This window comes from Trichomycterus rosablanca, chromosome 4, assembly GCF_030014385.1.
Source record: "Trichomycterus rosablanca isolate fTriRos1 chromosome 4, fTriRos1.hap1, whole genome shotgun sequence".
NCBI classification, from domain to species: Eukaryota; Metazoa; Chordata; class Actinopteri; order Siluriformes; family Trichomycteridae; genus Trichomycterus; species Trichomycterus rosablanca.
This window is the reverse complement of record NC_085991.1, coordinates 52981445-53053533: the sequence shown is the minus strand read 5'-3', so window position 1 is coordinate 53053533 and position 72089 is coordinate 52981445. Positions and strand designations below refer to the sequence as shown.

General features: G+C 39.4%; 4 protein-coding genes and 1 pseudogene across 4 annotated transcripts in view; all 5 read left to right on the top strand.

Moving 5' to 3' along the window:
- The window catches only part of LOC134311772 (E3 ubiquitin-protein ligase TRIM39-like), a 14861-nt gene extending 4915 nt beyond the window's left edge, over positions 1–9946 (top strand). The window contains exons 2-7 of the mRNA XM_062993436.1: positions 2562–3145; positions 3236–3331; positions 5855–6055; positions 6151–6298; positions 7907–7933; positions 8033–9946. Coding sequence (XP_062849506.1) covers positions 2564–3145; positions 3236–3331; positions 5855–6055; positions 6151–6298; positions 7907–7933; positions 8033–8712 — 1734 coding nt within the window. The 5' untranslated portion in view covers positions 2562–2563 and the 3' untranslated portion in view covers positions 8713–9946. The remainder of the gene's footprint in view (positions 1–2561; positions 3146–3235; positions 3332–5854; positions 6056–6150; positions 6299–7906; positions 7934–8032) is intronic.
- Positions 9947–22271: 12325 nt separating this feature from the next.
- On the top strand, positions 22272–29975 carry LOC134311771 (zinc-binding protein A33-like). Its single transcript, XM_062993434.1, has 6 exons — positions 22272–22871; positions 22947–23042; positions 23181–23414; positions 23510–23657; positions 29027–29053; positions 29155–29975. The coding sequence occupies exons 1-6, from the start codon at positions 22290–22292 to the stop codon at positions 29703–29705; spliced, it is 1638 nt and encodes a 545-aa protein (XP_062849504.1). The 5' UTR covers positions 22272–22289; the 3' UTR covers positions 29706–29975.
- A 2301-nt stretch (positions 29976–32276) lies between these two features.
- On the top strand, positions 32277–37499 carry LOC134312011 (zinc finger protein RFP-like; annotated as a pseudogene).
- Positions 37500–40934: 3435 nt separating this feature from the next.
- On the top strand, positions 40935–53174 carry LOC134312010 (nuclear factor 7, ovary-like). Its single transcript, XM_062993657.1, has 7 exons — positions 40935–41516; positions 42461–42515; positions 43345–43785; positions 50741–50967; positions 51063–51210; positions 52424–52450; positions 52552–53174. The coding sequence occupies exons 1-7, from the start codon at positions 40935–40937 to the stop codon at positions 53172–53174; spliced, it is 2103 nt and encodes a 700-aa protein (XP_062849727.1).
- Positions 53175–58376: 5202 nt separating this feature from the next.
- Positions 58377–68463, top strand: LOC134311770 (nuclear factor 7, ovary-like). The gene is made up of 6 exons (XM_062993433.1): positions 58377–58970; positions 59062–59157; positions 66095–66328; positions 66424–66571; positions 67785–67811; positions 67913–68463. Exons 1-6 carry the CDS (start codon positions 58389–58391, stop codon positions 68461–68463), a joined length of 1638 nt encoding a protein of 545 aa, XP_062849503.1. The 5' UTR covers positions 58377–58388.
- Positions 68464–72089: the final 3626 nt, after the last annotated feature.

Here is a 72089-nt window from a genome sequence, read left to right as displayed (position 1 = left end):
ACGATTAGCATTAGCCAGCACTTTCAGATTTGCTCTGATGTCAGGCGCCCTGGCCCCCGGAATACAAGTGACTATGGTTGCTGGTGTCTCTATGGGGGTTGCAATACGCACGTGTCGGAGCTGAGAATCTCCTATAACCAGAGCACTTACATTAACAGGCTTCTCAGCGGGTGGGTCACTGAGTAGGGAAAACCTGTTGGACACGTGCAACTGAGATGGTCGGTGCTATGCCCTACGACTATGTCGCCGAGACGTCACCCAGTCGCCCCGCTGTGAGGGCTCTAATGCCGGAGTCTGGGGTTCTGTACCTGAACTGCTGGCATTCGGGACTGCTACAGCTGAATCTAAGCACTCACTAGTAGTAGTCTGTTCTAACGCCCGAATGCGCCCTTCTAACACTGAGATCTTCTCCGTCAGACTAACAACTAATCTACACTTATCACATATAAAGTTATCACTAAACACGGAGAAGGAATAACTGAACATATTACACTCGGAACATGGATATAATGCTCCTGCTGGTGCCATAATAACAAAGAAATGTACTTAGCTTTACAAGATGAGTTGGAGATGATGTTTATGTTGGATTCACCGGCGCTTCTGCTGGTAGTCACAGAAGAACGGCTTTAATTCCGGATGAAACAGGCGATGATAAGCTGGAATACAAAAACCACCAACGAAACCAACACAAACGCGCTTCGTTCGGACAAAAGCGGCTGTAATTCTAAAGGAGAACGGTGTTATGCGCTGGTGTACTAAACAAATAAACACAAAACAGAGGTGTTTTAAGAGCTGAAATACAGAACACAACCAAACACAAACGCGCTTCGTGCGGACCGAAAACGGTTTAAATTCTGGATAATTAAGATGTTTATGCGCTGAAGTACAAAAACAAACAAAACCGGCTTCGTTCGGATGCCGGTAGCAGAAGTTTCCTAGTTTCCAACACAGCACGAATTTACGTTAGTAAACACAAGCGCTTTTTTACGATAAACAAAATAAAACTAAATCAACAACACACGGAAGATTAACGTATAAATTATATGTTTAAAACATACGTATATAAAAAGTTATTTAGCTAAAGGCTACAAACAAACAACTAGGCTAGCGTCTCAGCGTGCGTCTCAGCGTGCGTACCACCGGAAGTCCGTGGACTGTAGTCCATCTGTTTCCGTCTCCATGCTATCATGGAATCATGCTATCATGGTATCATGCTATCATGGTATCATGCTATCATGGAAGTTTTACTTACAGAAATGTGTTCTGAGGGCAGAAAGAATTGGCGGTGGGGAGGGGCGAATTGTGTTCAGTGAGGGAGAGAGGCGGGGCAGGTGAACATGTGCAGAGACAAACTGGGAGAAGAGAAAGACGAACTGTCGGATCTAATTGGAACGCAACATCTATATCGATATAAGCGATATTGTCTTATCGCGTATAAAAATATATCGATATTTTATAAAATCTCGATATATCGCCCTAGTTTACAGTGTTGCTGCCTAATTGTCACACTTGGAGCCTTTGTGTGCTCCAGTGTGCCTCTGTGCCACACCCCTCTCTCACTGGGAGCACACGCTGTCTCCTGCCACACCCTCTCTCACAACTGGTTCATTTGAACTAATTAGCTCCAGCTGCTCCTGATAAAAGGAGGCAGCTTCTGTTCAAGTTCTGTTCCTAGCTCCAGGTTGTTCCTAAGCTCCAGGTTTCTAGCTCCAGTTTGTTCCTAGCTCCAGTTTGTAATTAGCTCCAGTTTGTAATTAGCTCTTGTGTTTAGCCCTCATTACTAGCTATGTTACTAGCTCCTGTGTTTAGCCCTCGTTACTAGCTCCTGTGTTTAGCTCTCGTTACTAGCTATGTTACTAGCTCCTGCGTTTAGCTCTCGTTACTAGCTATGTTACTAGCTCTTGTGTTTAGCTCTCGTTACTAGCTATGCTACTAGCTCTTGTGTTTAGCTCTCGTTACTAGCTATGTTACTAGCTCTTGTGTTTAGCTTTTGTTACTATTAAATATTCGTTAAACATCTCTGCGCGTGTGTCCGCCCCTTTTTGTCTCGCAACTTAGCCCCCATGCGTGACACTAATTAATTTGTTTTCCTCTATAGTTTCACTTCATGTACTTTTAAATGCCAAGAGTGTCTAAAAAGTGCTTGAAGAGAAACTTTATAATAAATTAAAGACTGTAGAAGTTTCCTTGTGTTCATACAACTATGTTACAAACTAAGTCATAAAATATAAATACAGGAAAGCATGACCAAGTCCTACAGCATAGATTACTTTACAGTAGTAAATTCAAAACTTATTTTAACAAAATGTAACTGTTAATATAATGAATGATAAAATTACTCTTTATTATGAGAGATTTTATAAAAGAATGTCTATAGACTCTGAGAAAATCTGAGAAAGGTTTAAGGTAATATTTGACCACACTATTAATTATTGATTTCAGGTGTTTTAGCTAAACCTTTTACTAAAAGTGCATGAAATTATTTGTAGAGACGTAATTGAATTTTGTGAGACGCTGTAGTACCTTACAAAGTTATAAACATTTATCATCTCCTCTATCAGTCATGGCTTCCTCCAGCAGTTTCCTGTCTGAAGATCAGCTCCAGTGCTCCATCTGTCTGGATGTGTTCACTGATCCAGTCTCTACTCCATGTGGACACAACTTCTGCATGACCTGTCTCAAAGAGTGCTGGGATACCAGTTCTCATTGCCGGTGTCCATTATGTAAAGAGGAATTTCCACAAAGACCTGAATTACGAGTTAACACCTTCATCTCTGGACTGGTTGCTCAATTGATGGATCCAGTTCAGGTCAAATCAAGCAGCACTGCAGAAGATCCCACAGCATATTTGGTTCTTTGTGACATTTGCAGTAAAAAGAAACGTGAAGCTCTGAAGTCCTGTCTGATCTGTGTGGCCTCTTACTGTAAGACTCACCTGGAACCTCATCAGAGAGTTCCTTTATTAAAAAAACATAAACTTATAGATTCTGTGGAGAACCTGGAGGATTACATCTGTCAGAAACATGAGAAACTTCTGGAGATGTTCTGTAGAGACGACCAGACGTGTGTGTGTCAGTTCTGCACAGAGACAGACCACAAGAACCACAACACAGTTCCTATAGAGGAGGAGAGTGCAGAGAAGAAGGTGAGAGATCTAGAGATTTAATATGACAGTTAAATGTAATAAATTATAAATATATAAATATTGTAAAATTATTTTTTCTCCTTCTGGTAGAATGAGCTAGTGAGGAACCACGCAAAAGTTGAGCAGATGATCCGGGACCGCTTGAAGAAGATTGACAAAATTAAATGCTCTGTAAAAATTAATAAAGTGAGTACTAATAGAGTATGTATTGTACCAGTACTCTTGTGCAGTATAATGACAGAATGAAGAATTATTAATTCTTCTCAAATTTATTTAAACCTCAGTTCACAATAAAATAAGATAAAAGCAGGATCAGTAATGTAGAAAAATATTCCAATTCATCCCAAAGATGTTTAGTGCCGTTGGGGTCAAGGCTCTGAGCAGACCACTGGAGTTTCTTAACATAAAACATGTAAAAAGTAGGGCTGTCAAACGATTAAAAATTTTAATCGCGATTAATCTCAGAATTTCATATAGTTAATCGCGATTAATCGCATAAAAAAAAAAATCTGTGTAAATGTTATAGAAAACAAGGATTTTTAAGTGAAATGTTACAGTTAAAATGGTGAACACATTTTATGCTAAATGTACTGATGTTAAAAACTGCTGGGACAAGAGAAAACTGTTTTATTCACTCACATACTAGGCAGTAATACTATCCAGTGGTTCAATGGACGTTTCTACACGAACTGAGTGTGTTTAGACTAGGGTGGCCAGATTCATAGTAACAAAAAGGAGGACATAACACCCCAAAAAGCCGGACATCTTATTAGGAACAGGGGGACATGCTACTGCAACACAGAATGAATCCAGAACCCATATAACAGAGTTTTTGACCAATTTAAGCAAGAATTATATAACAAATGACTGTTTTACTCACTAAATGTTGTGTCTTTTCATATTTAGGTCCGTTCATCGCTGCCTCAAAAGTTTACTTTTTGGCATTTTCACCGCGTTCCTGATCATGAGAGCTGAGTGATTGACTCAGGTAGCGGTGTTTACAAAACAGAGAGGGCGGGCGAAATTCAACCACCCAATCACAGACTAGTATTTAGAGGGCGGACCTTCTCCGATTGGCCAGTGGTAGCGCTGTAAGCAGTGAAATGAGGCTGTTAAACCAATGAAATACAAAGCATTTGTTTTGACATGTACCTGAGCCAATGGTAAATAATATTGATCAAAAATGAAACCAGTTCACTCCAAAAGGAGGATTTTTAAGTGTCCGTTCTAGCGTTACGTGAATGGAGGACTGGCAGCTTCTTTATTATGCAAGTGCATTACTACGACACTACGACGCTCGGTAACATTATGTTAACAAACCGCAAATGAAAAACGGTGGCAAGTCCGACATTAAAACGTTTGTTCTACCAGTCAAGTCTCAACATGAACTAGAATTTGCGTTAACGGCACTAATTTTTATAATCGCGTTAAATTGAGATTGCGTTAATGCGTTATTATCGCGTTAACTTCGACAGCCCTAGTAAAAAGTCATCATGGTCCCTGCTTTGTGCCCAGGGGCACAGTCATTCTCTAACAGGAAATTATTGCCAAACTAGTATTTATATGTATTATATACAATAGTATATACCGTGCTGTGAAAAAGTATTTGCCCCCTTACAGATTTCTTTTGTTTTTGCACAAAAATGGGATTCATGGGAGAGTTCCAAGGCGAAAACCACTGCTGATCAAAAAAAACATAAAGGCCCGTCTCACATTTGCCAAAAACATCTTGATAATCCCCAAGACAAAATATTCTGTGGACTGATGAGACAAAAGTGGAACCTTATGGAAGGTGTGCGTCCTGTTACATCTGGCGCAAAACTAACACAGCATTTCAGAAAAAGAACATCATACCCACAGTCAAACATGGTGGTGGTAGTGTGATGGTCTGGGGCTGCTTTGCTGCTTCAGGACCTGGACGATTTGCTGTAATTGATGGAACCATGAACTCTGCTCTCTACCAGAAAATCCTGAAGGAAAATGTCCGGCCATCAGTGTGTGACCTTAAGCTCAAGCGTACTTGGGTTCTGCAGCAGAACAATGATCCGAATCACACCAGCAAGTCAACCTCTGAATGGCTGAAAAAAAAACAAAATGAAGGTTTTGGAGTGGCCTAGTCAAAGTCCGGACTTGAATCCGATTGAGATGCTGTGGCATGACCTTAAACAGGCCGTTCATGCTCGAAAACCCTCCAATGTAGCTGAATTAAAACAATTCTGCAAAGAAGAGTGGGCCAAAATTCCTTAAATCCCTTACCAGACTTATATGCATCTACAATCTTCTTTCTGAAGGCCTCAGAGAGCTCTTTAGATCTCACCATGGTGATAACACTCACTTCAACAATCAAGAGCAAACCAAACTAATGGCAGAGGTTTAAATAAAACTTTTATGTCCTCTAACAATGGTTTAATCATTGCAGTGGATGTGGTGCACCTGATTCTAATTTTAGACATTTTAAGTAGTAATAAATGTGGGGGTGTCCTAACTTTTTCCTCACAATAAATTATGATATAATAATATAAGCTCAATCACTTAGTACTGTTTAAATGAAGCTCAAATGTTAATATGTTTAAATATGTTTAAAAAGATGAAGTTTTTCATGGGGTGTCCTAACGTTTTCACACGACTGTATATATATACATATATATATATATATATATATATATATATATATATATATATATATATATATATATATATATAACTTAGAAAAACGCAGAGCAGGAGACAACCGAACACGTGGAGATCTTTAAAGCTCTGATAAATGTGATGCAAGAGAATCAGAGAGCAGCAGAGCGTCAGGCTAAAGAGTTCATTAAAGATCTGGAGCAAGACATCACTGAGCTAATGAGGAGAAACACTGAGCTGGAGCAGATCTCCAACACTGAGGATCATCTCCATCTCCTACAGGTCAGAGTCCCTCTGTTTCAAAATAGCAATGCAGCACATGACAGGACAGCACTGGTCATGCTGAGGGATTTCTCCTCTCTCCTGCTGTACTGTAGATTTACCCCTCCCTGTGCAGACCTCCACCCACCAACAACTGGACTGATGTCAGTATTCAGTCTCATCTGGATGTGGAGACTCTGAAGAGAGCTCTGTCTCAGCTCCAGGAATGTATTGATGATGAAATGAAGAAGGTCGTCAGTATGGGTAAGTGTTTACTATCTGTAAGATCTTGTTAGTTTCAGGAAATAGCTTGTAAGTCGAGCTTAGATTTCCTCCACTTTCTCTCAGCTGCCCTTAATTCTCTTCTGTTGCTGCCCAATGCACCTGAAAGCCAAGGAGCAGGGTGGGAAAGTTTTCCTCATTTGAGAGAGAGAGGACAGAGCTGATCAAGAGATGTTGAAAGAGAAGAGAGTAGAGTAATGGTAGCAGAGTTGAGTGGAAGGGTAGCAAGCATGTCAGGGTTAGGTAGTGAAGTTAGGAGATCAGTGAGGAGGAAAAAAGAGAGTGAAGATTAGGTCATGTTGTAAGCGTGTAAGTGTGGTTGGAAGTAGAAAGGGTTGGGAGATAGAGAGAGAAGGACACAAAGTGATGGTTGGAGAGGTGAAGTGGGGTGACGGTGAGGTCAAGAGCCGAAGATGGATGGCTGAAGACTAGGTCCGAAAGATTGCCTCCTTTATGTGTTGGAGGGCTGTGATTAAAGAGAAGGTCAAAAGATAAAAGGAGAGGAAGAAGACAGGATGACTGAAGTTTGTCTGTAGGGAGATTTAAGTAACCAAGTCAGAGGAGTCTCATCAGAAAGGAAGAAACTCAGAAGAATATCCAGCTCTTCTATGAAGTTTCTAAATGAGCCAGGTGGTTTGTAGATGACAATGATATGAAGGGTAATTGGGAAAGTAACAGTAATAAGATGAAATTCAAAGGATGAAATGTTAAGGTGAGAAAGATTCACAGGAGTAAAGTGCCATTTCCTGGTCAAGAGTAAGCCTGTGCCCCCCCCCCCCCCCCCCCCCCCCCCCAAGACTTTTGGGATAATAAATAATCTGTGAATTGAAGAGTCAAAGAAGGGGCTTTTTCAAAGACATGAGTTCCGGTACATCTAGCATAAAACACATTCCACCATAACATCATCATACCAACAGTCAAACATGGTGGTGGTGGTGGTCTGGGGATTTGCTTCTTCAGGACCTGGACGACTTGTCATAACTGATGGAACCATGAATTCTGCTCTCTGTCTCTGGGAAATGTCTGCCTGTCAGTTTGTGATCGAAAGCTTAAATGCAGCTAAGTTATGAAGCAGGTCAATGATCTAATCAAGCAAGTCCACCTCTGAATGGCTTAAAATAAAGAAGATGAAGGTTTGGAAGCAGTTGAGCAAAGTCCTGACTTGAATCACATTGAGATGCTGTGGTGCGACCTTAAACATGCAGTTAGACTTAAAAACTCCAATGTTGCAGAATTAGAACCATACTGCTAGAAAAAGCAGAAGCAATTCCTCCACAGCGATGTGAAAGACTCATCACAAGTTATCACAGATGTTTAAATGCAGTTGTTACTGCTAATCAGTTATTAGGTTAAGGTAGCAAATACGTTTTCACACGTGTAATATATTCGTTCATTTGCTGTCTGTTTTACCACTACTTTATCCTGTTCATTGGTCCAGTTTACTGGGCAAAAGGTGAAAAACAAGTCCATGGAATGTTCATGTTCCAGCTGCATATTGTGCTTTATAATCATCACTTTAAAATAATCCAGTTTCTAACAGAAATGATTTCTAGCAGTAAATAATTTTGTTCTTTATTTTATTCCAACCAGAACTGCAGAGAATTCAACAACATGCAGGTTTGTGAGCTCTCACTCATCACATGATGAAATCTAGATTTCTTCATTAATACACAGTGTAACGATAAAATGGGTGTAAATTGTGTCTCTTTCCCTCAGTGGACGTGAATCTGGATCCTGATACAGCAAATTCTTACCTGATCCTGTCTGATGATGGAAAACAAGTTACATGTGGAGACACAAAACAGGATCTTCCTGATAATCCAGAGAGATTTGATTACTGTCCCTGTGTGCTGGGAAAGGAGGGATTCTCCTCAGGGAGATTTTACTATGAGGTTCAGGTTAAAGGGAAGACTGAGTGGGATTTAGGAGTGACCAGAGAGTCCAGTAACAGGAAGGGAGGGATTAAACCAAATCCTACAGATGGATATTGGTTTGTGTGTCTGAGAAATAAAACTGCATATTTAGCTCTGGATTCTCCTCGTGACTCCCTCTCCTTGAAACAGGCTCCTGAGAAGGTGGGAGTGTTTGTGGATTATGAGGAGGGTTTGGTATCCTTCTATGATGTTGAGAATGAGTCTCATATCTACTCTTTCACTGGTCAGTCTTTCACTGGAAAACTCTATCCCTTGTTTAAGCCTGGTCGTAATTGTGGAGGTAAAAATTCAGCACCACTGATCATCTGCCCTGTTAGTCAAGTTCAATCCCAATTAGTGAATGTAATGCAACGCTGCTGTCTATCACTGTTTATATTCTTCCTGCTTTACTTTTTCCTCTCTATTATTTTACGAATGGATTTTTGTGCTTATGTCCCACACTTTTTGAGATACCATCATTGAACCAGCTTCAGAATGTTTGATCTGGTTGTGGTTTTTAATTGGATGTTTGGTTTCCACAAGGTCTTTTTTTTTTTTTATCTCTATAACACTCAAAAACATTCTAAAACATTAGCAACTACCAGAAATTCATCACAACCAAGTCAGAGTCAAGTCAAGTCAAATGTATTTGTATAGCTATTTTTACAATTAACATCGTCTGTAAGCAAACTTAAGGTTAAACTAGTGAAAAGAATAAGCAAGCAGTTGGAGTTCATTATTCTGTCCAGTGTGTGATAAACTCAATAGTGAGTTCTGGACATTGTGAGAACAGACACAAGTACGTCGTATCTAGCAGGAGCAGCATTGTTGGCACGAAAGTCACGACTTGCAGGCTTCAACCCTGGGTGGGTAAACAGGTTTCCATCAGAACAACCTCAGGGTAAAACAACAGAAGATGTAGTTACAATGTGAAATCAGTAATAGTAAAATGTCAGTTTTACAGAGAACAGCATGACACTCCAGCACCCCTAATTATTACAGCATAACTAAAAGAGAGAGCGAGCAGGTAACACAGCCATGAGGGCTTTCACAGGACGTCAGCGCCCACCTTCCCCACAGTCATCAAAACTGAGTGATCGGCCTAAAGAGGCTGAATGACAGAAACCCAACATCCCTGATTACAACTTTCTATGACCTTTGAACTTTCTATGAACTTTCTTTTCCTTCGTTCTGTGGTCCATCTCATTCCAAACTTTTAGGAATCTAAGGTATAAAACATATTCTAATGTTATACTGGTCACATATTTCAATGTGTCTTCTTTTATAGTTTTGAGGCCAAATTTCTCCAAGTAGGTGCTCAGCATGGTTTTGGTCCAATTGTTTCCTGTGTTTCTTTATCGAGAGAGGATTTTGAATCCACATTTGCACAAAGAACCACAAATGTACCCTGTGGGGACAGTCCAGTCAAATTCCTGCTTCCTTCCTCTTTATCCAAAGTTCTATCTTTCTTCCATTGGGGGCAACAGGATGCCCACAGCACCAACACTTTCACCAATGCCCAGGGACTGATCAGTGCACTCTGATTGGCCAAACTCTCTCCTAGAGTGTTTCTTACACAATGTAGAGGTCACTTTTTATATGTACATGATCATTGTGGTGTGTTTTTTAAAATGATATCTGACGTCTGTGGTTCATATTTTTCTGTTCTTTTGTTGGTTTGATTTATTTGAGTTTTATATAAATGACTTTCTCTCAGCTCTGAGTGCTGTTGTGGTTCTTCAAACCTTTATTTGTTGAACTCGGTGTTGAGGTGGTTTAGGTTCATGACTAGGATGAGCATTACTGTTGTTTCCGAGTCAAGTAAAGTCAATTTTATTTGTATAGCCCTTTCTACAATAGACGTCATCTCAAAGCAGCTTTACAGCAACCAGGACCAACAGACCAAAAACCCCTGATGAGCAAGACAAGGAAAAAGTCCCTTAAAATTAAACCTTGAGAGGAACTAGAATAGGTAAGGACCTCCATCCTCATTAGGCTGCTCTTTACAGATATAGCGAAAGAAAAGCATATCTATCGATTTGAATCATCTCAGCTGGCGGATGCAGCCAAGATTAAGATAATTGTGGCACTTTTTTAATGGGAACTGATACCAACAACAACAAAAAAAACTTCAGCGGGAACCCAATCCTACAGTGGCCCTAAACTGGTCTCTGTACTGGTCCATTATCACAGTGATCTGGCTTCAAATCTCAGTGATGCTATGGACTGGCCGTGCATCTACACAGACATGATTGGTTGTGTTTGAGGGGAAGGGAGGGACTATAGCCAATATCCTGAACATACCTGGAAGCATGACAAATATATACATTAGCCTTCATTATGTGCTTTATTAAATACAAAAAAACAGGGGGATATTCTGCTAGCACACCAGCGCCGAGATTCTGAACTCCTCAGTTCAAAACTCTGCATTGCCACCGGTCGGCTGGGCGACATCTAGCAGGCAGAATTGACAGTGCCTGCAGCAGACACGTTTCTGCTAGGGCGGGATGACCGGACTATGTGGGTGGGGTCTTCAAATGCTGTGTAAGGACCCTGATTGGCGGATAGAGGCGCCTGTGCAGAGTTCATGGGTGAAAAAGGGTTCTGCTAAGGGCTGCATGTGGGTCAGAGGAGGCTTGAGCAGCAATATACCCACCTCAACTGCAATCAGGGATCCACCAGCAGCAGAAGACAGATTGACTATGATAATTTGGGAGAAAATTAATCAATAAAATAAAAAACAAACAGATTTTTAAATGCTTTTTAATGCAGATGAACACATTTAATCAATATTATTAACTAAAAACTAACAAAGGAACTTAAAATTTTAAATTTTAAATGTATTTGATTGTAGTTTGTTGTTGTTGAGTCAGTTCACACAACTTTATTCATTTTTGGATTTTTATTGGTTGAGAACCCTTTAGCAAGGCCCTTAACACTAGAAGTCCCAGAAATTTCGAGCTCCCCCCTGAAGTCCCGAAAGAGGGTCAAATGACCCTTAGTCCGAACTGACGACTCTGATGGCTTCAATTAGCATCCTTTCATTTGTAAATGTGGCCATTGCCTGAGGAATCTGCAGGGGGGAGTAGAGCTGAATTCACACTAACGTCTGTCTAATACTTGAAAAGGACTAAAAACCTGGCCTTTCTGAGCCAATGGCCTTAAAGACAGATCTTTTACTTTTTTGGGTGTCAATGACAAAAAATACAAGATTAAGTCAAATAATAATGATGATTTATTAATATGAATATAAGTAAGTTTACGTCTAAGTCTTCCTTCGGATCCAGACGAGTCTTCTGAAGCTTCTCAGGAGAGAAAAGTTCAAAGCAAGAAGCGAAGCGCCAGAGAGGAAAAAAGCAAAAAGAGCCCCCACCTCTGGTCACTCTTTAGTTTTATACCTTCATTAATTCCTGATCACGTCAAAAATGCTTATGTGTGTGCGCTGTCTTTTGCACAAAATGCTGAAGCATACAAAATCTTTTTCTGTACCCCTGTACATTTTGGCAAGACACAGAGTCCTGGGTCTTCACAAAGATCAGTTTCAGTTCCCTGTTCCTAAATGTTCTGTACAGAGAATTAGCCAGACATTATGTAATGGCTTTTTCCATCCAAAAGTCAGCTTTTTAAGTACAGTTATAAGTCAAAAAGTTTTACCATATAAATCAATAAATTTTACCTAAAAAATCAATTTCTAACCGAGATGACATCCTCAAAACACCATGTGAAACACAGGTCAAGAGACTTTGCATTTTGAGGGAACTGACAATTTGTATAAAACACACATTTCAAGTTTTCAAGTTTTTCTAAAAGAATTTATTTATGTTTTTCTTTTAAAAAAAGATGTGAAAGAAGTGGGTTCAAAATGACAGACAAAAAACAAAACAAATTAATTGTGTTGATCCACCTCAACAAAGGTCTTGTAAAAGAGTGTAAGCAAAAGAATGTAAGCTGCTCCTGAGTGTGTCTGCCCACCCCCAGCTGCATTGTTGTGCAGGGGATATGCATAAGGTTGCTAACACCTTAGCAAATTTGCATGCAGCCTTTTGTGCTGTGGGGGATAAATAGGTGACTGTTTCACCTATTTTGTTCAAAAGAAACAAAATGCAGAGAAGGCTCACCACTCAACAGGCATTGGAACTGATCCTGAGCAACACCAACCCTTGTGACTCAGATGGAGAAGACATAGTCCTTCAACCGGATTCGGACTCTGAGCTGTCTTCAGGTTAGATTTTTCAAATTACCTATTTTTATTTCCTGACTATCTTTTTTATTTAGAACCAAAACAAAATGTTAATTTGAAATTATTTATCTTGCAGATGAGGAGACTCCTCCTCTACCAAAAAAGAGAGCTCGGTTGGCGAGTCAGCCGACAGAGACCGCAAAAGATGGCACAGTGTGGCGTGAAGTACAAGTGGGGAAACGTCTCCATTTCACCCCAATAGAACCGTACCCTACAGATGAGAGCCAAGGGCTAAGGCCAGACGAAGTGTCCGGAGTCGCCTTCAGAGCTTCCTCTGTTTTATCACTCTTGACATGCTTCATAGCATTCAAGAATGGACTACTCAACATGCATGTCACACGGAGCAGGTGGATTGGTTCATGGATCTCCCGGAACTAATGGCATTTATTTCAGTCACTATCTTGCGGGGGGTGACCAAGGTTCCATCACTACGTGACAGCTGGTCAGCAAACCTGGCAAACCCAAGGATCATTGCAACTATGGCCCGAAACCGCTTCCAAGACATCATGCAACACCTACGCTTTGATGACATGTTCACACGCAGTGAGCGAGCGGAGACCGATAAGTTTGCTGCAATCTCCGATGTGTGGAGATCGTTTGTCACCAACTGCATCGCATCCTACAACCCTGGTCGACACATCACTATTGATGAACAGCTTTTCCCGTCAAAGACTCGCTGCTGTTTTCTGCAATACATTGCAACAAAACCAGACAAGTTTGGCATCAAGATTTGGGTCTTGGCAAGGACCCCAGTCGTCCCAGCGGGGAGAGACTGTCCGCAGCATGCACAGCGTGGTTGAGACTGAGGATACCAACAAAAGGAAGCCAAACACGGTCACACAATACAACCACACAAAGTGCGGTGTGGATGTAATGGACCAAATGGTGCGGGAGTACAGCGTGCGTGCAGGAACACGGAGATGGCCAGTCGCCGTGTTCTACAACATGATTGACATGGCAGCACTGAATGCGCATGTTCTTTATCAGGCATGCACTGGGGTGCAGGAGAGACGGGTGGACTTCCTGGTTGAGCTTGCAAAAGAGTTAGGTGACTCATGTGAGTGAAAAGAAGGCACGCAAGGAGAAACTCCTTCGGCAACAACCTTCCACACCCAGCCCTGGCAAAAGGGCGAAGTGTCAGGTCAACCATCGATGCACGAACAATTGTGCAACTGAGAGATGTGTTGACTGCTACAAATACATGTGTGGCAAATGTACCAGGGACATACCCAGGCAGTGCCAGGTATGTTCCGACAGTGCAGACAGACTGCTGAGTGAGTGCTGAAATGCTAGTCACACAAGAAGGACATGCCACTCACACACACACATGCAGCCCCCCACTGCAGCCTATTGTAAATATGTGTGGAATTGTTTTATTCCTTGTATTTTTTTTATAATTTTTATAACAAAAATAAAAAGCATGGAAACAAATAACAGTTGTTCTTTTGTATATTTTTCACACTGAAATTTCAGTCCTCTTGACTTAGACACAAATGCTTCTGGTCATTACTCACAGCTGTACCTTGCTCTAAAATTTCTAATTCTCTATTTAAAATATATAAAAAATGATTCATTGTTTCAGTGCTTTTTTGCTCAAATAAAACTAAACTAAATACAATATGTATAGTCTTTATATTATCAAATACAATAAACTGAATAGAACTAACTAGAAACTAAATGGCTAAACTCAATGGAAAACAACAACCTCTGAATTAAAAAAAAACCTACTGAATTGCTTAGACTGTATGCTGTAAGTCGCTTTGGATAAAAGCGTCTGTTAAATGCTATAAATATAATATTATTAATATTCATTTGTTCTATCTTTTAAACACTCCTGCCTGATTTTCCCGCTGATAGAAAATGTTTAATTCGGGGAAATTAAAATACGATCCGTTATTCAATTTCTGTTTGTTATTTGATTTTAAAACAAAAAAACGTCCCGTTTTACCGTTTTTCAATGTTAGTTTTTAAAATGAAAAACTAATGACCGAAGGTACACGTATCATAAACCTCTAAAAGTTGCCAAAAAATCATAAAGACAATCACTGATAAAGTTTGAGGCACTTTTGATATTTTTATTCTGAAATCTAAACCATGTGATGTAATGAATTGATTCATGAATTAATAAATGTTGAAGTATAGGTGTATCTGTAATTCACTTGGTAAAATTCTGCCATCTGCTGGTTAAAATCTGTAAATGCGATTTAAATCGCCTTCATGACGTCACAAGGGTGAAACGAAAATAATGTGGAACCGAGTTTCCTGATCAGAACTGATTTTCTTTTAGCAGCTCAAAATCTCCAGTCTGAAGCTTCTACAGTCTTCAATCAGCTAAATCACTGCAGGTAAATAATAAAGGGGGTAAAAGGGGCAGCAGGGGAGGTAAAGTGGAACAGTGCTGTAGAGAAAAATGTTCTTGTGGTGAAACAACAACGTTTCATGATTTAGTTTCATGTAAAATCTTTAAGAATCATTTTGTTCTGTATTTAGCTGAAATGTTTGATGGTAAATTGGATCTTTGTGCTACAACTTGGTAATAAATAGTGTAGTGTGAGATATTTGTCTGCAAAAACCAAACTGCTCGTGTGTGTGTGTGTGTGTGTGTGTGGGCGCGGAGCAACACGGCAAAGTTAATGAATAAAACTGCACGAACTGACTCAGCAGTAAACAAGGAACAAACTACAACCAAATATGTTTTAAAAGTTTTTGTCTTTATTTTTATTTAACGCTATTTTGGGAATGTGAGGTTCATCTGAGGTGAAATGCTAAGGGAGCGTCTAAAAAGATCATGAAGCCGAGGTGTAGTAATTACCCAGTGTAGGCATGTACCATTCAATACAACTGTACCCAGCTAGCACGATAGATCTGGGCCGATCCCGGCTCCGGTTCGTCAATGACGGCTGTCTGTAGGCTCGGCACCCTGCATCTAGCCTGAATATGGTTGCATGTTGGCAGTGTCGGCTGAGTGAGACACGGCGAGATTGCGGCACCTCACATCTAGGGTGGCCAGCTGTCCGGTTTTAGGTCGGACAGTCCGGTTTTTGCAACGCTAGGACGGACACTTAAAAATCCTCCTTTTGGAGTGAACTGGTTACATTTTTGATCAATATTATCTGTCATTGGCTCAGGTACATGTCAAAACAAATGCTTTGTATTTCATTGGTTTAACAGCCTCATTTGACTGCTTTATAGTGCTACCCAGAGCGGTAGAGAGAACAGAGTGGCGACACTCCCATAGGGAACCGTTGTAACGGGGGCGGGACATTTTTCTGCGCAGCTGTTGGGTTGTGGAGCTCTGAAAAGTTCCAAACATCCCATAGAGCCCCATTTATTTCCACTACTTAGCAAGCATTTTCAGTGGTATGTAGCTTTGTTTTAAAAAAAATAATGAATTTGATGTCATTAATATACTTAATACTGTTATTGTTTAGCATTTGCTCAGCACTAAATGTTACATGTTTATCTTAATTAATAGGTGTAACCGAATTTAGCTTAGTCAGTTAAGCTAAATTAATGACACTAGAGTCTTTTCACCTAAAATGAGTTGATTAATTAAGAGTCTTGTTACAGAAATGATCATAAAACATCAGAGCCATAATAAATCATGCGACTTTTACTTTCATACTTAAGTACATTTGAAGGTAAATACCAGTGGTGTATAAAGTACCTGAAGGCCGTACTTGAGTAAAAGTACAAGTATCTTACCAGAAATTTACTTAGATAGAAGTAAAAGTCACCTTTTAGAATATTACTTGAGTAAAAGTCTAAAAGTATCTGATGTTTAATGTACTTAAGTATCAAAAGTAATTTGATATAAAATGTACTTAAGTATTAAAAGTAGAAGTAAAAGTAAATGCTGTTAGTATAAACTGAAGCTGTCATTTTGAAAAATATGAAGATTGTTCTTTTAAGCCTGTAAACCACCTTAACAACCTTTTTTCTTTCTTCCATCTGAACATGATTTGTGCCAATTCATGATTATAATCAGCTGTTGACATTACCTGTTTAAAATCACGTCATTATGTAGCTGTTTTTTTTTTTTTTACCTTATTATTAGCTCTAAATTGCCCTGTTCCAACTTTTTTAGAATGTGTTGTTGGCTTAAAATGCATTTATGTGTATTTTAGGAATTGTAATGAAGTTGACCAGACAAAACATGAAATATTCTGGGTTCATATAAGATGTCAATGTAAATGTAAGAAAAACTGTATTTTTTTATTTGCATTTTCTACACGGTCCCATTTTTTGATTTGGGTTGTGCATTCAAGTCATAGATATATCTCAACAGCCTATAACCACTGAATTTTGGCAGAATTAATTATTCGTAATTAATTAATTAATTGTATTTAAATAATCTTGTTTGGGCCAGATCTACTCCCTGATTGGCATTTGTTAAACAAAAAAAAATATTGGTATTCATATAAAAAAAAAAACCACCATTTCTAACTTATGTCAGCTTGAAGCAGCAGCTGAAAAATCATCCATGAAAAGTTGAAATGTTAAAAACTAGTAAAAGCAAAACAATAATCTTTTAAACATTATTTTATTGTTGAGACCATTAAAGGGTTAAAGCCGTTTTCCTCAGCACCATGAATCTTTTCTCTGTCGGTGTAATACAGAAGTTATCTGAGGAAATATTTGTCGGCAGGTGAGTTTTTAAAAATGATGGACACGTCTTCATGTCTGCACTGAATTAATTACAAACAAATGTAGTGAAACGTTTTATTTGTGGTTCTAATGTAATCGAAAATGGTAGCTCGATATCCGAACAATCTCAATGCTAATAATAAGAAATATTATTACATGCTGCGGTTTTACTTTATTAATCATTCTTAACTTACATCAGTGTGTTTGGTGAGGTTGGACGGGGAGCTTCTGATATGCCGGTATTTCCGTGTCTTTGGGTGAACAGAGCAACGCGCTTCACTCAGAACGCGAATGTTTGTTTGCACATGCGCAATAATGTTTTTATAACCGCCGATCTAACTTAAAGCGCAGATTCGCCAAACATGCGTGCAGTCTGTCACACATCTCACATCATTTAGCTAAAAACAATTCTTGTCGTTTTATTTTGAAGTAACGAGTAACGAATTTACATACGTGAAATGTATCGGAGTAAAAGTACACATTTTCTTTAGGAAATGTAGTGGAGTGAAAGTAAAAGTTGCCGAAAATTTTTACTTTTACTACTACTTTTACTGGAGTAATATTTCACCTTGGATATCTCTACTTTAACTCAGCTACATGGTTTGTGTACTTTGTCCACCACTTACATTAGACAAAATGAACGTGTGCATATTCATAATGAATTCATTAATGTATTACATGTAGGAATCAATTATTAATCACTCATGAAATAAGAGATGAATGAAGCTATTTCATCTACCTGCACTATAATGTTAAAGGTATTGGTACGGTAGTGTGTTTATGAATCTGTTCATTCAGTGCAGGTAAACCTTATGAATCCAGCCACATGGCTTAGTGTTTAACCAAAATGATTATTATTATGAATCCTCAGGAAAGTAAAGGGAGATTAGTTTATGTAAACTTTAATCTCTGTACTGTATATTGTCTCTACTATTTAATGATATGGCATTATGTAATGTATGCTAATATAATGTACTGTGTGCTAACAAGAACCACCTATTAACATCATTATAAACATCAATCTTCCACTTCATATACCAGACTGACATTAAAGCAGATGCAGTAAATGTAAAGGCAGGTGAAAATAACCAGAAATTGTACAAATGTTTGTTATTTACTGTTTAATATTTCATTCACTGCTGCCTGTCCCATATGAGAACATGACAGCGCCAGGTTTGTTTGGAACTATTGGAGGGTTACATGAACCACGTGACCGCGTGGCGGCGAGATCAAGGAGTGTCGCAACTCTCTCTCTCTACGGCTCTGGTGCTACCTATTGTGGCTCGCCCACCACTGACCAATCGCAGAAGGTCCGCCTTCTAAATGCTAGTATGTGATTGGGTGGTTGAATTTCGCCTGCTTGCTCTGTTCTGCATACACCTCTACTTGAGTCAATTGGTACCACAGATTCCTGGCCAATAGTAAACTTTTTGGAGGCAGCGAGGAACAGACTTAAATATCAAAAGTAGACACAACATTTGGTGAGTAAAACAGTAATTTTTTATAGAATTCTTGCTTAAATTGGTCAAAACTCTGTTATATGGGTTATGGTTTAATTCCTGGTATGAAGTCCTCCTTTTGGGGTGTAATGTCCTTCTTTTTGTGACTATTAATGTGGCCACCCTATGGCTGCAAGTTGGCACTGTCGGCAGACTGAGGCAATGTCAATGCAAAATTTTAGCACCATGCACTGATCAGAGATTTTTTAAAGATTTAGCAAGCTTGCAATCCCCTTCCAACACTGGAATAAATGTGAAAGAACCTTTCACCCGCTGCCTTTTGTGTCTGTTGCAATCATCATGGATCACACTGACATAAACTGTTTCTTCAAATAGGTTGAGTAACAAACCATAAATGTTTTATATAAATAAAATAATAAATAAATAAAATTAAAATAAATAAATGGGTTATGGTAACCTCTAGCATTAGTCTTGGCTATTCGATGCACATAGTCATTTAGGCAATGAGGTAAAGGTGAATTGATAGCTTTTTTTTGATAAACTGACATGAGCATCTACATGCACCTCATGAGTTTCAGGTTTTTCAGAATTTCATGAGATTTTCATAAATTTGAAGTTTTTCTTTCAATCCGTGTTCCTTCTTATGATCCAAATTAAAGCCATGTAAACATAAAATGATTGAAACCCTAATTATCACTTTTGTGATACAGCAGTTGTGCACATTTTGGAAAGCTGAACTATGCAAGAGACCACAAAACATTTAAGAAATATGGATGAATTATTTTATTATGGGACATGCATTTTCTATATATTTTTACACCAGAAGTTTAATGTGTGCAAAATCAAAATGATCATGTATCATGATTAAATAAACCCAATCATTTAAATTTAATTCATGTGTTTACTTATCTTGCTCCTGAAGACGAACTGCTGGACAATTATACATAGTCCTTGCCCCAACACACTCTACAATAAATTCAACAATTGTAGTAATAATTATTTTAATTATTTTTAACAAGCAGATAAATTATCAGATGGGTGGAAATGTCAGAAGGAGTATTCATATGTTTTTATATGTATCTAAATTCAACGGGGGAGGGGGGTGTAGGGGTAGGGTATTTGGGAAGTATGATTTCGGCAGCCATCATAATAACACTGCCGAAATCATACTTCCCAAATCTACTAGTGTAGGTACAAGAAAAATATGCCTAATGAATTTAATGTAGAGTGTGTTGGGGCAAGGACTATGTATAATTGCCCAGCAGTTCGTCTTCAGGAGCAAGATAAGTAAACACATGAATTAAATTTAAATGATTGGGTTTATTTATTCATGATACATGATCATTTTGATTTTGCACACATTAAACTTCTGGTGTAAAAATATATAGAAAATGCATGTCCCATAATAAAATAATTCATCCATATTTCTTAAATGTTTTGTGGTCTCTTGCATAGTTCAGCTTTCCAAAATGTGCACAACTGCTGTATCACAAAAGTGATAATTAGGGTTTCAATCATTTTATGTTTACATGGCTTTAATTCGGATCATAAGAAGAAACACGGATTGAAAGAAAAACTTCAAATTTATGAAAATCTCATGAAGTTCTGGAAAACCTGAAACTCATGAGGTGCATGTAGATGCTCATGTCAGTTTATAAAAAAAAAGCTATCAATTCTGACTATGTGCATCGAATAGCCAAGACTAATGCTAGAGGTTACCATAACCCATTTATTTATTTTAATTTTATTTATTTATTATTTTATTTATATAAAACATTTATGGTTTGTTACTCAACCTATTTGAAGAAACAGTTTATGTCAGTGTGATCCATGATGATTGCAACAGACACAAAAGGCAGCGGGTGAAAGGTTCTTTCACATTTATTCCAGTGTTGGAAGGGGATTGCAAGCTTGCTAAATAACTTTTATACCTTATTTTTTTTATTGCGAAGATTGTAGTAGTTACCTTGACACTTGTACTTCTTACTACAATCACAATATAAAATAAAAGTCCTACAGCATTTACAGTAACATTGTACTACTTACTACAACCGCATTACAACCGCAAAAAATAGCAGTAGGATTGTAGGACTTTTATATTGGGATTGTAGTAAGAAGTACAAGTGTCTAGGAAACTACTACAACCTTCATCTAATCCAAATTTGCATTTCTAGATTTTTGTTATTTTTTTTCATTTTTGATTTGTTACTGTACCTATACTGTAGGACTTTTAATTTGTAATGCAGTTGTAGTAAGTAGTGCAAGTGTCTAGGTAACTACCACAACCTTTGTTATATGAAAATTTGTGTTTCTCGATTTTTTTAAATATTTAATTCTTTATTACTGTACTCATACTTGTAGGGCTTTTTTTCTGTAATTTAAGTGTAGTGGTGGTACATATCACTATGTAACTATTACATTGTTTATTATATTAAAAATATACATTAATAATTTTTTAGAATTTTGACACTGTTGTTATTTTTACTGTACCTGTACTGTAGTTGTATTGAATGGTACATGCCACTGGGTAATTACTACACCTCGGCTTCATGCTCTTTTTAGACGCTCCCTTAGCATTTCACCTCAGATGAACATATGAAAACATTACCAGAAAAACTTTTTAAAACATATTTGATTGTGATCTGCAGAGTCAGTTTTATTAACTTTTAGATGTATATTAGCCGAGAACGAGCCGAAAGAAACTTGAATGTCAGGCGAATGTCCAATATGGTGGACTATGTAGATTATGTGCGAGCATTTGTGCTGTTGTAACAGATGTTGGTTTTTATGTAAAAAGCATGGATCAGCTGTTGGTGATAAGAAGACGTGACGTGTTTGTCTCAGTTGTTGTTTTCTTTAGTTCACTGACGTGAGAAGCGTTTTGCGCTTCGCTTTTACTGCGACTCTCCGCGCAAATAGCCGATTTGCTCAGCGCTCGACTTGAGCGATAAAACACTAAAGTTCTACAACACGAACATCCATTTGTGTGAAATAACCATCAAATCTACTCTAAAATCCAACATGTATCTGTGTTTAACTGGATTTACTTCATGTGTGGTGGTTCTGCAGCTCGAGGTTCTGAATCTTCCTGGGAGAGTCGAAAAAGCTTCACATAAAAAATAAAGCGTAACGTGGCTGAATGTACTAAAAGTACGACATAGAAACACCACATTTATCATGTTATTACTGGTTATAAGAGCTCTGTACTGGTTATAAGCGCTCTGTACTGGTTGTAAGAGCTCTGTACTGCCCAAATTCATCGGTCATTGTTTTAGTACAACAAGCCACGTTACGCTTTATTTTTCACTTTAAGCGTTTTTCATTCTGTCCGGGTCACTTTTACCACGTCATATCACACAGTTAATCTTTTTTAAGGCACTTTAAAAATATCAGCAGCAAACTGCCTCAGAATTTAATCAGGTGAACTGTAAAAGATAAAAATGCAGCATTAAGCTCCATAAGAAACAGCAGCACAGTGGTTTAGCAAAGCACCCAAACCTCTTCACTTTGACACGCCCACAGATTACATCACGGTTTGTGCTGAAAAACAAGTAATCTGTGGTGCCAGATTAGAACGCTAGTTCGCTGTCTGGAACCCCTTGTTTTCAGTGGAAACACGCAGAACCGGTTCAAAATCAGAGACGTAATTGAATGTTGTGAGACGCTGTTGTACCTTAATAAGTTATAAACATTTATTATCTTCTCTATCAGTCATGGCTTCCTCCAGCAGTTTACTGTCTGAAGATCAGCTCCAGTGCTCCATCTGTCTGGATGTGTTCACTGATCCAGTCACTACTCCATGTGGACACAACTTCTGCATGACCTGTCTCAAAGAGTTCTGGGACACCAGTTCTTACTGCCAGTGTCCAGTATGTAAGATGGATTTCCCCAAAAGACCTGAACTACATGTTAACACCTTCATCTCTGGACTGGCTGCTCAGTTTAGGAAACAAGTTCAGGTCAAATCAATCAGCACTACAGGAGAACCTGCAAAATCTTTGGTGCTCTGTGATATTTGCAGTGAGGAAAAACATGAAGCTCTGAAGTCCTGTCTGATCTGTATGGCCTCTTACTGTAATACTCACCTTGAACCTCATCAGAGAGTTTCTTCATTAAAGAAACACAAACTAATAGATCCTGTGGAAAACCTGGAGGATTACATCTGTCAGAAACATGAGAGACCTCTGGAGATGTTCTGTAGAGACGACCAGACGTGTGTGTGTCAGTTCTGCACTGAAGGAGACCACAAGAACCACAACACAGTTTCTATAGAGGAGGAGAGTGCAGAGAAGAAGGTGAGAGATCTGTAGATATAATATGACAGTAAAATGCAGTAAGTTAATAAGTGACATTACCTTGCTTTCTGATAGACTGAGTGTAAGAATAAACAAGCAGAAATTGAGCAGATGATCCAGGACAGACTGAAGAAGATAGAGAAAATTAAACACTCTGTAGAAGTTAAAAAAGTGAGTATTTATTTAATTTATTGTCAACTGTCATAAAATGTTTGAAAGCACCAGCATGTGAAAGCGTCAGAAAAACTCTGATGTACTAACAGGTCAGAAATGACCGCCCTTTAAAAATATTAACTTTATTAAACTTAGAAGAACACAGAGAAGGAGAAAGCTGACAGCATAGAGATCTTCAGAGCTCTGATACGCAGCATTGAGAGAAACCAGGCTGAGATGCTGAAGGTGATGGAAGAGAAGCAGAGAGCAGCAGAGCGTCAGGCTGAAGAGTTCATTAAAGATCTGGAGCAGGAAATCACTGAGCTAAAGAGGAGAAACACTGAGCTGGAGCAGATCTCCAACACTGAGGATCATCTCCACCTCCTACAGGTCAGAGTCCCTCTGTTTCATAATAGCAATGCAGCACATGACAGGACAGCACTGGTCATGCTGAGGGATTTCTCCTCTCTCATGCTGTACTGTAGATTTACCCGTCCCTGTGCAGACCTCCACCCACCAACAACTGGACTGATGTCAGTATTCAGTCTCATCTGAATGTGGAGACTCTGAGGAGAGCTCGGGATCAGCTTAAGGAATGTGTTGATGAAGAAATGAAGAAGGTTGTCAGTATGGGTAAGTGATTACTATCTGTAAGATTTTATGAGTCTGAGCAGAGGAATTGCTTGCGCACTATTCTCCACAAGGAGGAGCTGTTGGCACTCTAGTCCTTTTCAGAACGCTTCACATTAATAACATTGTGTTGTTGTTAGAAAAGCTAGTCTGGTATTTGCCCCCCCCCCCCCCCCCCCCCCCCCCCCTTAATTTCTTCTATTTTTATTAATTTGACTTAATAAAATGTCATTTTCTATTTGTTTTATCTAAGACAAAGACAACATGATTTTCACGATTAATTCGGTTAATTCGAATGAACGTTTTCACCCGATGTTAGAAATGTGACAATCGCGATTGTTTACATACTTTATATTTTAATGAAAATACTAACATGTCACGAGGCAGAAACTGACCAGACGCTCGCGGAATATAAATCAAATAAGGTTTAATATCAAAAGGGCGAAAACAGTGTACAAAACCAGGTAGAGTCCAAAACCAGAGGATAAACTAAAATAGTAAACGGAAGACAACAAGGGTCATACACGGTAACGGTTAGATTCAGAAATAATGACCGCAAACACGATCGGCAAATCGAGACACAAACAGAAGAGTTTAATTAAGATTCACTGAATCAAACACCGCTGAAATGAATCAAAACTCCGCCGATGAGCGCGATCAGGATTGGCTGACTGGTGACATGTGATAGTCACGTGATAGTCCGCGGGAGCATGGGAATTGTAGTCCATGTTGTTAAAAGCAGACCGTGCCCCCTTCATCCACCCCCCAGAGTCACAAGAGGACAAAATCAAAGCTGAGCTGAGTGCTTACTTTATGCCCCCCCCCCCCCCCCCCCCCCCAGTGTAGATACTGATACAGACTCATTTATATGGTGGAAACAGTAAACAGGTTCGTGTTCCTTTTAAGAAACCGATAAATAACTTTTTGTAGTTTTGCACTTTTCCTAATGTAAGGAGGTTCTGCTGCACAATATTTAAAGTGAGTTGTTTGTGAGCTATTCTTAAAAAGGATAAAGCTAATTCAGATTTCTATCTTGTTTTAATTATTGTTAAATATTGTGATATCGTTATTGTTATAAAGTTTGAGTCCCTTGAAAGGATAATAATAGGTGGTGGTGGTACTATTTTTGCACTTCTGCAGTCTTTTAAATTACAATGCAAAAAAAAGAAATTTGAGTCTTATTTCAATTGCATTATACAAGAACAAAAAAATCAAAATCGTAATCAAGAATCGGTTATAATTTTAAAATAATCGAGATTATTTTTTTTGCAAAATCGCCCAGCCCTAATTCCACATTCTGAAGAGATTTATATACAGATGTGAAGCGAAGTCATTAAAATCTACCAGTTCGGAAAAAGTTAGTCATTATAAAAACTCTGGAACTGTAGCAAACCACAGTTACCCCTTTTCCACCGATGCAGAACGGAGCCCGTTCCGGTTCCCGAACTTGATTTTGAGCCGGTTCCGCGTGTTTCCACCGGAAAAAAGAGGTGCCAGACAGCAAACTGGCGGGCCAATCTGGCACCACAGAATACTTGGTTTTTCAGCCCGAACCGTGACGTCACCTGTGGGCGTGTCATGTTGTACAGCATAGCGACAGCAACAATGGCATCAGCTGGTGTCTCGTATGGAGCCTAATGCTGAATTTTTATCTTTTAAAGTTCACCTGATTGGATTTTGAGCCAGTTTGCCGCTGATATTTTCAAAGCGCCTTTAAAAAGATGAACTGTGTGGTATGAGGCGGTAAAAGTGACCCGGACAGTATGAAAAATGCTTAACGTGAAAAATACAGCTTAACCAGCACAGAGCACTTATAACCAGTACAGAGCACTTATAACAAGTAATAACAGAAAGAAATGTGGTGTTTCTATGTCGTACTTTTAGTACATTCAGCCACTTTACACTTTATTTTAAAGTAAATCCAGATAGTGTGTAAAGTAAAGTGACAAGTAGTGCAGAACATAATGCTACATAATGCTATACAGATGTGATAAATAATAAGTACACAAATACTAATCTATACATATACATACAAATACATATAAAACAGTATACACGCATACGGACGCATATATGGACTGCAGGTCAGGAAGCTCAGTCCGGATTATGCGCTCAGCTGAACGCACCACCCTCTGTAGAGCCTGCCTATCCTGCTTGGTGCTGTTTCCGAACCAGGTTGTGATGTTTCCCGTTATGATGGATTCAATGGTGCAGGTGTAGAAGTTTCGAAGCACATTGGATGGTAGTTTGAAGTCCCTTAAGCGTCTGAGGTGATAAAGACGCTGACGGGCCTTCTTTGCCAGCGCAGTGGTGTGGCAAGACCATGACAGGTCCTCAGAGATGTGAACTCCAAGGTACTTGAAATTGTCTACTCTTTCCACTGCGGTGCCACTGATCATAACGGGGTGGTAGTTCCTCTCCTGCTTTATGCTGCAGTCCACTATCAGCTCCTTTGTCTTGCTGACGTTAAGGAGGAGATTGTTGTCCTGGCACCAGTCCTCCAGGTGTTTAATCTCCTCTAGGTAGGCCCTCTCATCGTTGTTAGAGATCAGGCCCACCACAACAGTGTTGTCAGCAAACTTGACAATGGTGGTAGAGCTGGAAGTGGCCACACAGTCATATGTGTACAGTGAGTACAGCAGGGGGCTCAGGACACAGCCCTGGGGGGCGCCAGTGCTAAGGGTGAGTGTGGGTGAGATGTGTTTTCCTACCCGCACAGCTTGTTGTCTGTCCGTCAAAAAGTTAGAGATCCAGTGACACAAGGATGGATGAAGTCCCAGGTTCTCCAACTTGATGGTTAGTTTAGAGGGGATAATCGTGTTAAATGCTGAGCTGTAGTCAACAAACAGCATTTTAACATAATTACCCCTCCCAGCGTCCAGGTGTGATAATGTGGTGTGAAGGAGGTAGGTGATGGCATCGTCTGTGGAACGATTGTGGCGGTATGCAAACTGTAAAGGGTCCATAGAGTCCGGAAGTGATGAGGTGATGAAGTCTCTAATGATCCTCTCGAAGCACTTCATCACGACTGATGTCAGGGCCACTGGGCGAAAGTCATTGAAGCAGGCTGGCTGGTTCTTCTTCGGGACTGGAACGATGACGGACTGTTTGAAACACGCTGGTACGATGCACTGGGTCAGGGACAGGTTGAAGATGACCGTGAACACCGGTGCTAGTTGGTCCGCGCAGGCTTTGATGACTCGGCCGGCGATCCCGTCCGGTCCTGCTGCTTTCCTGGTGTTCACTCTCCTGAAAGCTCTCCGTACATCACTCTCCCTGATGATGAGGGGTCTCTGCGTTCCGACGAGCTCCGTCTGCATGCTGGTCACGCCGGTAGCTCTGATAGCCTCGTTAGCGCTGTTAGCGTTGCCGGCTGCAGCCTCGAAGCGAGCGTAGAAAGTGTTCAGCTCGGTTGCCAGAGACGCGTCTGCACTCACCAGTCTGGAGGGTGGGCTTCTGTAGTCCGTGATGGTTCGTAGTCCCTGCCACAGGGTTCTAGAGTCACTCTGCTGGAACTGTGTCTCTATTTTCTCCCCGTAGCGCCGCTTCGCCTCTTTCACCGCTCGGCGTACTCGGTAAGACGCAGCTTTATATTCCTCCATGTTACCGCTGATGAGCCCCGCGTTGTAGGCAGCGGTGCGAGAGTTCAGAGCGTCGCGGACGGTTTTATCCACCCACGGCTTCTGGTTGGGAAAAATTTTCACTACGGTTTTCTCCACCGTATCCTCCACCAGTTTCCCAACAAATCCCACAACCGCTTCCGTAAACACGCTGACGTCATCAGCGGAGCTCTCTCGGAACATATCCCAGTCTGCGTCATCCAGAGCGTCCTGTAAGGCAGCCACCGATTGGTCCGTCCAGCGCGTGACCTCCCTCTGAACCGGAACCTCCTGTTTCAGCCTTTGTTTATATTTAGGCATGAGAAAGATGGCGGCGTGATCAGACTTTCCAAACGGTGGATGAGATTGTGCCTTGTAACTGTCTTTGAACGGAGTGTAGCAATGATCCAGTGTCCTTTCTCCTCTGGTGGGGCAGGTGATGTGCTGGTAAAAGTTTGGCACTGCACGTTTGAGGTTAGCGCTGTTAAAATCACCTACCACAATAAGCGCAGCGTCCCTGTGATGAGTCTGAAACTGTGTGAGTGTGTCATGAAGTTCACACAGTGCCGTGTCCATGTTCGCCCGAGGTGGAATATAAACGGTGCTGACAATAACCGAAGTAAATTCCCGAGGAAGGTAGAAAGGACGAAACTTGAGTGCCAGAAGTTCCAGGTTAGGTGTGCAGGAGCGTGCAAGAGTAACGACATTGGTGTTACCACACCAGCTGCTGTTTACCATCATGCACACACCACCTCCTCTTGACTTCCCAGACTCCATTGTTCTGTCCATGCGGTATACTGAGAAGCACTCGGCCGGCTGGATGGCGTGGTCCGGTACCGCTGGGTTCAGCCATGTCTCGGTGAAGCAGAGAAGGTTGCAGTCCCGAATGTCTCTCTGGAACTTGATCCTGGCCCGGAGGTCGTCGAGCTTGTTGTCCAGAGACTGAACGTTGGCTAACAGGATACTAGGCAGGGGAGCTCGGTGTGCCCTAGCCCTCAGCTTGTTTCTGACGCCGACTCGTTTTCCTCTCGGCCGCCACTTTGAGTCCCGTTCTTTGTTGTCTCTCAGGATCTCCCTCGGCCACGATGAATCCGGGGTTAAAAACGGCGAAAGGTGAGTGGATTGTAGATTAATAGAAATAAGAGTACTTCTATCATATCGGATACAAGCCGTGGTGAAAAGAAAAAGAGGTTAAAACCGATAAAAAGCTGCGAAATAAATAAAAACAGGTAGAAAGTTGTCGGAGCAGTCGTGACGGCAGCCGACCTCACCGGCGCCATCTTGAAACGTAGCCAGTTTTATGTAACGCCCACCAGTGATGACGCAGGCTTGGTTCTCAAAAACTGGTGGAAACGTGGGTCAGTTCTCTACAAAACACCAAGGTTCTAAGAAACCTGAACAGAACTGGTTCAAGAACCAGAGTTCTTTTGGTGGAAAAGCCCTAAGTAAGAGACATTATCTACTAAGAGAGAGAACTTGAAACAGTGGTAAAACCTCTCAGGAGTGGTCGACCCAAATTTCACCAAGAACAATCGATACTCATTCAGGAGGTGACAAAAGATAAAATTTTAATATTTCAAGGAACAATCCACTAATGATCTTTTCTTCTATGTTGAAGATTCTATGAGTGTTGGTCACCACACTGTGTGTCGGTTTGTGTTCATGTTCCAGCTTCATATTGTGCTTTATAATCATCACTTTAAAATAATCCAGTTTGTAACAGCAATGATTTCTAGCAGTAAATAATTTTGTTCTTTATTTTATTCCAACCAGAACTGAAGAGAATTCAACAATATGCAGGTTTGTGAGCTCTCACTCATCACATGATGAAATCTAGATTTCTTCATTAATACACACTGTGTAACGATAAAATGGGTGTAAATTGTGTCTCTTTCTCTCAGTGGACGTGATTCTGGATCCTGATACAGCAAATCCTGAACTGATCCTGTCTGATGATGGAAAACAAGTTACATGTGGAGACAAACGACAGAATCTTTCTGATAATCCAGAGAGATTTGATTACTGTGTCTGTGTGCTGGGAAAGGAGGGATTCTCCTCAGGAAGATTTTACTATGAGGTTCAGGTTAAAGGGAAGACTAAGTGGGATTTAGGAGTAACCAGAGAGTCCAGTAACAGGAAGGGGGGGATTAAACTTAGGCCTGAAAATGGATGTTGGTCTGTGTGGCTCAGAAATAAAACTGAATATGAGGCTCTGGATTTTCCTTCTGTCCCCCTCTTATTGAAACAGGCTCCTCAGAAGGTGGGGGTGTTTGTGGATTATGAGGAGGGTTTGGTCTCTTTCTATGATGTTGAGAATGAGTCTCATATCTACTCTTTCACTGGTCAGTCTTTCACTGAGAAGCTCTATCCATACATCAGTCCCTGTGTCAATGATGGAGGTGAAAATTCAGCACCACTGATCATCTGCCCTGTTAGTCAGGTTCAATCTTAATGAGTAAATGCCATGCAATGTGCCACACTACTGTGTGATTTATACTGTGTTACAGCCCCACAGTTTTTGAGATATCAACATTGAACCAGCTTCAGAATGTTTGATGATTGGGGTTTTTAATTGGACGTCATAGCAACTGTTAAAAGTCTGATATTTTTACCATAACGGCTACTTAGCAACTTTATTACATAGAGTTGTTTTGATGTTATGACTGGAATGACTTTGTGAACTTACTGCATTTGCAACCCTAAATCATAAAAAGTCTTAAGGTGTGCAACAAGGTGGTGTGTCTGGTGTTTTCTGTTTTTAAATTCTCCACACATTCTCCACACAGGCCAGTCCAGCACCGGCATTCTCTTCTGCAGCTGCCCCTTTGAAAAGATCAACAGGACCATCCAGACTGTTATTAGTGCAAAAGTGCAAAAAAACAACATCTGTTATGGTGTGGGGGTGCATTGGTGCCCCCAGCATGAGTAATTAGCATATTTATTTAGGTACCCTGTATGCAGAAGTTTATCTCGAGATTTTAGAGAGACACATGCTACTATTAAAGCAACATTTCCAGGAAATACATGATTATCTCAGTAAGACGATTCCAGGCTTTATTCTGTATGCACTACAACAGCGTCACTTCATAAACTCAGAGTGTGTGTGCTTGACTGGCCTGCCTGCAGTCCAGATCTGTAACCTATTAAAAATGTCTGTGCAGCATGAAGAGGAGAATCAGACAACAGCGACCATGGTCTATTGATCAGCTAAAGTCTCATATCAAGCAAAACTGCAATGATTTACAAACTACAATGCAGTTGATCAGTGAAAACACTAGAAATCTTTTCTTTCTACTTTTATCAGTTAAATTAAGATTCAAGGTAATTAACAAATCACAGATTCTTCTTTTTACTGTGTTTTACAAAACGTCTTGACTTTTATGGAAAATTGTTTTGTTAGAAGGTCTAGTTTACCTGCACCAGTTACCAAGTACATGAAGTGACAAGAAGTGAACAAAAATTATGAGTCATAAATTTTAAATAAAGTTAATTAGGGAAAATGTTTGTTTTGTTTAACTTTTTATACTACAAGATAAAGGTAAAAACACTATATGGCCAAAAAGAATGTGGACACATGATCATGAGATTGTTGGACATTTGATTTTAAAACCATGGGTATATGTATAGTGTTGACCCACACTGGATGTCACAGTCTAATATTCCACAATATTTTGAAGTGTGTCTTTAGGAATTTGAGGCCATTATGTACGAGAATCAGATCAGGCATTAATGTCTTGATTTCTTAAAAGTGTCTCCAGAAGTCTTGAGGTCAGGGCTTCATGCAAGACACCAAAGTTTCTTCACACCGAATTTATTCGACCAAGTCTTCATTAACCTTGCTTTGTGCACAAATAAATGAATAAACTGAGTTCTGAGAAAATGTTAAAGACGAGATGTATCGTGCAATTCTGCCACCTGCTGGTTAAAATCTGTAATAAAAACATGGAACAGAAGGAGGAGCCCTCATGACGTCACACAGGTGAAACGAAACTTATGTAGAACCGAGTTTCCTGATCAGAATTGATTTTCTTTCAGCAGCTCAAAATCTCCAGTCTGAAGCTTCTACAGTCTTCAATCAGCTAAAATCACTGCAGGTAAATAATAAAGGGGGTAAAAGGGGCAGCAGGGGAGGTAAAGTGGAACAGTGCTGTAGGGAAAAATTTTCTTGTGGTTCACAACAACGTTTCATGATTTAGTTTCATGTAAAATCTTTAAGAATCGTTTTGTTTTGTCTTTAGCTGAAATGTTTGATGGTAAATGGGAAATGTTTGTGCTGCATGTTTATAGTTTATCTGAATAATAAACTGAATTCAGTTCCCACAGAGTTTAAACTTGTAAAACTGTTTATACTGTCAACATCTCTCATTTTATGGAACGGCAATTTTATAGGACTTACTTATCAGAAATAAGTAAAGAAATAACTTTACACTGAACATCAAAAAAGCATTTTGTGATTTTTCAGAGATAATTGCTCAGGTTAAAGACAAGTATTTGCTTTTTTGTGCTCAGGAAGAAGGCAGAATATTTGGAAGGTTGTTGTAGCACCGGCCCTGTCTACCTGTGTTTACTTTAAATATTGCATTACATTTGCATTCAGTAGATGCTTTTATTCAAGGCCACCTACAATTGTGACTGAATATAATGCAAGCAAGAGATGATTGGGTCAGGACCTTGCTCAGGGGCTAAATAGTGGCTAATTGTAGGTGATGGGGTTTGAACCAGCAACTTTCAGGTCAACAGGACAGTTCCTTAATGCAGAGCTAACAGTGCACTGCCTGCTGGATTGGCTTGTTAATTTAAATTTTGAAGAAGTTTTAATTACTTGAAGTTTTACCAGCCAGTTTGATGTTATCTGTGATGGACTCAGAAACCTCTTTATTTTCCTGTATTTTTGTAGTAAACATACATTCCCTAAATTTATTAGGAACCTCAAGGGGTTGTACAACTATAAATGTATAATAAACAACAAAGTTATAAGAGCTAAAAGCATCATCATGGTGTCCCTGTATCTCCTCCATCAGTCATGGCTTCCTCCAGCAGTTTCCTGTCTGAAGATCAGCTCCAGTGTGCCATCTTTCTGGATGTGTTCACTGATCCAGTCTCTACCCCATGTGGACACAACTTCTGCATGACCTGTATTAAAGAGTGCTGGGACACCAGTTTAAACTGCCAGTGTCCAGTATGTAAGACCAGTTTCTCAAACAGACCGGAACTGAAAGTAAACACCTTCATCTCTGGACTGGCTTCTTTGTTCAGAAAGTCAGTTCAGGAAACATTCAGCAGCGCTCCAGAGAAAGCCAGACGGTTTCTGGTTTTCTGTGACATTTGCAGTAAAAAAGAAACATGAAGCTTTGAAGTCCTGCCTGATCTGTATGGCCTCTTACTGCAAGACTCACCTGGAACCTCATGAGAATGTTTCTTCTTTTAAAAGCCACAAACTGATTCTCCTATGGAGAACCTGGAGGATTACATCTGTCAGAAAAATGAGAAACATCTGGAGATGTTCTGTAGAGACGACCAGACGTGTGTGTCAGTTCTGCACTGAAGGAGAGCACAGGTACCACAGCACAGTTCCTATAGAGGAGGAGAGTGTAATGAAGAAGGTGAGAGATCTATAGATTTAATATGACAGTATAAATGTAATAAATTATGAATACAGCGGGGGAAATAAGTATTGAACACATCAACATTTTTCTCAGTAAATGTATTTCTAATGGGACTATTGACATGAAATTCTCACCAGATGTTGGTAACAACCCAAGTAATCCACACATATAAAGCAGTCAAAACAAATAAGTCCAAAAATTAAGTTATGTTTAATAAAGTGAAATGACACAGGGAAAAAGTATTGAACACATGAAGAAAAGGAGGTGCAAAAAGGCATGGAAAGCCAAAACACCAGCTGAAATCTGTCAGTATTTACAAAGCAATCCTGCCCCTATCAGTGCAAATTAATATCAGCTGGTTTAGTCCTAATTGATGGCCTACAAAAAGGTTTCTTATTAACAAGGTGTCACACAAGAAGCATCTTGTGATGGGTAAAAGCAAAGAGCTCTCTCAAGACCTTCGCAACCTTATTGTTGCAAAACATACTGATGGTATTGGTTACAGACGTATTTCTAAACTTCAGAATGTTCCAGTGAACACCGTTGGGGCCATTATCCGAAAGTGGAAGGAACATCATTTCACCATAAACCGACCACGACCAGGTGCTCCTCGCAAGATTTCTGACAGAGGAGTCAAAAGAATAATCAGAAGAGTTGTCCAAGAGCCAAGGACCACTCGCGGAGAGCTTCAGAAAGACCTGGAATTAGCAGGTACAGTTGTTTCAAAGAAAAGTACAAGTAATGCACTCAACCGCCATGGCCTTTATGCACACTCACTGTGCAAGACTCCATTTCTGAAGAAAAAGAATGTTAAAGCTCGTTTAAAGTTTGCTGCACAACATTTGGACAAGCCTATAAAATACTGGGAGAATATAGTCTGGTCAGATGAGACCAAAATTGAACTCTTTGGATGTCATAGCACACACCATGTTTGGAGGAGAAATAGAACTGCACATCACCCCAAAAACACCATACCAACAGTGAAGTTTGGAGGTGGTGTGGGGCTGTTTCTCAGCATATGGTACTGGTAGACTTCATGTAATTGAAGAAAGGATGAATGGAGAAATGTACCGAGACATTCTTGATAAGAATCTGCTTCCATCTACCAGGATGCTGAAGATGAAACGAGGGTGGACATTTCAGCAAGACAATGATCCCAAACACACAGCCAAGGAAACTCTCAAGTGGTTTCAGAGAAAGAAAATAAAGCTGCTAGAATGTCCCAGTCAATCACCCGACTTGAATCCAATTGAAAATCTATGGAAAGAATGGAAAATCAGAGTTCATAGAAGAGGCCCCCGGAACCTTCATGATCTGAAGACAGTTTGCGTGGAAGAACGGGCCAAAATCACACCTGAACAAAGCATGCGACTAGTTTCTCCATACAGAAGGCGTCTTGAAGCTGTCATTACCAACAAAGGCTTTTCTACTAAATATTAAATAAATTTCAGTAAGCGTGTTCAATACTTTTTCCCTGTGTCATTTCACATTATTACACATAACTTAATTTTTGGACTCATTTGTTTTGACTGCTTTATATGTGTGGATTACTTGGGTTGTTACCAACATCTGGTGAAAATTTCATGTCAATAGTCCCATCAGAAATATATTTACTGAGAAAAATGTTGATGCGTTCAATACTTATTTTCCCCGCTGTATATAAATATTAGTTTAAAGTATTTGCTTTCTTTCTGGTAGTCTGAGCTGGCTAGGAAACAAGCAGAAAATCAGCAGATGATCCAGGACCATCTGAAAAAGATTGATGAAATTAAACGATCTGTAAAAGTTAATAAAGTGAGTATTAACAGTATGTATTGTACTAGTACTCTTGTGCTGTATAAGGAACAATATGGTGGATTATTAATGCTCAGTTTCATGAACAGTAAAACCACAATCAATAACTTAGTAAAAATCTGAGGATAAACTAATACATTAATTTAAAAACAGGAGTGTTACACTATACGGTCAGCCGTATGTGGACACCAGACCTTAAGATTGTAATACATCTTATTTTGAACCTATACACATTAATATGTAGTTGCCCCTTATTTGTAGCAAGAACAGCCTCCATCCCTCTGGGAAGGTTTTCCTTAGTATTTTTACATTTTTACATTTTCATTTTTCACATTTGGCAGACGCTTTTATCCAAAGCAACTTACAGTATACAGTCTAAACAATTGAGGGTTAAGGGCCTTGCCCAAGGGCCCAGCCGTGGCAACCTGGCAGTGGTGAGGCTCGAACCACTAACCTTATAATTACACGCCCAGTTCATTAACCACTAGGCTACAACTGCCCTAAGAATTGAGTCTGTGGTATTTTATAGCCAGTCAGTCAAATAACCACTTCTAAGGTCAGGCACTGATGCTGGCTCACAATTAACATTCCATTTAATTCCAAAGATGTTTATTGGTGTTGGGCTCAGGGCTCTGAGCAGGTCACTGGAGTTTCTTAACACCAAACTGGTAAAACCAGCCTTCAACAAAGTATTGCCACTTTTGCCAAGCTGGAACAATAATATTTACCTTAGATAGAATTGATTTAATACATCTGTTAGCAAATGATTTGACAAAAACACCAAAACTCAAAACTTAAATGCATACATACAATTATTATGTATTGTACAACTATTATGTTCTGTCATGATGTTAGAAAGCACCAAAAGAGTGTATTTTAAACAATTTTTTATATATTTATTTTTAACTAAGAAAAACACAGAGAAAGAGAAAGCTGACAGCATGGAGATCTTCAGAGTTCTGATACGCAGCATTGAGAGAAACCAGGCTGAGATGCTGAAGGTGATGGAAGAGAAGCAGAGAGCAGCAGAGCGTCAGGCTGAAAAGTTCATTAAAGATCTGGAGCAGGAAATCACTGAGCTAAAGAGCAGAAACACTGAGCTGGAGCAGATCTTAAACACTGAGGATCATCTCCACCTCCTACAGGTCAGAGTCCCTCTGTTTCATAATAGCAATGCAGCACATGGCAGGACAGCACTGGTCATGCTGAGGGATTTCTCCTCTCTCCTGCTGTACTGTAGATTTACTTGTCCCTGTGCAGACCTCCACCCACCAACAACTGGACTGATGTCAGTATTCAGCCTTATCTGGGTGTGGAGACTCTGAGGAGAGCTATGTCCCAGCTTCAGGAATGTGTTGATGAAGAAATGAAGAAGGTTGTCAGTATGGGTAAGTGATTACTACCTGTAAGATTTTATGAGTCTGAGCAGAGGAACTGTTTGTAACTCACTTGAGCACTATTCTACACAAGGAGGAGCTGTTAGCACTCTAGTCCTTTTCAGAACGCTTCACATTAATAACATTATGTGTGGTTGTTAGAAAAGCTAGCCCCCCTCCTAATTTCTTCTATTTTTATTATTTTGACATAATAAAATGTGTCATATTTTCTATTTTCTTTATTTAAGACAAAGACAACATGAGTAATCACTTAGGTAAAATCTGTCTAGCAATGTAAAGCACGCTAGAAAACTTAAAAAAACCCATGATGCCACGTTCTGAAGAGATTCAAATACAGATGTGAAGCGAAGTCATTAAAATCTACCAGTTTGGAAAGAGTTACAGTCATTATTAAAGCTCTGGAACTGTAGCGAACCACAGTGAGAGCCACTATCCACTAAGAGAGAGAACTTGGAACAGTGGTAAAACCTCTCAGGAGTGGTCGACCCAAGTTTCACCAAGAACGCATCAATACTCATTCAGGAGGTCACAAAAGAACCCAGACAAACATCTGCAGGCCTCACTCACCTCAGTTAATGCAAAATGGCTTGAAATGGAATTTTAAGGTACAATCCACTGATGATCTTTCTTTCTCTGTTGAAGATTCTATGAGTGTTGGTCTCCACACTGTGTGTTGGTTAATGTTCATGTTCAGCTTCATATTGTGCTTTACAATCATCACTTTAAAATAATCCAGTTTCTAACAGAAATGATTTCTAGCAGTAAATAATTTTGTTCTTTATTTTATTCCAACCAGAACTGAAGAAAATTCAACAATATGCAGGTTTGTGAGCTCTCACTCATCAATACACACTGTGTAAAAATAAAATGGGTGTAAATTGTGTCTCTTTCTCTCAGTGGACGTGATTCTGGATCCTGATACATCAAATCCTAACCTGATCCTGTCTGATGATGGAAAACAAGTTACACATGAAGACAAATGACAGAATCTTCCTGATAATCCAGAGAGATTTGATTACTGTGTCTGTGTGCTGGGAAAGGAGGAATTCTCCTCAGGGAGATTTTACTATGAGGTTCAGGTTGAAGGGAAGACTAAGTCACTCCTAAATACCACTTAGAGAGTCCAGTAACAGGAAGGGGGAGATTATATCAAGTCCTGAACATGGATATTGGTCTGTGTGGCTCAGAAATAAGACTGAATATAAGGCTCTGGATTCTCCCTCTGTTCTCCTTTCACTGAAACAGGCTCTTCAGAAGGTGGGGGTGTTTGTGGATTATGAGGAGGGTTTGGTCTCCTTCTATGATGTTGAGAATGAGTCTCATATCTACTCTTTCACTGGTCAGTATTTCACTGAGAAACTCTATCCAGTATTCAGTCCTGGTCTCAGTTATGGAGGTAAAAATTCAGCACCACTGATCATCTGCCCTGTTAGTCAAGTTCAATCTTAAATAGTGAATGTAATGCAATGTGCAACACTACTGTCTTCTTCTTTATTTTCCATTTCTTTTTTTTCTTTCATATTTTACTAATGGATTTTTGTGCACTAACTTGTCCCACAGTTTTTGAGATATCAACACTGAACCAGCTTCAGAATGTTAGATCTGATTGTTATTTTTAATTGGACGTCTGGTTTTCACATAGCAACTGTTTAAAGTCACAAAGTTTTTAAAGCTTTACCACAGCAATTACTTAGCAACACCATAGCAACATTCTAGAAACACTCTAACAGCTACTATTGCAACCATTCATTCCTACCACTTAAAACACCATAGCAACCACTTTGCAATGATTTGAAATGCTAGAGCAATGTGGCAACACCATAGCACACACCTGTGACACCATAACAACCTTTTAGCTACCACTATAGCAGTGACCTGAGCAATGACCTGAACAAAATCCTAGCACCTGCCTGAAATACCACATAAATTATTAGTCAACACTGTAGTAACTGCACATAGGTACCATTAAAAATCCATTGTTTACATTTTATGAACATACTGCATTTACAGCCTTAAATCAGAATTAAGTTGGAACAGTATGAACATGTTCTTTACTTTGACTTTAACTTCATGGCATACAGTTTTAATTCAAGATTTTTTATGTTTTGTCTAATTAAATTTATTTCATTTATTAATAAATGTCCATTCCTGCATTTCAAGCATGCAACACTTTTCAAAACGCTTCTGTTCCAACTTATTTGTAGTGTGTTGCAGGCATCAAATTTTAAATTGTTTATATTTACAAACTACAATGAAGTTGATCAGTGGAAACACTGGAAATCTTCTCTTTTTACAAAACGTCCCAACTTTTCTGGAAAAGGAATTTGTACGTAGGGCTGGTTTACCTGCACCAGTTAAAAAGTAAATAAAGTGACCACAAGAAGTGAACACAAATTATGAGTAACTTAAAAGTTTCCAGTTCTCTAAATAAATATTTTAGGTAATTTTCTAAACCATTTTAAATCAAGTTAATTAGGGAAAAGGTGTTTGTTTTAATTAACTTTTTTTAACTACAAGCTAAAGTCAAATACACTATATGGCTTAAAAGGAATGTGGACACATGATCATGAGACATTCAATTCTAAAGCCATTGGTATATGTATAATGTTGACCCACACTTTGTGGATGTCACAGTCTACTCTAATATTCTACATTATTTTGAAGTGTGTCTTTAGGAATTTGAGGCCATTATGTAACAGAATCAGATCAGATCAGGCATTAATGTCTTGATTACTTAATAGTGTCTTCAGGAGTGTTGAGGTCAGGGCTTCATGCACCAAAGTTTCTTCACACCAAATTTATTAAAGCAAGTATTTATAGTCCTCACTTTGTGCACAGAGTTACACTGGAGCAGAAAAGGTCACAAAGTTAAAAAGCATAAAATGTATTTTTTTGTCAAAAATTGTATAGAACTATTAGCAAGGAGTGTTGCTGAAACACCTGAACTCGATAATTTATAGGGGTGTCCACATACTTCTGACCGTATAGAGTATTTCACATATTTCCTTCTTGGTGTGTAATGATTAAATAAATGAATAAACTGAGTTGTGAAAATGTTAAAGTAGAGATGTCTCTGTATTTTACTTGGTAGAATTCTACCATCTGCTGGTTAAAATCTGTAAATGCGCTTTAAATAAAAACATGGAACAGTAGGAGGAGCCTTCATGACGTCACACAGGTGAAACGAAACTAAAGTGGAATTTCCTGATCAGAACTGATTTTCTTTCTGCAGCTCAAAATCTCCAGTCTGAAGCTTCTATCGTCTTCAATCAGCTACAATCACTGCAGGTAAATAATAAAGGGGGTAAAAGGGGCAGCAGGGGAGGTAAAGTGGAACAGTGCTGTACAGGGCCGGCGCTAGGGGGGGGGCTGAGGGGGGCATTGCCCCCCCAAATTGTGTCTTTGCCCCCCCAAGCACAATGCAAGCAACGGCTATTTTTAAAATTATCTCTGAACCAATCACAAAAATGCATTTTGTTTTACAGTGTGAAGATATTTCCTTGCTTATTCCTGATTGGCTCTTTGAGTCATATAAAAATCGGCAGACTGCCCCAAACAGTTCAGTTCGGCAGTATATGTTCTGTTAGTGTGAGCGAGAGGCAGGTATACTGGTAAACACTTTGTTTTTACAGAATTAGTATTCTTTTGTTTTCTTTATATTTTAATTTCCCAATAATATAAATATTCTCACTCATTCCTATTTCCACGTTTGAATATTCTCAGTCTGTGTGTAGGTACATTTGTCAGCTTTGACTTAAATTTGTATTAAAGCCTTTCAAGAAATAGAGTTGTTCTATTAGTAATGGCAATTTAATTAAGGAGGCGTATTAAAATGAAATACAATTAGATAATCTTTTTTCTCCATTTACATAATCAACATGTATTTTTTAATCATTGGGTTTTAAGTTTAAGTTCGAAAACATGCATTTTTATTTCTTTACCTCATACATCACTTTAAGCCAGTATCAGTAGCTTGGCTGTCATCATTCATGCACAAATCAAGCCTTGAATATATTTCTGGCTTCAAAAACATGACTATCAACATGCCCCCTCATTAGGTTTTACTGCCCCCCCAAGCAAAGCAGTCCAGAACCGGGGCTGGTGCTGTAGGTAAAAATGTTCTTGTGGTTCATAACAACGTTTCATGATTTAGTTGAATGTAAAATCTTTAAGAATCGTTTTGTTCTGTATTTATCTGAAATGTTTGATGGTAAATGGGATCTTTGTGCTGCATGTTCATAGTTTATTTTAATAATAAAAAGAATTCAGTTCCTACAGAGTTTAAACTTGTGAAGTTGTTTATACTGTCAACATCTCTCATTTTGTGTAACGGAAATTTTATAGGACTCACTTATCAAAAATAAGTAAAGAAATAACTTTACGTTAAACATTAAAAAAAACATTTTGTGATTTTTCAGAGATAATGGCACAGGTTAAAGACAAGTATTAGCTTTTTTGTGCTCAGGTAGGAAGGCAGAATATTTGGGAGGTTGTTGTAGCACCGGCCCTGTCTACCTGTGTTTACTTTAAATTTTGCATTACATTTGCATTCAGTAGATGCTTTTATTCAAGGCCACCTACAGTTGTAACTGAATACAATGCAAGCAAGTGATGATCAGGTCAAGACCTTGCTCAGGGGCTAAATAGTGGCTAATTGTAGGTGATGGGGTTTGAACCAGCAACTTTCAGGTCAATAGGACAGTTCCTTGATGCTGAGCTAACAGTACACTACTTGCTCTTTATTTTCTTGTATTTTTTGTAGTACACATACATTCACTGAAATCAATAGGAAAGGGGTGTAGAACTATAAAAATATAATAAACAAAAAAGTTATCTAGGGTCTAAAAGCATCATCATGGTTTCTCAGTATCTTCTCCATCAGTCATGGCTTCCTCCAGCAGCTTCCTGTCTGAAGATCAGCTCCAGTGCTCCATCTGTCTGGATGTGTTCACTGATCCAGTCACTACTCCATGTGGACACAACTTCTGCAAGACCTGTATTAAAGAGTGCTGGGACACCAGTTTACACTACCAGTGTCCAGTATGTATGACCAGTTTCTCCAAAGAACCTGAACTGTGTGTAAATACTTTTATTTCTGGACTGGTTGCTCCATTCAGAAAGTCAGTTCAGGAAACGTTCAGCAGCACCCCAGAGAAAGCCAGACGGTTTCTGGTGCTCTGTGACATCTGTTGTGAGAAGAAACGTGAAGCTTTGAAGTCCTGTCTGATCTGTATAGCCTCTTACTGCAAGAATCACCTGGAACCTCATCAGAGAGTTTCTTCTTTTAAAAGCCACAAACTAATAGATGCTGTGGAGAACCTGAAGGATTACATCTGTCAGAAACATGAGAAACATCTGGAGATGTTCTGTAGAGACGATCAGATGTGTGTTTGTCAGTTCTGCACAGAGGCAGAACACAAGAACCACAACACAGTTTCTATAGAGAAGGAGAGTGGAATGAAAAAGGTGAGAGCTCTAAAGATTTAATGTATATGTTTATGGTGGTATATACAGTCATGTGAAAAAGTTAGGAATAAATGTCTTTTTGAACATATTTAAACACTTTAAACACATGAATATTTGAGCTTCATTTGAACAGTATTGAGAGATGGAGCTTATATTATTAAACAAATAAAACTGAAAAAAAAATTCAGTTTAAACCTTTACACACAAGTTTAAGTGGAAATTGATTGTGAGAAAAACAAGTTAGGACACCCTATGTCCTAATAGCTAGTATTTCCCCCTTTGGCTAAAATAACCTTAATTTGATGTTTCCTAAAACCATCTACCATCTCTGACATCAACTGGGAGGAAGTTTTTCCCACTCCTCCATGCAGAATTTCTTCAGCTGTGTGAGGTTTGAGGGGTTTCTTGCATGCACAGTCCGTTTAAAATCACCCCACAGCATCTCAATATGATTAGGATCTGGGCCATTCCAGAACTCTCCATTTCTTTCTTTTGAGCCATTCCTTGGTGGATTTACTGGTCAACCTCTGCTTCAGTTTTTGGACTTACATTTTCCTCAAGCACCCTCTGATACAGTAAAGAAAACTCATCTACCCCTTTTCCACCGACACGGATCCAGTTTTGTTCCAGTTCGCGAACTTGATTTCGAACTGGTTCTGTGTGTTTCCACCGGAAAAAAGAGGTTCCAGACAGCAAACTAGCGTTCTAATCTGCCACCACAGAATACTGGAGCTGTGTCTGAAATTGCACACTTCCATACTCAATAGTACGCGAAAGCAGTACACGAGAGCGGTTAGTATGTCCAAATACGTAGTATACATAAAAAGGTACGTGGATGACCTACTTCTTGGGCAGCCATGTTTGAGTATGTAAGCGATGCACACTTTCGGTCTGCTAATGTATTCCATAATTCAACTGGAGCTGCGTTGCGTAGGCGTTCGTAGAGGAAGAAAAATAAAAGAAAAATGGCGGAGAACGGAGAGTCCTCTGTTTACACGTGTAAGATATGTTATTATTAAATGTTTTTATTGCTTACAACCCTAAATAAAGTTATGATTAGTTTTATGTAAAACGACAGAATTCATTTTGTCTGATTTTAATTTATTTTGTCTGATTGTAAAATTGTTATCCACTTTACCTGTAAGTTTTTTTGGAAGATATAAGTCCCAGTACATATAGTGTACAGCTAACAACATAATCCAACATAAGAACATCATAATAACAGTTTAACATGGTGGTGGTGGTGTGATGGTTTGGAGCTGATTTGCTTTTGCAGGACCTGGATGAATTGTCATTACTGATGGAACCATGGAACCTCTCTATCAGAAAATCCTGTAGGACAATATCTGCCCATCAGTTAGAGACCTAAAGCTCAAGCATAGTTGGGTTATGCTTCAGGACATTGATCTGAAGCACACAGGTCCACATCTGAATAGCTTATAAAAAACAAATGAAAGATTTTGAAGAGTCAAAGTCCTGACTTGAATCCCATTGAGATGTTGTGGCACGACCTTAAACATGCATTTCTTGCTGAAAAACCCTCCAATGTAGCCAAATTAAAATAGTTCTGCAAAGAGAAAGTTTGATTGCATTTTTTACTGCCAGGTGTTATTCTGTTTGGGGCAAACATGTGATTACTTTTTGACATGGGTGACACATGTAAAAAGCAGTAAATAATATTGTTTTTTACTTTATTTCAACCAGAACTGAAGAGAATTCAACAACATGCAGGTTTGTGAGCTCTCACTCATCACATGATTCATTAATGATTCATTAATACACACTGTGCAACGATAAAATGGGTGTAAATTGTGTCTCTTTCTCTCAGTGGACGTGATTCTGGATCCTGATACAGCAAATTCTGAACTGATCCTGTCTGATGATGGAAAACAAGTTAGTGATGGAGACACAAAACAGGATCTTCCCGATAATAAAGAGAGATTTGATACCTGTGTCTGTGTGCTGGGAAAGGAGGGATTCTCCTCAGGAAGATTTTACTATGAGGTTCAGGTTAAAGGGAAGACTGAGTGGGAGTTAGGAGTGACCAGAGAGTCCAGTAACAGGAAGGGAATTATTTCAGCAGGTCCTGAAAATGGAGAATGGTCTGTGTGTCTGAGAAATGAAACTGAATATAAGGCTCTGGATTCTTCCTCTGTCCTCCTTTCCTTGAAACAGGCTCCTCAGAAGGTGGGGGTGTTTGTGGATTATGGGGAAGGTTTGGTTTCCTTCTATGATGTTGAGAATGAGTCTCATATCTACTCTTACACTGGTCAGACTTTCACTGAGAAACTCTATCCAATATTCAGTCCTTGTGTCAATGATGATGGTGAAAATTCATCACCACTGATCATCTGGCCTGTTAGTCAAGTTCAATCCTAATAAGTGAATGCAATGCAATGTGCAACACTACTGTCTGATTTATTCTTCTTCTTTAGTTTTTTTTTCTTATTATTTTACTAATAGCTTTTTGTGTGTTTGTGTGTTAAATAGTTGTACCTGTTTCCTGGGGGGAATTGCGACGCGGGTCATTCTGTCTTCTTGAGGGGTCTATTGGCCTGGGAGGGGGACACAGGGACAGGGGGTGCAGGTCATCCTGGAAGGACAAAAAGATGTTAAAGTTTTAACTCTGATGTGGTATATTTAACATGCATGTGAATTAGGAGAAGACTGTACTAGATCTAACTATTTCATGTTTTGGTTGTGTGTTTGGGACATGTTTGTTTATCTTATGGATATCTGCAGGTAATGTTGGTTTAGTCCAGTATGTGGGGCTGGGGGTATTTAAGGGTAAGAAAAGAAAATGGTGGGCCTGTTTTTTTTTCTGGAGGGAAACTGTCTCACTGCAGAGAAAAAGAGAGAGACAGAATTGTAAAGAAAAAACTCACTGCTGAATATACCCGGAGTTATATAGGGAATTTTTAGTGAGATTAGTATAGGCATGAAAATTAAAGTGATTGTGGTAAAAATGCATTTTATTTATTTTGCTGTTTGTAAGTACGTAGGTGCGTGCATCACTGCTGGTGAAGGATATTTATGAACTGGTGTATATTTTATATCCTGTGTACAATAAAGGAGTAAAAAAAAGGAAAAGTTATACTTCCGGCCTTCTGCTCTGTTTCTTTTAATATTCCAACACGGTAACCTCCAGGCCACTTTGCCAGGTTACCACATTACATAGAGGTGTTTTTTTGTTTTGAATAGTTTGCATTTTGTAAACCTTCTGCCACGTCAGTGACACTGACATGGTGGTGGTGTGTTAGTGTGTGTTGTGCTGGTATGAGTGGATCAGACACGGCAGCACTGCTGGTGTTTTTAAACACCGTGTCCACTCACTGTCCACTCTATTAGACACTCCTACCTAGTCGGTCCACCTTGTAGATGTAAAGTCAGAGACGATCGCTCATTTATTGCTGCTGTTTGAGTCGGTCATCTTCTAGACCTTCATCAAGGGTCACAGGACGCTGCCCACAGAGCGCTGTTGGCTGGATATTTTTGGTTGGTGGACTATTCTCAGTCCAGCAGTGACAGTGAGGTGTTTAAAAACTCCATCAGTGCTGCTGTGTCTGATCCACTCATACCAGCACAACACACACTAACACACCACCACCATGTCAGTCACTGCAGTGCTGAGAATGATCCACCACCTAAATGATACCTGCTCTGTGGTGGTCCTGTGGGGGTCCTGACCATTGAATAACAGCATGAAAGGGGGCTAACAAAGCATGTAGAGAAGCAGATGGACTACAGTCAGTAATTGTAGAACTACAAAGTGCTTCTGTATGGTAAGGTGGTCAGAAAGTATTCACACCCCTTCACTTTCTCCACATTTTGTTATGTTACAGACATATTTGAAAACCGATTTGAGTTTAGTTTTCTTTTAAAAAATCTACATAAAATAACCCATAATGACAAAGTGAAAACATGTTTTCAGACATTTTTGTAAATTTATTACAAATGTAAACATTTGAATGTAATATGTACATAAGTATTCACACCCATGGCTTAATATTTTGTTGAAGCACCGTTGGCAGCAATCACAGCCTCAAGTCTTCTTGGGTATGTCTGTACAAGCTTGGCACATTTTTGGGCATTTTCTCCCATTCTTCTCTGCAGATCCTCTCAAGCTCAGTCAGGTTGGATGGGAAGCGTCTGTAGACGGCCATTTTTAGGTATTTCCAGAGATGTTCAATTAGATTCAAGTCCGGGCTCTGGCTGGCCCACTCGAGGACATTCACAGACTGCTCCTGAAGCCACTCCTTTGTTATCTTGGCTGTGTGCTTTGGGTCATTGTCATGCTGAAAGATGATTCGTCGTCATAGTCTGAGTTCCAGAGCACTCTGGAGCAGGTTTTCTTGAAGAATCTCTCTATATTTGGCTGCTGTCATCTTACCCTCTATGCGGACTAGTCGCCCAGTTCCTGCCGCAGAAAAACATCCCCACAGCATGATGCTGCCACCACCATGCTTGACAGTAGGGATGGTGTTAGCCAGGCGATGAGCAGTGCCTGTTTTTCTCCAGACATGACGCTTGTAGTTCAGGCCAAAAAGTTCTATTTTGGTTTTATCAGACCAGAGAATTTTGATTCCAAACTCCAAGCTGGCTGCCATGTGCCATCTGGCCACTCTACCATAAAGGCCTGATTGGTAGAGTGTGTTAGCAATGGTTGACCTACTGGATGGTTGTCCTATCTCCACAAGAGAACACTGGAGCTCTGCCTTAGTGACCATTGGGTTCTTGGTCACCTCTCTAACCAAGGCCCTTCTTCCCCGATTACTCAGTTTGGTCGGGCGGCCAGATCTAGGGAGGGTTCTGGTGGTTTTAAACTTATTCCATTTCCAAATAATGGAGACCACAGTGCTTTTCGGGACCTGATTTATGTTCTGTTTCCTTTTCTTCTTTCTTATTTTACTAATGGAGTTTTGTGCGCTAACTTGTCCCAGCTTCAGAATGTTTGATCTGATTGTGATTTTTAACTGGATGTCTTGTTTCCACATAGCAACTGTTCAAAGTAAATTTTTTACCATAGCAACCTTCTAGAAACACACTAGCAACTTCTATGAATCTATTACAACCACCTAGAACACCATAGCAACCACTTTACAATGATTTGAAATACTAGAGCAGGGGTCACCAACCTTTTTGAGACAGGGGGTTCAAGGGTACTTGAAGTACTGAGTGACGGACAGACAGAATCAAACTAAACAAAGTTCAAGAGCAATGAAAAATCTGAGAGAAATCCCCCCTATTAGGTCTAATGTGGTCCTTATTGAGCAGGTGTGTCAGTTGAAAATGCTATGTCAGTTTGCAGTTTTGATAGATGTAACAACACTTTATTACGTTTTACTGGATGATTAAGCCCATTAATATTCCAGTTAGTGAATTTAGTCATTGCCTGGCCCGGCCTCCACCATCTACTCATATTAACAGCAACACAATGGCATTCCTGCTAGAGACAACATAGTCGTGAAAAATTCCAAGAAGTAACAGTTCTCTGTAGTAATGTAAAGCATAACAAAGAACTTAAATCTGACAAAAAAAAAAACAAGACAATACCACCAAAAACCTCCTCTTCACAACAACCCACTGTTGCCCTCTCCCCAAATGAGAGGCCGCCTCATAAACCTTTCATTGCATCCTATTGTGTAACATATCCATGCTTACCTTGCTTCTGGCATGTTAACATAAGGCTTCTTTTTTGCACAGTAAAGTGTTAAGTATGATTTGTGCAGTTACTCTGTATTGTAGAGCTTGATAAAGGTTTGATAAACTAATCCCTCACCCATGTGGTTATATCAGCTAGTGTTGAGTGGAGGTTCTTGATGCGGCGCCGTCTGAGAGATGGAAGATCACGAGCGTTCAGCTTAAGTTTGCGCCTTTGGCCTTTATGCACTGAAATTCCTCCTGATTCCTTGAATGGTTTAATGATATTCTGCACTGTAGAGGGAGAACATGCAAATCCCTTCTAATCTTTCTTTGAGGCTCATTGTTTTTAATCATTTTCTCACACATTTGTTGACAAACTGGAGATTCTCTGATCATCTTTGCTTATCAAAGACTGTTGCCACAGAGTTGAAATAGCATAAAATTCATTGTATGTCAATAATTTGTCAATAATTTTGTAAAACTATTAGCATGGAGTGTTGCTGAAACACCTGAACTCAATAATTTGGAGGGGTGTCCACATATTTCTGTATTTTATTATTTTTTAAATTTTTAATTAGTAAATTATCTTATTGGTGGATTATCACTGCTCTTTCAAAAACGAGAGGACAACATTCAGTCTGGACTCATCCTTCAATTGGGTTTTATTGCACCCAGAGTTTTTTTGACTTAATCTGTACTGTTGCCTGCCTAACACGAGCCGTTGCTGCCGTGCTCCAACTCTGAATTCGCATCTGGCAATTTTATTCCTGTTTGGATTTATTCATCATTCACTTTACACTGCCAATAATTCAAAGTCTGCTGTATACTTCCACATATATGGTAATCGGAGCTGCTGTGCTTAAATTCAGAGACTCGCCTGCCTACTGATGTTTACACATGTTGTGTTGCTATGGGACTAGCACGATGCCCATGTTACATTCATCGGGGATCCCGCCACAGCATTTGCATGCCAGGAAGCTTTATATTGGCTCCGAGCTATATCGCTAACCTTCTCTGTGTTCACTCCACTTCATGAGCTCTACGATCTTCTAACCAGCTGCTTTTAGCTATTCCACATTCTTAAATGAGGTTCAAGGGTGACAGGGCCTCTCCTGTAGCTGCTCCAAGACTCTGGAATAGTCTTCCACTCTTCATAAAGGAGTCCCACACAACAGATGCCTTTAAGTTAAATTTAAAAACTCATTTGAGTCTTTTTAAATATTTATTGGTTTGTTATAGCCATCTTTGTTTTAGTGGTTTTATTTGCTTTATATGTTGGTGCGTATGTATGTTATTTTGTATGTATGTTAATGATTGTTAAATGTTGCACAGTTGAGTGGTATTAATACTTGATTTTAATGTACAGCACTTTTGCGGACACACGTTGTCTTTTAAATGTGCTATAGAAATAAAGGTGACTTGACTTGACTTGACCATATAGCATATTTCATGAAGGTTTCTTGGTGTGTAATGGAATGAATAAACTGTGAATTATAGAGTGGTGTAGGAGAGATTAATCTTTAATTCACTTGGTAAAATTTTGTGATCTGCTAGTTAAAATCTGTAAATGTGCTTTAAATAAAAATGGAACATGGAACAGTAGGAGGAGCCTTCATGATGTCACACAGGTGAAAGGAAACTAAAGTAGGACCGAGATTCCTCATCAGAACTGATTTTCTTTCAGCAGCTCAAAATCTCCAGTTTGAAGCTTCTACAGTCTTCAATCAGCTACAATCACTGCAGGTAAATAATAAAGGGGGTAAAAGGGGCAGCAGGGAGGTAAAGTGGAACAGTGCTGTAGGGAAAAATGTTCTTGTGGTGAAACAATGTTTCCTGGATTTAGTTTAATGTAAAATCTTTAAGAATCGTTTTGTTCTGTATTTAGCTGAAATGTTTGATGGTAAATAGGATCTTTGTGCTGCATGTTTATAGTTTATCTTAATAATAAAGTGAATTCAGTTCCTACAGAGTTTAAACTTGTAAAGCTTTTCATACTGTCAACATCTCTCATTTTGTGTAACAGTAACTTTATAGCACTCACTTATCAGAAATAGGTAAAGAAATAACTTTGCACTGAACATCAAAATAACACTTTGGGATATTTTAGAGATAATGGCACAGGTGAAAGCCAAGCATTTGCTTTTTTAGTGCTCAGGAAGGAAGCGAGAATATTTGGAAGGTTGCTGTTGCACATGCTCTGTCTACCTGTGTTTACTCTAAATTTTGCATTACATTTGCACTGAGCAGGAGGGGAGGGGTTACACGCACGCACGCACATACACACACACACACACACACACACACACACAGAGTAAGAGACCAAGAGAGAACTTGATGAAGTTTTACATAGCGATTTACGTAGCCAGACGTTACACGTTGGAAAGGTGAGGAAAATGAGTGAGAGGAAAGTAAAGTTTGGACACGAGGAGCCCTTTTACAGAGAAGTGCAGATCCACTGAGCTGGTGGGAGACCAAGTGTTCAGTCTACCCACATCTTATACATGTGATGGCACATAGACTGTGTATTGTAGCAACATCTGTCACCTGGGAGAGAATCTTTTCCCAAATGGGGCAGATCATAACAGAAAGCAGAAACAGGATCAACCCCTCATAGATGAGCTCCTTGGTTTTTCTGAATGCCAATCTTCACTAAAGACTTACAAATACTGTCACCTGGATGCTTGATGTTGTGTTGTTTCACTCTAGATGCAAATTTACAAATAATATATGCAATCAGACTTTGTCTAATTGAAATGGGTCTTTGTTTTTGTATTTTATAATTTATTGTTGTAGCACTCTGTTCCATGTTGAGTATATAAATAAAGCCATTTAAATAATAAACATCTGATACAATGTTTTTACATTAGTAATTCATTTTACATGTAATTTGGTAATAAATTATTTAAGCAACAAAAAAAAGCCTATGTCGCCACTTGGGAGCCGAAAGAGCCGGCTCTTTTTAGTGAGCTGAGCCAAAAGAACCAGCTCTCTAAGAAGAGCCGGAATTCCCATCACTAGGAGAGGGGGAACCGAGAAGTTTGACAACAACTGAGTGTCACACTGTGTGGTGAGTTGTACATGGACACCAGACACTGAGCTTGTAATATCTCTTATTTTAAACATTTGAGCATTAATATGTAGTTGCCCATTATTTGTAGCTAGATTAATGTTCACTCTTCTGGGAAGGTTTTCCACAGTATTTCTGAGTGCAATTTTGTAGCCATTCAGTCAAATAACCACTTGTAAGGTCAGGCCAAGGTCACTAATTTTGGATGGGAAGGCCAATCCTGTTAATTCCAAAGATGTTCACTGGTGTTGGGATCAGGGCTCTGAACAGGTCATTGGAGTTTCTTCACATCACACATGTAAATTAATGCTGATAGAATTAATTTAGTACATCTGTTAGCAAAAAAAAAAAAAAAAAAAAACACCACTCAATACAAACTCAGTACAAGAGGGGTGTTTATATACATGCAATTATTATATATTACACAATTTTGTGCTGTCATGTTTGAAAGCACCAACCTCCAAAAGCCAGAGTGTATTTTAAATTTTTTTAAATATATTTATTTTCAACTAAGAAAAACACAGAGAGGGAGAAAGCATGGAGATCTTCAGAGCTCTGATACGCAGCATTGAGAGAAACCAGGCTGAGATGCTGAAGGTGATGGAAGAAAAGCAGAGAGCAGAAGAGCGTGAGGCTGAAGAGTTCATTAAAGATCTGGAGCAGGAAATCACTGAGCTAAACAGGAGAAAAACTGAGCTGGAGCAGATCTCCAACACTGAGGATCATCTCCACCTCCTACAGGTCAGAGTCCCTCTGTTTCATAATAGCAATGCAGCACATGACAGGACAGCACTGGTGATGCTGAGGGATTTCTCTTCTCTCCTGCTGTACTGTAGATTTACTCGTCCCTCTGCAGACCTCCACCCACCAACAACTGGACTGATGTCAGTATTCAGCCTCATCTGGGTTTGGAGACTTTAAGGAGAGCTTTATCTCAGCTGCAGGAATGTGTTGATAAAGAAATGTCGAAAATTGTCAGAATAGGTAAGTGTTTACTATCTAAGATATTGCAAAGTTGAGCAGAGGAATTGCTTGTAACTTGTGCACCATCCTCCACAAGGGGAGCTGTTGGCACTCTAGTCCTTTTTTTTAGAATGCTTCACATGAATGACACTGTGATTGTTAGAAAAGCTAGTCTGGTGAAGTTCACATTTGATACATAGTGTACAATGTTGTGAAAAGGTATCTGTTCCATTTTTTTCTAATTTGACATAAAAATGTAACACATTTTCTAATTGTAATCTAAGAGAAAGAAAGAAAGAAAGTGCAGCCTTGATGATAATTCAATTTATTAAAGAGAAAGATTCATTCAAAACCTCTGTAAAAACAAGTCATTGCCTCCTTAGCTACTAAATCAACCAGTTAACCAAATTTAATAAACTATTGGGATTAGTTTCACTAGCACCACACAGAAATGATTACTGCAAGACCTGATGAATATGTCCATCACTTAAGTAGAATCTTTCTTTCAATGTGAAGCAGGCTAGTAGGCTTAAAACACTCAAAATGCTACATTCTGAGAAGTTTCAAATACAGATGTGATACTTACTAGTCATTAAAAACTACAAGTCTGTAAAGAGTTAAAGAGTCATTACTAAAGCTCTGGACCTGTTGCAAACCACACTGAGAGCCATTATCCACAAATGGCGAGAACTTGGAACAGTGGTAAAACCTCTCTGGAGTGGCTGGCCTAACAAAATTTCACCAAGAACAATCAACAACTCCTTCAGGAGGTCACAAAAGAACCCAGACAAACATCTGCAGGCCTCACTCACCTGGGTTAAGATCAATGTACACAATTCCACTGTAAGAAAAACCCTATGCAAATTGGCATCAGTGGTGGAATTGTAAGACACAAACCCCCGCTGACCAAATATAAAACATAGGCTCGTCTCACATTTGACAAAACATTTTGATGACAACCAAGACTTTTGGGATAATATTCTCTGATGGGACATTTTGGAACTAAAACATGTAAATGTGACAAACTAGCTAAAATACTTTTTTTCACATTACTGTAGATCTCTTCTTCTCTATTGAAGCTTCTATGAATGTTGGTCACCACACTGTGTGTTGGTTAATGTTCATGTTCCAGCTTCATATTGTGCTTTATAATCATCACTTTAAAATAATCCAGGTTCTAACATAAATGATTTCTAGCAGTAAATAATTTTGTTCTTTATTTTATTCCAACCAGAACTGAAGAGAATTCAACAATATGCAGGTTTGTGAGCTCTCACTCATCACATGATGAAATCTAGATTTCTTCATTAATACACACTGTGTAACGATAAAATGGGTGTAAATTGTGTCTCTTTCTCTCAGTGGACGTACATCTGGATCCTGATACAGCAAATTCTTACCTGATCCTGTCTGATGATGGAAAACAAGTTACATGTGGAGACAAACGACAGAAGCTTCCTGATAATCCAGAGAGATTTAATCCCTGTGTCTGTGTGCTGGGAAAGGAGGGATTCTCCTCAGGAAGATTTTACTATGAGGTTCAGGTTGAAGGAAAGACTGAGTGGGATTTAGGAGTGACCAGAAAGTCTAGTAAGAGGAAGGGAAAGATTACAGTAAGTCCTGATGATGGCTATTGGTCTGTGTGGCTGAGAAATAAAACTGAATATAAGGCTCTGGATTCTCCTCGTGTCCACCTGTTTTTAAAACAGGCTCCTCAAAAGGTGGGGGTGTTTGTGGATTATGAGGAGGGTTTGGTCTCCTTTTATGATGTTGAGAATGAGTCTCATATCTACTCTTTCACTGGTCAGTCTTTCACTGAGAAACTCTATCCATACTTCTGTCCCTGTTACAATGATGAAGGTGAAAATTCAGTACCACTGATCATCTGCCCTGTTAGTCAAGTTCAATCACTGATTTATGTTCTTTTCTTTGTATTTCTTATTTTACTAATGGATTCTTGTGTGTTCCTGTCCCACAGTTTTTGAGATATCAACATTGAACCAGCTTTAGAATGTTTGATGATTGTGATTTTTAATTGGACATGTAGTTTCCACATAGCAACTGTTTAAAGTCCGATATTTTTACTATAGCGGCTACTTAGCAATTTTATTACATCAAGTTGTTTTTATGTTATGACTGGGATGACTTTGTGAACTTACCGCATTTGCAACCCTAAATCAGAAAAAACTCTTAAGGTGTGCAACAAGGTGGTGTGTCTGGTGTTTTTTCTGTTCATAAATTCTTCACACATTCTCTCTGGCAGGCCAGTCCAGCACCCGCATTCTCTTTTTTTGCAGCCGCGTCTTTGTTAAGATCAGTGGTTCTCAAACTTTTTCTGTCACGCCTCCCTTTGGAAGATGAAAAATTTTCATGCCCCCCCAACAAAATGCTGACAAAAATAGGTCAAGTTTAACTTTGTCTAAATAACTTCAAAGATCATGAATGTTCCTTTAACCTTTATTCCAGTCATTTCTGTTGTACTTTATCAAACCACTTTTTGACATATCACTAAACTGCTCCTTCAACCAGTCTGCTATTTCCAATATAAAAAAATTCAATAAATTAGTGGCTGTCTTTCTTTTAATTCCTGTCAAATACCTCTGTATCCACATCCACATTTACCTTCTGTAAATCTAGACCAGGAGTGCCCACACTTTCATGGCTTGAGGTCTACTGTTTCAGTCTACAGGTCATCACCATCTACTTTTTAAGGTTGGCCTCATCATTTTTCAAAAACGCTTTGAAGCTTTTTAAATGCGCTTCAGTTCCTGTATTGATATTCAGCTTTACAGGGCAAGTGACTGAAAATTCACACTGACCTTATTCTAATTATTTGCTCTGAATGGTATTAGTCAGGTTTATCTATCTGGACAGGAGTTGCTGATACTGATTCTCAATCAGTTTTTCTGGTGTTCATCAGTAGGGGTGGACCAATATTTACACTTCATCATTTTCATGTGAGAAAGGGTCGATTCACACAAGTAGGTTGAGCCGAAAAAGCTGTCAAATATTTGACAGTAAAATATGTGGAAGTTCCAAAATTGATGCTATCTAATTCTTTTATGGTTACAGCACCTGTTCATGTAGAGTTGTAGAAACGTAGTTTTTACAGGATCCAGTGAAATTTTCTATATTTGTAATTTAAGTGGCTTGTTTCACCTAAGTGCAGCGTTTCACATGAATGTCAGATAACAAACCGCAAATGAAACAAACAGTGGCCACATTTCATGTCAGTCACGTTGATCTGTTTCAATAAGGAACGATCTACCAGTGTGCACAGTGCGATCAACTGGTAGATCGCGACCAACATATTAGGCACCCCTGATCTAGACTCTGTCAGAATGAATACTTCTAACCTGAAAGCACGGTTTGTTTATTGGACACCATGAAAAGATTCCGATGTTAAAACATTGGTACCGCGCTTCATTTCTCTGCCCATCAGATGCGCTCCTGATGTCATGCCTCTGGTTAAGATCAACAGGACCATCCAGACTGTTATTAGTGCAAAAAACAACATCTGTCATGGTGTGGGGGTGCATTGGTGCCTCCAGCATGAGTAATCTGCATATTTATGAAGGTATCCTATATGCAGAAGTACAGTGTATCACAAAAGTGAGTACACCCCTCACATTTCTGCAGATATTTAAGTATATCTTTTCATGGGACAACACTGACAAAATGACACTTTGACACAATGAAAAGTAGTCTGTGTGCAGCTTATATAACAGTGTAAATTTATTCTTCCCTCAATAAATAACTCAATATACAGCCATTAATGTCTAAACCACCGGCAACAAAAGTGAGTACACCCCTAAGAGACTACACCCCTAAATGTCCAAATTGAGCACTGCTTGTCATTTTCCCTCCAAAATGTCATGTTACTCGTTAGTGTTACTAGGTCTCAGGTGTGCATAGGGAGCAGGTGTGTTCAATTTAGTAGTACAGCTCTCACACTCTCTCATACTGGTCACTGAAAGTTCCAACATGGCACCTCATGGCAAAGAACTCTCTGAGGATCTTAAAAGACGAATTGTTGCGCTACATGAAGATGGCCAAGGCTACAAGAAGATTGCCAACACCCTGAAACTGAGCTGCAGCACAGTGGCCAAGATCATCCAGCGTTTTAAAAGAGCAGGGTCCACTCAGAACAGACCTCGCGTTGGTCGTCCAAAGAAGCTGAGTGCACGTGCTCAGCGTCACATCCAACTGCTGTCTTTGAAAGATAGGCGCAGGAGTGCTGTCAGCATTGCTGCAGAGATTGAAAAGGTGGGGGGTCAGCCTGTCAGTGCTCAGACCATACGCCGCACACTACATCAAATTGGTCTGCATGGCTGTCACCCCAGAAGGAAGCCTCTTCTGAAGTCTCTACACAAGAAAGCCCGCAAACAGTTTGCTGAAGACATGTCAACAAAGGACATGGATTACTGGAACCATGTCCTATGGTCTGATGAGACCAAGATTAATTTGTTTGGTTCAGATGGTCTCAAGCATGTGTGGCGGCAATCAGGTGAGGAGTACAAAGATAAGTGTGTCATGCCTACAGTCAAGCATGGTGGTGGGAATGCCATGGTCTGGGGCTGCATGAGTGCAGCAGGTGTTGGGGAGTTACATTTCATTGAGGGACACATGAACTCCAATATGTACTGTGAAATACTGAAGCAGAGCATGATCCCCTCCCTCCGGAAACTGGGTCGCAGGGCAGTGTTCCAGCATGATAATGACCCCAAACACACCTCTCGAATATCCGCCAGCTCCGTGATGTCGTCATGGAGGAGTGGAAAAGCATTCCAGTGGCAACCTGTGAAGCTCTGGTAAACTCCATGCCCAGGAGAGTTAAGGCAGTTCTGGGAAATAATGGTGGCCACACAAAATATTGACACTTCAGGAACTTTCACTAAGGGGTGTACTCACTTTTGTTGCCGGTGGTTTAGACATTAATGGCTGTATATTGAGTTATTTTGAGGGAAGAATAAATTTACACTGTTATATAAGCTGCACACAGACTACTTTTCTTTGTGTCAAAGTGTCATTTTGTCAGTGTTGTCCCATGAAAAGATATACTTAAATATCTGCAGAAATGTGAGGGGTGTACTCACTTTTGTGATACACTGTATATATTTAGATTTTAAAGAGACACATGCTGCCATCAAGGTGATGTTTAATTCCAGGAAGTCCATGATTATCTCAGCAAGATAATTCCAGACTTTTTTCTTTATGCACTACAACACCGTCACTTCATAAACTCAGAGAGTGTGTGTGCTTAACTGGCCTGCCTGCTGTCCAGATCTTTCTGCTATTAAAAATGTCTGTGCAGCATGAAGAGGAGAATCAGACGCCAGCAACTACGAACTGTTGATCAGCTGAAGTCTCATATCAGGCAAAACTGCGATGATTAGTGTCCTCAGTTTCCAAAGTATTAAAAAGTCTCATTAACAGGAACACTGATGGAACACAGGGGTAAACACGCCTCAGCTCCTACTTTTTAGAGTGTGTTGTAGACATCAAATTGTAGTAGTTTGTAAGCGTGTAGTTATATTTCCAAACTACAAAAAAAGTTGATCAGTGAAAACACTGGAAATCTTTGATTTCTACTTTTTTCACTTAAATAAAGATTTAAGATAATTAATGGTCATGGACACATGATCATGAATATGATGGGTGGATATTTGATTCTAAAACCATGGGTATATGTATAGTGTTGACCGACACTTTTTCACAGTCTACTCTAATACTCCACAATATATTGAAGTGTGTCTTTAGGAATTTAAGGCCATTATTATTTAAAGTTTCCTAATGGTGTGTTTAGAAGTGTTGAGGTCAGGGCTTTATGCATGACACTGACTTTCCTTCACACCTTAAACTGTTGCCACAAAGGTGAAAGGTAAAAAAAAAACCTTTTATACTAAAAAGTTTATAGAAATATTAGCAAGGAGTGTGGCTGAAACACTTGAACTCAATAATTAGTAAGGGTGTCCATATATTTCTGACTATATCATGTATTTCATAAAGATTTCCTAGTAATGTAATGAATGAATGAATGAAATAACTTTGAGTTCTGAAAATGTTAGAAATGTATCTGTAATTCACTTGGTAAAATTCTGCCACCTGCTGGTTAAAATCTGTAAATGCGCTTTAAATAAAAACATGAAACAGTAGGAGGAGCCTTCATGACGTCACACAGGTGAAATGAAACTAAAGTAGAACCGAGTTTCCTGATCAGAACTGATTTTCTCTCAGCAGCTCAAAATCTCCAGTCTGAAGCTTCTACAGTCTTCAATCAGCTAAAATCACTGCAGGTAAATAATAAAGGGGGTAAAAGGGGCAGCAGGGGAGGTAAAGTGGAACAGTGCTGTAGGGAAAAATGTTCATGTGGTGAAACAATGTTTCATGATTTAGTTTCATGTAAAATCTTTAAGAATCGTTTTGTTCTGTATTTAGCTGAAATGTTTGATGGTAAATGGGATCTTTGTGCTGCATGTTTATAGTTTATCTTAATAATAAAGTGAATTCAGTTCCTACAGAGTTTAAACTTGTAAAGCTGTTTATACTGTCCACGTCTCTCTTGTGTAACGCAATTTTTAATAGGACTCATTTATCAGAAATAAGTAAAGAAATAACTTTACACTGAAAATCAAAAAAGCATTTTGTGATTTTTCAGAGATAACGGCACGGGTTAAATACAAGTATTTGCTTTTAGGCAGAATATTTGGGAGGTTTTTGTAGCACCGGCCCTGTCTACCTGTGTTTACTCTAAATTTTGCATTACATTTGCATTCAGTAGATGCTTTTATTCAAGGCCACCTACAATTGTGACTGAATACAATGCAAGCAAGAGATGATTGTGTCAGGACCTAGGGGCTAAATAGTGGCTAATTGTAGGTGATGGGATTTGAACCAGCAACTTTTAGGTCAATAGGACAATTCCTTAATGCAGAGCTAACAGTGCACTGCCTGCTTGATTAACTTGTTAATTTAAATTTGGAAGGAGTTTTAATTACTTGAAGTTTTACCAGACAGTTTGATGTTATCTGTGATGGACTCAGAAACCTCTTTATTTTCTTGTATTGTTGTAGTAAACATACATTCCCTAAATTTATTAGGAACTTTTAGGGGTTGTAAAACTATAAATGTATAATAAACAACAAAGTTATGAGAGCTAAAAGCATCATCATGGTGTCTCTGTATCTCCTCCATCAGTCATGGCTTCCTCCAGCAGTTTCCTGTCTGAAGATCAGCTCCAGTGTGCCATCTGTCTGGATGTGTTCACTGATCCAGTCACTACTCCATGTGGACACAACTTCTGCATGACCTGTATTAAAGAGTGTTGGGACACCAGTTCACACTGCCAGTGTCCAGTATGTAAGACCAGTTTTTCAAACAGACCGGAACTGCGAATAAACATTTTTATCTCTGGACTGGCTTCTTCATTCAGAAAGTCAGTTCAGGAAACGTTCAGTAGCGTTCCAGAGAAAGCCAGACAGTTTCTGGTGCTATGTGACATTTGCAGTAAAAAGAAACGTGAAGCTCTGAAGTCCTGTCTGATCTGTATGGCCTCTTACTGCAAGACTCACCTGGAACCTCATCAGAGAGTTTCTTCTTTTAGAAGCCACAAACTAATAGATCCTGTAGAGAATCTGGAGGATAACATCTGTCAGAAACACAAGAGACCTCTGGAAATGTTCTGTAGAGACGACCAGGTGTGTGTCTGTCAGATCTGCTCTGTAGACAACCACAAGTACCACAACACAGCTCCTATCAAGGAGGAGAGTGCAAAGAAGAAGGTGAGAGATCTATAGATTTAATATGACAGTATAAATGTAATAAATTACGAATATATAAATATTATAAAAGTATTTACTTTCTTTCTGGTAGTCTAAGCTGGCCAGGAAACAAGCAGAAAATGAGCAGATGATCCAGGACTGTCTGAAAAAGATTGATGAAATTAAACGCTCTGTAAAAGTTAATAAAGTGAGTATTAACAGTGTTTATTATACTAGTACTTTTGTGCTGTATAATGAACAATATGGTGGATTATTAATGCTCAGTTTCATGAACAGTAAAACCTCAATCAATAACAGTACAAATCTGATGATAAACTAATATATTAATTTAAAAACAGAAGTGTTACACTATATGGTCAGCCGTATGTGGACACCAAACCTTGAGCTTGTAATAAATTTTATTTTAAACCTATGCACATTAATATGTAGTTGCCCTTTATTTGTAGCTAGAACAGCCTCCATCCCTCTGGAAAGGTTTTCCTTAGTATTTTTACATTTTTGGCATTTAGCAGATGCTTTTATCCAAATCGACTTACAGTCCCTGACAGAAGTTCTGTCGCTTATCCCTGTTGTGGAAACAAAAGCTTATAACCTGACTTTAAATTCATCCATTGGTTTTAGAAATGACTCATATGAAAGCTGAAACCCTCCCAAATGAGGTTTAATTTACGAAAATAAATTTGCTTCACTGCAGAAATATTGATCATTTAATGAACACAGAAAGGTCAGATTTTGGAAAGACAAAAGTTTTGTTGCCTTGTCATATAATGCACCCAATCCTAGTTTACAGCCTCACCTGTGCTCACTAATTGATCGGTTAATTAGTGGGTGTGTATAAAAAGAACCCCAGCACCCCAGACCTTGAACTGCAACTTCACCTCTGACAACATGCCAAAAATCCACCCTGCGACCAAAGCCTTGATTATCAAGAGGCTGAAGACCAGATCCACTGCAGAGGTGGCTGGCACCTTTAATGTGTCTCAGCGTCAAGTACAAAGAATTAAAAAAAGATTTGAAGAGACTGGAGATGTTTTTGACAAGCCCAGGTCCGGCAGACCCCGCAAGAGAACTGGTAAGGAGGAACGTTTGTTGGTTAGAAAATCCAAAGCCAGCCCCTCTTCCACTGCAGCAGAGCTCCACCAGGCCTGGTCACCTCGATTCTGTCTTGAAATGGCCTCCATGGTCGAATCAGTGCCCAGAAGCCAGCACTAAACAAAAGGCAATTAAAAAACCGTGTGGCATTTGCCAAGGTCCACAGCCTGCTAAACGGATGGATGCTGGAAAAGTGGCAGAAGGTGGATTTCTCAGATGAATCTTCAGTTGAATTACACCACAGCCGCCGCAAATACTGCAGGAGACCTACTGGAGCCCGTATGGATCCAAGATTCACCCAGAAAACTGTTAAGTTTGGTGGTGGAAAGATCATGGTCTGGGGTTACATTCAGTATGGGGGTGTGCGAAACATTTGCAAGGTGGAAGGCAATATCAATAGCCTAAAATATCAAGTTTGGGGTAGGATGAAAGAGGAAGCTTTGAAGACAAAACCAAAGAATCTTGATGAACTCTGGGAGGCATGTAAGACTGCATTCTTTGCTATTCCTGATGACTTCATCAATAAATTGTATGAATCATTGTCGAACCGCATGGATGCAGTCCTTAAAGCTCATGGAAGTCACACAAAATATTAAATATGGCTCTAATAGCACCACAACTTCATTCACCAATGTTATGAAACATATCTTTGTATTTGAAGTAAATTATTTGTTTGATTTTCACAATACTTTCTGTGGGCGACAAAACTTTTGTCTTGCCAAAATCTGACCTTTCTGTGTTCATTAAATGATCAATATTTCTGCAGTGAAGCAAATTTATTTTCGTAAATTAAACCTCATTTGGGAGGGTTTCAGCTTTCATATGAGTCATTTCTAAAACCAATGGATGAATTTAAAGTCAGGTTATAAGCTTTTGTTTCCACAACATGGATAAGCGACAGAACTTCTGTCAGGGACTGTACAGTATACAGTCTAAGCCAGTGGTTGCCAAAGTGGGGAGCGCGCCCACTGGGGGGGCCCAGAGCTATTGAAAGGGGGAACAGCAAGGCAAATCAGTGAGTCATGTTTGAGCGCTGCCAGCATAAAATGGACAGGTTTGTGAGAGGGCTCCCAGCTAAATGTGCCGCAGAGGATAAGTCTTCACAAATTCAAAGCACATCCGCCAAATCAAAACCCGACCCGGCTTTTTCTGCATTGTGTAACGAAATGGGATCCGAACACACCGCTGTTTTGTTTCACAGCGATGCCCGATGACTGTCATGTGGGAAGGTATCCAGGATCTTTGAACTGCGAGATAAGCATCTTTTTGGAGGAAGAAGGTAATGAGCTTGCCCTCAAGTTTAATGATAACAAATTTCTTATGAAAGTTGCGTACCTTAGTGACGTTTCAGAAACTGAAATCTGGGAGCAGCGAAAGGAGGGAGATATAGATTCATTTGAAAACCTGAAATAATTCATCGAGGTCAACAAGCTTCAGAACACAATGATCCCCATGCATGAAAGTGCACATCTCTGCCCTACAAAGACATTTCCAGAGGTATTTCCCAGTGCAAGATCCTAAACAATACCACTGGATCCGGGACCCCTTCAGTGCAACACCACCTGCCGACTTCAGCACTGCAGAGGAGGAACAGTTCATTGATATCACCTCTGATTCAACAATGGGGCTGCAGTTTAAGTCTAAGACACTGGCTGCATTTTGGATTGGAGTGGAGAAAGATTACCCACTGCTAGGTAGGAGAGCTGTGGCCATACTCCTTCCTTTTGCCACATCCTACCAGTGGCGTCTGCTGGTCTTTCAAAGAGGGGAAGCTCATTGTTGGCTTACATCATAAAATTTGTCAATTTATTTGTACATAAATTCTGCCCTCCGTTCCTTTTCAAGAAAATGGCCTGATTAAGTGACGGTGTAGATCTCAAAATAGCTGTCAATCAAAACGGAATTCAGCCTTTCGAACTGATCCTCTAATCATCTTGCAGAAGCTCCGCGTCCAGACACGCCCATAGCTCCATTTACCCCCAGAGACAATGAAATGTTAACACAACTGTACATATTTGACCAACTGTTTTTGGCATTTTAGGGGAGTTTTAAAGCCATTTTTGTGCTGAGAGGCAATTTGAGGAAAATATGTTAAAAGCAACGAATGCTGTTACACATTGTAAGATACATTATGCAGATCACTTGTATAAATTTCACTGTAAAGGTGAGTTATCACTTTGTTTTGTTTTGTTCAATAAGAACTTGCATTTTTGTATGAATGTTTAAAATAAACTCCAGTTGAGTTTGGAAGCAAAATACGTATACAGAAAAAGTTTGGGAACCACTGGTCTAAGCAATTGAGGGTTAAGGGCCTTGCTCAAGGGCCCAGCCATGACAACCTGGCAGTGGTGAGGCTCGAACCAGCAATTTATTTATTGAATAAAGTCCAGTACCTTAACCACTAGGCAATAACTGCCCTAATAATTTTTGAGTGAGTCTGTGGGATTTTGTAGCCAGTCAGTCAAATAACCACTTGTAAGGTCAGGCACTGATGTTGGATGGGAAGGCCTGGCTCACCATTAACATTCCATTTCATTCCAAAGATGTTCAATGGTTTTGGGGTCAGGGCTCTGAGCAGGTCACTGGAGTTTCTTAACACCAAACTGGTAAAACCAGCCTTCAACAAAGTATTGCCACGTTTGCCAAGCTGGAACAATAATATTTACCTTAGACAGAATTGACTTATTACATCTGTTAGCAAATGATTTGACCAAAACACCAAAACTTAATTGCATACATACAATTATTATCTATTGTACAACTATTATGTTCTGTCATGACGTTAAAAAGCATAAAGATATATATACAGTGTATCACAAAAGTGAGTACACCCCTCACATTTCTGCAAATATTTCATTATATCTTTTCATGGGACAACACTATAGAAATAAAACTTGGATATAACTTAGAGTAGTCAGTGTACAGCTTGTATAGCAGTGTAGATTTACTGTCTTCTGAAAATAACTCAACACACAGTCATTAATGTCTAAATGGCTGGCAACATAAGTGAGTACACCCCACAGTGAACATGTCCAAATTGCGCCCAAAGTGTCAATATTTTGTGTGACCACCATTATTATCCAGCACTGCCTTAACCCTCCTGGGCATGGAATTCACCAGAGCTGCACAGGTTGCTACTGGAATCCTCTTCCACTCCTCCATGATGACGTCACGGAGCTGGTGGATGTTAGACACCTTGAACTCCTCCACCTTCCTCTTGAGGATGCGCCACAGGTGCTCAATTGGGTTTAGTCCATCACCTTTACCTTCAGCTTCCTCAGCAAGGCAGTTGTCATCTTGGAGGTTGTTATCCTGTTGTAAAACTGCCATGAGGCCCAGTTTTCGAAGGGAGGGGATCATGCTCTGTTTCAGAATGTCACAGTACATGTTGGAATTCATGTTTCCCTCAATGAACTGCAGCTCCCCAGTGCCAGCAACACTCATGCAGCCCAAGACCATGATGCTACCACCACCATGCTTGACTGTAGGCAAGATACAGTTGTCTTGGTACTTCTCACCAGGGCGCCGCCACACATGCTGGACACCATCTGAGCCAAACAAGTTTATCTTGGTCTCGTCAGACCACAGGGCATTCCAGTAATCCATGTTCTTGGACTGCTTGTCTTCAGCAAACTGTTTGCTGGCTTTCTTGTGCGTCAGGTTCCTTCTGGGATGACGACCATGCAGACCGAGTTGATGCAGTGTGCGGCGTATGGTCTGAGCACTGACAGGCTGACCTCCCACGTCTTCAACCTCTGCAGCAATGCTGGCAGCACTCATGTGTCTATTTTTTAAAGCCAACCTCTGGATATGACGCCGAACACGTGGACTCAACTTCTTTGGTCGACCCTGGCGAAGCCTGTTCCGAGTGGAACCTGTCCAGGAAAACCGCTGTATGACCTTGGCCACCATGCTGTAGCTCAGTTTCAGGGTGTTAGCAATCTTCTTATAGCCCAGGCCATCTTTGTGGAGAGCAACAATTTTATTTCTCACATCCTCAGAGAGTTCTTTGCCATGAGGTGCCATGTTGAATATCCAGTGGCCAGTATGAGAGAATTGTACCCAAAACACCAAATTTAACAGCCCTGCTCCCCATTTACACCTGGGACCTTGACACATGACACCAGGGAGGGACAAGGACACATTTGGGCACTGTGGGGTGTACTCACTTATGTTGCCAGCTATTTAGACATTAATGGCTGTGTGTTGAGTTATTTTCAGAAGACAGTAAATCTACACTGCTATACAAGCTGTACACTGACTACTCTAAGTTATATCCAAGTTTCTATATATATGTCTATAGTGTTGTCCCATGAAAAGATATAATGAAATATTTGCAGAAATGTGAGGGGTGTACTCACTTTTGTGATACACTGTACAGGGGTTGGACAAAATAACTGAAACACCTGGTTTTAGACCACAATAATTTATTAGTATGGTGTAGGGCCTCCTTTTGCGGCCAATACAGCGTCAATTCGTCTTGGAAATGACATATACAAGTCCTGCACAGTGGTCAGAGGGATTTTAAGCCATTCTTCTTGCAGGATAGTGGCCAGGTCACTACGTGATGCTGGTGGAGGAAAACGTTTCCTGATTCGCTTCTCCAAAACACCCCAAAGTGGCTCAATAATATTTAGATCTGGTGACTGTGCAGGCCATGGGAGATGTTCAACTTCACTTTCATGTTCATCAAACCAATCTTTCACCAGTCTTGCTGTGTGTATTGGTGCATTGTCATCCTGATACACGGCACCGCCATTGGATGCACATGGTCCTCCAGAATGGTTCGGTAGTCCTTGGCAGTGACGCGCCCATCTAGCACAAGTATCGGGCCAAGGGAATGCCATGATATGGCAGCCCAAACCATCACTGATCCACCCCCATGCTTCACTCTGGGCATGCAACAGTCTGGGTGGTACGCTTCTTTGGGGCTTCTCCACACCGTAACTCTCCCGGATGTGGGGAAAACAGTAAAGGTGGACTCATCAGAGAACAATACATGTTTCACATTGTCCACAGCCCAAGATTTGCGCTCCTTGCACCATTGAAACCGACGTTTGGCATTGGCACGAGTGACCAAAGGTTTGGCTATAGCAGCCCGGCCGTGTATATTGACCCTGTGGAGCTCCCGACGGACAGTTCTGGTGGAAACAGGAGAGTTGAGGTGCACATTTAATTCTGCCATGATTTGGGCAGAAGATTAATGAAGATTGGCCACCAGACTGGTCCAATTTAGCCATGAAACCTCCCACACTAAAATGACAGGTGTTTCAGTTATTTTGTCCAACCCCTGTATATATACTGTATATATATACAGTATATATATATATATATATATATATATATATATATATATATATATATATATAGTACAGGCCAAAAGTTTGGACACACCTTCTCATTCCTGTGGTTTTTCTTAATTTTTTTAAATTTTCTACATTGTAGAATAATACTAAAGACATCCAAACTATGAAGGAACACATATGGAATTATGTAGTAAACAAAAAAGTGTTAAACAAACCAGAATATGTTTTATATTTTAGATTCTTCAAAGTAGCCATCTTTTGCTTTAATGACATATTTGCACACTCTTTGAAATTTTCTCAACCAGCTTTATTAGGTTTCCACCTGGAATGGTTTTCAATGAATGTTTGTGCCTTGTCTAGAGTGAATTTTTGGAATTTGTTGCTTTTTTAATGTGTTTGAGACCATCAGTTGGGTTGTGCAGAGGTAGAGTTGGTAAAATATAAAACATATTCTGGTCTGTTTAACACTTTTTGGTTCACTACATAATTCTTCATAGTTTGGATGTCTTCAGTATTAATCTACAATGTAGAAAATAAAAATAATCAAGAAAAAACATTGAAGAGAAGGTGTGTCCAAACTTTTGGCTGGTGTGTCCAAACTTTTGGCCTGTACTGTATATATATATATATATATATATATATATATATATATATATATATATATATATATATATATATATGTATATATATACAGTATATATATATTATTTTTTTTTCCCAACTAAGAAAAACACAGAGAAGGAGAAAGCTGACAGCACAGAGTTCTTCAGAGCTCTCATATGCAGCATTGAGAGATACCAGGCTGAGCAGCTGAAGGTGATGGAAGAGAAGCAGAGAGCAGCACAGTGTCAGGCTGAAGAGTTCATTAAAGATCTGGAGCAGGAAATCACTGAGCTAAAGAAGAGAAACACTGAGCTGGAGAAGATCTCCAACACTGAGGATCATCTCCACCTCCTACAGGTCAGAGTCCCTCTTTTTCATAATAGCAATGCAGCACATGACAGCACAGCACTGGTCATGCTGAGGGATTTCTCCTCTCTCCTGCTGTACTGTAGATTTACTCATCCCTGTACAGACCTCCACCCACCAACAACTGGACTGATGTCAGTATTCAGCCTCATCTGGATGTGGAGACTCTGAGGAGAGCTCTGTCTCAGCTTCAGGAATGTGTTGATAAAGAAATGTCGAAAATTGTCAGAATGGGTAAGTGTTTACTATCTAAGATATTGCAAAGTTGAGCAGAGGAATTGCTTGTAACTTGTGCACCATCCTCCACAAGGGGGAGCTGTTGGCACTCTAGTCCTTTTCAGAATGCTTCACATGAATGACACTGATTGTTAGAAAAGCTAGTCTGGTGAAGTTCACATTTGATACATGGTGTACAATGTTGTGAAAAGGTATCTCTTTCATTTTTTTTTTTTTTTTGCTAATTTGACATCAAAATGTATCACATTTTCTAATTTTAATCTAAGAAAAAGATGAGATATGTAAACAAAGTGCAGCTTTGATGATCATTTCATTTATTATAGGGAAAGATTTATTTAAAACCTCTGTAAAAACAAGTCATTGCTTCCTTAGCTACTAAATCAACCAGTTAACCAAATTGAATAAACTATTTGGTTCAGTTTCACTAGCACCACCCAGAAATAATTACTACAAGACCTGACGAATCTATACATCACTTTAGTAGAACCTGTCTGGCAATGTGAAGCAGGCTAGAAGGCTTAAAAAAAACCTCAAGATGCTACATTCTGAGAAGATTCAAATACAGATGTCATTAAAAACTACCAGTCTGTAAAGAGTTAAAGAGTCATTACTAAAGTTTTGGAGCTGTTGCAAACCACACTGAGAGCCATTATCCACTAATGAAGAGAACTTGGAACAGTGGTAAAACCTGTGTGTGGCTGATCTAACAAGATTTCACCAAGAACAATCAACGATTTCTTCAGGTCTTCACAAAAGAACCCAGACAAACATCTGCAGACCTCACTCACCTGAGTTAAGATTAATGTACACAATTTTACTATAAGAAAGATCCTCTGCAAAATGGCATCAGTGGTGGAATTGTAAGACACAAACCCCCGCTGACCAAATATAAAACATAGGCTCGTCTCACATTTGACAAAACATTTTGATGACAGCCAAGACTTTTGGGATAATATTCTCTGATGGGACATTTTGGAACTAAAACATGTAAATGTGACAAACTAGCTAAAATACTTTTTTTCACATTACTGTAGATCTCTTCTTCTCTATTGAAGCTTCTATGAGTGTTGGTCACCACACTGTGTGTTGGTTAATGTTCATGTTCCAGCTGCATATTGTGCTTTACAATCATTACTTTAAAATAATCCAGTTTCTAACATAAATGATTTCTAGCAGTAAATAATTTTGTTCTTTATTTTATTCCAACCAGAACTGAAGAGAATTCAACAATATGCAGGTTTGTGAGCTCTCACTCATCACATGATGAATTCTAGATTTCTTCATTAATACACACTGTGTAACGATAAAATGGGTGTAAAGTGTGACTCTTTCTCTCAGTGGACGTGATTCTAGATCCTAATACAGCTCATCCTTACCTGATCCTGTCTGATGATGGAAAACAAGTTACTGATGAAGACAAACGACAGAATCTTCCTGATAATCCAGAGAGATTTGATGAATGTGTCTGTGTGCTGGGAAAGGAGGGATTCTCCTCAGGGAGATTTTACTATGAGGTTCAGGTTAAATGGAAGACTGAGTGGGATTTAGGAGTGACCAGAGAGTCCAGTCACAGGAAGGGGAAGATTACAGTAAGTCCTGATGATGGGTTTTGGTCTGTGTGGCTAAGAAATAAAACTGAATATAAGGCTCTGGATTCTCCTCGTGTCCCCCTCTTCTTAAAACATGCTCCTCAGAAGGTGGGGGTGTTTGTGGATTATGAGGAGGGTTTGGTCTCCTTCTATGATGTTGAGAATGAGTCTCATATCTACTCATTCACTGGTCAGTCTTTCACTGAGAAACTCTATCCATACTTCTGTCCCTGTTACAATGATGAAGGTGAAAATTCAGCCCCACTAATCATCTGCCCTGTTAGTCAAGTTAAATCCTAATAAGTAAATACAGCATAATGTGCAACACTACTGCCTGATTTATGTTCTTCTTATGTTCTGCTTGTGGTTTTTTTGTATTTCTTATTTTACTAATGGATTTTTATGTGTTCCTGTCCCACAGTTTTTGAGATATCAACATTGACAACATTGAACCCGCTTCAATGTTTGATGATTATGGTTTTCAATTGGACGTCATAGGTACTGTTTAAAGTCTGATATTTTTACCATAGCGGCTACTTAGCAATTTTATTACATAAAGTTGTTTTGATGTTATAACTGGGATAACTTTGTGAACTTACTGCATTTGCAACCCTAAATCAGAAAAGTCTTAAGGTGTGCAACAAGGTGGTGTGTCTGGTGTTTTTTCTGTTTATAAATTCTTCACACATTCTCTCTGGCAGGCCAGTCCAGCACCCGCATTCTCTTTTTTTGCAGCCTTGTCTTTGTTAAGATCAACAGGACCATCCAGACTGTTATTAGTGCAAAAGTGCAAAAAACAACATCTGTCATGGTGTGGGGGTGCATTAGTGCCCCCAGCATGAGTAATCTGCATATTTATGAAGGTATCCTGTATGCAGAGGCATATATTCAGATATATAAGAGACACTTGCTGCCAATAAACCAACATTTCCAGGAAGACCATGATTATTTCAGCAAGATGATTCCAGGCTTCATTCTGTATGTGCTACAGAGTGTGTGTGCTTGACTGGCCTGCCTGCAGTCCAGATTTGTCTTCTGTTTAAAATGTAAGGTGCATCACAGAGAGGTGAATCAGGCGACGGTGACCACAGACTGTTAAGCAGCTGAAGTATCATATAGAGCAAAACTGCAACAATAAGTCTCCTCAGTTCCCAAACTATTAAAAGTCTCATTAATAGGAACACTGATGGAACACAGGGGTAAACATGCCTCAGCTCCTAATTTTTAGAGTGTGATGTAGACATGAAAGTGTAGTACTTTGTAAGCGTGTAGTTATATTTACAAATTACAAGAAAGTTGATCAGTGAAAACACTGAAAATCATTTATTTCTACTTTTATCACTTAAATAAAGAATTTAAGATAATTAATGGCCAAAAAGAATGTGGACACATGATCATGAGATGGGTGGATATTTGATTCTAAAACCATGGGTATATGTATGTTGACCCACACTTTGAGGATTTCACAGTCTACTCTAATATTCCACAATATTTTGAAGTGTGTCTTTGGAAATGTGTGGCCATTATGTAAGAGAATCAGATCAGATTAGGCATTATTGTTTTGCTTTCTTCATAAGGTGTTCCGTCACATCTGTTGCCACAAAGGTGAAAGCAAAAAATACATTTTATGTCGAAAATTGTATAGAACTATTAGCAAGAAGTGTGGCTGAAACACTTGAACTCAATAATTAGAAAGGCTGTCCACATACTTCTCACCATATAGAATATTTCATTAAGATTTCCTGGTATGGAATGAATGAATGAATAAACTTTGAGTTCTGGAAATGTTATAGTAAAGACGTATCTGTAATTCACTTGGTAAAAATCTGCTGGTTAAAATCTGTAAATGTGCTTTAAATAAAAACATGGATCAGTAGGAGGAGCCTTCATGACGTCACTCAGCAAAAACAAAAGTAAAGTAGAACCAGGTTTCCTGATCAGAACTGTTTTCTTTCAGCAGCTCAAAATCTCCATTCTGAAGCTTCTACCGTCTTCAATCAGCTACAATCACTGCCGGTAAAAATAAAGGGGGTAAAAGGGGCAGCAGGGGAGGTAAAGTGGAACAGTGCTGAAAATTGGTGAATGGGATCTTTGTGCTGCAGGTGATTATAACTATGCAGTTCTTAAATCTTTAACCGTCCCACTTTTCTCTTTTTGTATATTTGTCACACTTTTCAGATCAAACTACATTTAATTCTTGACAAAGACTCAATTGTTTTTTTTTTTTAAATGCTGTTCATCCCTATCCGACACACTCATTGCTTATTGGGTTTAAGATAAGACTTTACTGATGTCTACAGGGAAATTAACTTTTTACAGCAGTACAAGGTTAGATTTTAGCCACATTCATAGCTAACATGTATAAAGTTAATTATATAAAATTTATGTTTTTATGGCAACACTGTGTGTGTGTACAATGCAATATTGGATGTCTAAACAATATTTTCACTCTACCCAAAATGTGTGATAAACACCAAGATGCATTTCTGCCAACATAGAAGAGCACAGCTCATAAATAGCTCAGACTGGGTGCTTCTGAAAGGATTTATCAGTGTATAATGCCATTCTGTTTGTAGATCTTTGCTGTGTAAAAGCTACAACCACAGACCTGAGACAGTATGGAGTTTCTTACATTTACTTTGACTTTAATTTTAATGTAGACAGCTTGAACCTGAGACATTTCGTGTTTTGCCTGGTCAACACATTCCAAAAATGGTGGGATGATTGGGACAGTTTAGGGTTTGTAATAATGTAAGAAACTAAGTAATGATGGTGATGTCAACAGGTGATTGTAATCATGATTTGGTACAATGCAGTGTCCACGAAAGGCTGAGTCTTTAAAGAACAAGGACAGGCAGAGGATCTCCAGTTTGTCAACAAATCCTTCTACAGTGTGAAGTGCAAAGATGATTATTATTAAATGTATACAATGACTAATAGTAAGCAGTTATTTGTGTGATGATTTTTGATGCGACTGATAAATAATGCTGCATAAGAGGTTAAAATCCAGCTGTAATCTGAGGTGATATGATAGTGATATTGCCCATGCCAAGCAGGCACGTGCACAGTCATTTTTGGGGGCTGGTGCTCAAGCCAAAAAAAAGGGCACCCATCGCCAAAATTATTAATAAAAAAAAAAACACAGTAGGATACAGTGGTGCTTGAAAGTTTGTGAACCCTTTAGAATTTTCTATATTTCTGCATAAATATGACCTAAAACATCATCAGATTTTCACACGTCCTAAAAGTAAATAAAGAGAACCCAGTTAAACAAATGAGACAAAAATATTATACTTGGTCATTTATTTATTGAGGAAAATGATTTAGATGATGTAATGATATTACATATTTGTGAGAGGCAAAAGTATGTGAACCTCTAGGATTCGCAGTTAATTTGAAGGTGAAATTAGAGTCAGGTGTTTTCAATCAATGGGATGACAATCAGGTGTGAGTGGGCACCCTGTTTTATTTAAAGAACAGGGATCTATCAAAGTCTGCTCTTCACAACACGTTTGTGGAAGTGTATCATGGCACGAACAAAGGAGATTTCTGAGGACCTCAGAAAAAGAGTTGTTGATGCTCATCAGGCTGGAAAAGGTTACAAAACCATCTCTAAAGAGTTTGGACTCCACCAATCCACAGTCAGACAGATTGTGTACAAATGGAGGAAATTCAAGACCATTGTTACCCTCCCAAGAAGTGGTCGACCAACAAAGATCACTCCAAGAGCAAGGCGTGCAATAGTCGGCGAGGTCACAAAGGTAACTTCTAAGCAACTGAAGGCCTCTCTCACATTGGCTAATGTTAATGTTCATGAGTCCACCATCAGGAGAACACTGAACAACAATGGTGTGCATGGCAGGGTTGCAAGTTGAAAGCCACTGCTCTCCAAAAAGAACATTGCTGCTCGTTTGCAGTTTGCTACA

Coding starts and splice junctions, on each gene's coding strand:
- LOC134311771 (XM_062993434.1), top strand. CDS start 22,290: ATGGCTTCCTCCAGCAGTTTACTGTCTGAAGATCAGCTCCAGTGCTCC. Junction 23,415..23,509: donor ATCATCTCCACCTCCTACAG/GTCAGAGTCCCT, acceptor GCTGTACTGTAG/ATTTACCCGTCCCTGTGCAG. Junction 29,054..29,154: donor GAGAATTCAACAATATGCAG/GTTTGTGAGCTC, acceptor TCTTTCTCTCAG/TGGACGTGATTCTGGATCCT.
- LOC134311770 (XM_062993433.1), top strand. CDS start 58,389: ATGGCTTCCTCCAGCAGTTTCCTGTCTGAAGATCAGCTCCAGTGTGCC. Junction 58,971..59,061: donor AGGAGAGTGCAAAGAAGAAG/GTGAGAGATCTA, acceptor TCTTTCTGGTAG/TCTAAGCTGGCCAGGAAACA. Junction 66,572..67,784: donor GTCGAAAATTGTCAGAATGG/GTAAGTGTTTAC, acceptor TATTCCAACCAG/AACTGAAGAGAATTCAACAA.
- LOC134312010 (XM_062993657.1), top strand. CDS start 40,935: ATGGCTTCCTCCAGCAGCTTCCTGTCTGAAGATCAGCTCCAGTGCTCC. Junction 43,786..50,740: donor TCATATCTACTCTTACACTG/GTCAGACTTTCA, acceptor TTTTCAACTAAG/AAAAACACAGAGAGGGAGAA. Junction 51,211..52,423: donor GTCGAAAATTGTCAGAATAG/GTAAGTGTTTAC, acceptor TATTCCAACCAG/AACTGAAGAGAATTCAACAA.